General features: G+C 39.1%; 1 pseudogene; it reads left to right on the forward strand.

Annotated features, from left to right (window-relative positions):
- Positions 1-2,115: 2,115 nt before the first annotated feature.
- On the forward strand, positions 2,116-30,579 carry LOC122341247 (annotated as a pseudogene).
- Positions 30,580-72,089: the final 41,510 nt, after the last annotated feature.

Below are 72,089 nucleotides of genomic sequence, written 5' to 3' on the forward strand. Positions count from 1 at the left end.
CAGGCATCTGAACCGGAATTTATATCCCCATCGACGCCAAGTGGATGTGACATAAAAATTCTATTCTGGCTCTTCAGGGGGATATTGTTTCGATGTACCTTTTGCTTAGTGGGTGGGCATGAGAATATTCTAACAATCTTCAGAGAACTTTCTGGGAACCTTCTAGGAACTTATATAGAATATTCCCTTTTGGATAGGTAAAAGTTTTCTTAACATAAATGCAACATTCCCCAAACCTACAGGAAACGTTCTAGAAAACTTCCTGGCTAACTTTTACACCTGTTTCTCAGAGCAGTTTTATTTATTTTTAAGAAAATTTTCTGGAATAGCTGTAACTAAAAGGAAAGTTCCTGAGAACTTTCTGGGAACAAATTTACATTCCAGAACAATCTGAAACCAAAAATTGTTATCTGGGCCCTCAAGCCAGCATCTGGCTCAATTTGCCCATATAGCTGCCGCTTATATCACCCATTTATTTATTATCTATAAAAGGGAGTGCAAAATTTAAGTTCTGTAAGTAAAAAACTTTCTACATGGCAAAGTATCTGGAAAAAGATAGACCTGTTGTGAATTCTAAGGTTAGAGTTACAGAACAATACATTCATTCTTTATTTTGTTTTATTGTTCTATAACATGTTTGACTAAATAACCATGTAATTTCAAGTTTCAAGTTTTTCAAGTTTTTTGGAACACAGTGATCAAAATTAGAGAATACTTTAGCATAAAAGATGATTACAGATTAAAATTGTGGATTGTTTTGCAGCTGTCAAAAATCAAGTACAAAGTGTAGGAGGTCTTGTTTTTACTTGACTTCTTGTATATCTGCTTTGGCTGCAGGACATTCGTTTCTCACATTGCACTGGTGTGATCTCAGTCCATACTTCTTCCTGTCTCTTCCACATAATTTGGTAACTGTAATTGGTTTCTTTTATAACAGATTTTCAGTCAGGGTTAGATCAAGACTCTGGACACTTCATTTCATTATTTCAATTTCTTAGCTTCAGAAACAGTTCACCTTACCTTCTCCTCCACCTTTCACTGAATTGGGGTTCAGTCTTTCTCTAGTTTTATGACAAACAATGTTTCTTCCATCAGACCCACATTAATTAAACTTGTTGTCACTATTAAAGTGACATTTTGAACCAATTCTCTTCTCTCTACACAACATGCTACTCAACAAAGGTGAGTGTGCTTCAAACTGTTTCACTGTGAGACTTATCCTGTATCTGCTGAACTGGCGAGCAATTTTCAACTGCAGCTTTGAACTGATTCCCCAATCTCTTGCATTTTTCTTACATGGACTATAGCCTTTTGTAGTACTTGAATTAGTAGTGTAATTGTAAATCTACAATATTCAAGAACTCACAGATTTGGAATGACCAACTGCAACATCTAAATGGGTCATCCTTCAGCCTTCATCTAGATAACCCGTCATTGGGTTTCCAGTCACCTCAAAGCTGCCTCGCATTTTGCAGTCTTAGTGACAACTGGATAAATGCTGCCAGTTAAATCTGTCATATAATAAAAAAATTGCTTTAGGTGCCAGATTAACACCAGTAACTTGGACGTATTTGTAAGTGTTAATTAATTTTGATAATACTTCTTTTTCAAATATCTGCTTCAGAATAGTAAAATAATAACATTTGTTTATGCATAAAAAATTGCCTGGTAGGTTTCAGGTTCAACTCAGAAAATCCGATTTCAACAGAAAGATTAACGATAGATTAGCAACCTTGTAGCTCACAAGCAGTAGTTCTGTCTTTAAACGTTTATAAGTTAAATCGTTAAAAATAAATTCCATACGCATGGAGAACTGAACTCTTCATTTGGAGAGCTTTTACCGGGATCTGACTGTTGCACAACGAATCGTTCTGGGCTGCTTTTCCAGGCATCGTGGCTTAAATACACCATAGACATATTATAACCAATGGAGCTACGAGCACTTACGATGCTTTTTATGTATTGGCTTTACAAACGCATCTATCGGATGGTCCCGGATGGTCCGAAATCGGAAGTGACGTGCTATAGCCGGTTAAAGCAGTTCTTCACGTTGCAGAAGTGAACAGTTTTAGAACATTGTGGCTGTTTGTACCTCGCTACTTTTTCTGAAAGAAAATGGGTGACCCTGTTGCCAGTTTCATACTTTACGACTTCAGCAACAGGTCAGCTTTTTATTAAAACGTTAAACATTTTTAGACGTAGTGTTCATATATTCACGTGCTTTTTCGTTCTCTGACGGCGAACACTGAAACACGCATGTATGTCTTACAGTCACGATGGTTATTTTGTTTGACTCGGCTCAAAACTAAAACCTATGCCGGTGTTTTTGTAAAGGACGATAAATCGTAACATCTAGTGAACTTGCTGTTGTGAGTTATTACACGAATGCGGCTTTTTAGCGATCTGGTTTAATGAACAAAAGACTTTTACTTAAATAGGTAAACCAGGGCAGAAGGAAGTTTTGAATATGTTAGCATCAAAATTTGTGCATCAAATATATGATACAGCATACTTTAACAATGAAAAAGCATGCTGTTTCATATAAGCCTATGGATTTGGACTTGTAATCACTGTGAAACAAATCAAACAAAGTGAAACAAAAACGAAGTGTTAAACGAAGTACTAATTATGACAACATTCACGCTTATACTTAGTTTGAGCTTTGAAGCGTTTCCTTGTAACTAAGATATGCACTGTTTGATGTTCAAGGTGTTTTTTTCTTGGCCTACTTCAGATTTGTTTATGGTTTTAATTTGGCATCCAGGAAGGAGAAATCAAGTTGCTCCAAGATGAAATAGATAGGCTGAGAGATCCACGGAGCTGAACTTCACATCTTCACAGCTGGATGAGTTGCGGGAGAGAATTCTCGTCTGAAGTATCGCCTGGACATTCTGAAAAGAGTGAGTGTGATATGCTTTTTCTTAAATCATTGTAGTGTAGCAAAGTTTGTGACCTAATGCATTAAGTCATATAATACATTTTAGACATTAAACTAATATTTTACTGAAAAATAATGTTGTTAGTGGAAATATTCATATAGATTGTTCTTTCAAAGCTTTATTACCTTGTAATAGGATCATAAAACAATCTGCAAATGATGCATGCAGTGTTTCTCACATATGTGAATATGTGACACTGTGATGGGTGGATCCAATAGTATGTTCCTGCATTACTGGAGACTGCAGTTTCACGGCCTTATTATATACGTTTTTGTATGATATACCAGCGGCTGCACTTTTAAGACCATAATTCTAGGATCTTAGTGGTTTAGATTTTGTTGTAATCTCAGTAATATTTCTTTTGTCAATTGATTAATAAATGTAATCTCATTAATCACAGCAATGGACTATTGTGATTAATCACAATTAACCACAAATTTTAAAATGCTAGGGTTTTAATGCAAGTAGTAAATGTGTTGAAATTAAGAAATGGTTAATACTTTACAATAAAGTGTAATTTGCTTTGCATTAATATATTAGCATGAGCAAACAATTACTAAATACAATTATTAAAGTAGTAATTCAACTTTCATTATGTTAGTTATTAGTTTGTTAATTCAGAGTGCATTAATTAATGGTAACAAGCACAAGATAAACTGCACTGTTCTGGATCTGCGTTAGAGATATCATTAGCATCACGCTTACATAAGACAATTATAAGATTATTAGTACAATTTTACTCAAAACTCACTTTAAACCAGCATTTGAGTGTTACGTAATAACTTCCATACTTTTACTGTTGTTAAAATATGCTATTTATAGCTTTTGTATGGTTGTAAAAATTATCATGTTATGAAAATATTGAAATCTCAAGAAAATCGCACACAAATCATAATCTGTGTTTATTATCGGTTGTCGTCATATTTCTGCTGAGTAAAGGCCTTAACATGTATGCTTTGGTTGAAATTCATGTTATTTGTAATATTACAGCCTTTCCGTTCAATTCACCCAAAAAAGAAAATTTCTGTATTTACTCAAAATCAGGCAGATTTTCACTCTTTGACAACAGGGGTGCTTATGGAACAACAATAAGAAGAAAAAAATATATAATTTCCCCAAATTTGTGTTAAAAGTTTATCTTTTAATTTAAAACAAGCTAGATTTTAGTACGTGATATTTGGGGAATTTTTTGAATATTTGGAAATTTTGGGTTGTTAGCATTGCAAATGGACATTTACAAAAGGGGAATCAGTTTTAATGAACTGGTTCCTTTAATTTAAGTTTGTGTTACATTGACTATCCTAAAGGAATAGTTCACCCAATAATGAAAACGGACATTTACCCACCCTCAAGTAGTTCCAAACCTGTATGAATTTCTTTGTTGTGCTGAACTGAAAGGAACAGTTGTCACCGTTGACTTCCGATAGTATTTTTTTCTGCACATGGAAGTCAATGGTGACCAAACACTTCTGAATACATTACATTACATTACATTAGATTCTGCCATAATTAACCTGTTATTAAAGGTGATTATTTTTTCAGTTTAACACGTTAAAATTATTTAACACCGTTAATGCTACTTTACTCATAACTGGTATTTCTGTAATTTTTTTTTTTACTCATGAAGCATCTTTACAATCACATCAAATTTGAGATGTTTCAGGCAGATCGATCAGTTTCATCTGGCTGCTTTACGCATGCGTGTTGTATCAGTATCATTTCTTATCAAATCACGAAAGATAGTACATGCATTTAATGTCGTGGTCAGTTATGGCATGAAGTTACTCAAAAGGTTATTTTAAAACTGTCTTAAAACTGTGCGTGCATGTAATATGTTATATATAAGTTACTTTAACAGCACTTCTGAAGTGGATTTCAAACTGTCCTGGAGCATCCCAGCACTGTCTCTCTTATCTAACACACTACTCTTCCACTCCTCAGTTCATTAGTAGAGACTGAAATGGGTCAGAAAAAATTAGAGAAAATGTGCATGTCAGATCCTCTGCCCTACACTCATCACTAAATTTCACTGAACTTATCTGTATTCTAACTCCCCATTCCTCCTCCACCAGAGTTTTAGTGGAATGCTATCTAAACTGCATTTCCCATGAGCCCATACACGGACTGATTGTTGGCACACCTGTTCTCAGTTACTATTTAAACACAGAATTTACTAAGCCCAGTGCGAAGTATTGTTTTGTTTTGGCTTTTACAATTCTGATCTAATGTTTTTGCCACCTTAATCGCCTGCCTTGTTAACTTTGCTTTATCTACTTGTACATTTATCCTGGCCTTAAACCTGTGCCTGTATATGACTGTCATTCTTGTTGATACTGATTCCTGCCTGTCTGTTCTTGCATTCAACATTACTACATGTTTACGCTGTGTTTCCTCAGAGTCTACAGGAGGAGATGAGCCAAACTGACAAGGCTATGTTAAACATAAACCAGCTTTTGCAACAGATCTTTGGGAGGCCATCAATACCACCTACCTGGCCTAGAGAATCCACCACTTGCAGTTGCCCCTAACCAGCAGGCCAAGTTTGGTGATTACCAGTGTAACAGTGCCATGGCAATGGCTCAGGTCAGTTTTATTTTTTGAGTAAACTCTTCTGTTTTGTCTCTTCAAACATATTTGAATGTACTTGTTTTAAGATGATGAAAGCTAAAGGACAGAAGGTCAGCCCCAGGGAGATAGCAGAGAAGATTGTCCAAAACATTCCCAACAATGAATTAATTGAGAGAACAGAAATCGCAGGGCCAGGTTTGTTTCAGAATATCATTAAAACCAAGACCATTTTCTCCCCTACTGATAAATAAATAAATAAATAAAATAATAAAGTACATATTGGTTTGTAGGGTTTATCAACGTTCATCTCAAGAGGATGTTTGTTTCTAAACTCCTCTCAAACCTGCTTGTGAATGAGTGAAGCCTCCATCGTTGAAGAAGAAAAAGAAGGTAGGAGTTTCACTTTAGTGTTGAAATGCATCGTAAAATAGTGATATAAACTACAATGCAGTTTTATCCAGTGGTTTTTATTTGTACTTTTTCAAAATTGCATCATTTGTATTTTTCTTTTTTTAGGTTGTTGTAGACTTCTCATCACCTAACATTGCAAAAAGAGATGCATGTGGGTCACCTTTCTGGTCCACGATTATTGGAGACAGTATGTGCTTCGACTCTTTGAGTTCCTGGGTTATGAGGTGCTAAGGTTGGTGTGTATTAGTCGTGAAGTTTAACTGTGAAGTTCAACTTTAAAAAAAAAAAAAAAAGAAGAAGCTAATCTTAATGTCTCAATCTTAAATGTTTTAATACGGGTATGAATTTTAGGATTGAGAAGACCTCTGCTCTTAACACCTTGTTTAGTTTGATAATAAGGATTGTTTGATAGGGGCTGGGGCTGAAATCTACAGGACAGGTATCTCTCCAGGAGCAGGAGCAAAGCCTGCTGCCAAATATTAAGTTCAGAACCTCTAGGCTAATCTTAATCAAACAGAGTGGTCCTAACTGAAATCTAGTTTGAGCGATGAATGGAGCTCAAATATAGTTCAGGTATATCATGGCATACCTGCAGCATCAGCAGGTATATAAATTCATCTGTAATCACACTTGCCATAATCTGTTGGAGACAAGCGCCTAATCAGCCTTGAGACACATTTTTGGTCACACAGACAAACGTTGAGTCCATTCTCAGTTCTGTTGCACACACACTTGTTTGTTGTTCACCTCAAGACAGCTTCATAAAATGCTAATCCATTGCAAAGAGACTCCTTAACAGTCTTCTAGTTCGTCACAAACACCCACTTCTCCGTTCAGCATGTCTTCATGAAGTTAAGCCATGTTTCTTTTCATACTCATGCTTAAAGTTATCAGGAATTAGAAATGTTTTTTTTGCCTCTGAAGACCAGTGAACGTACAAGGTAATGTTTTTTTTATTTAACAATCCAATTTTATGTGATCTTCATTATGATAACTTGCAGGGGAAAAACATAAGAAGATAAAGACAATAGCCTATAGTTCATGTTAATTCTGAGTGCATTAACTGCAGTTATGTACTTTTCCATTGTCAGAAGTTGTCAATGGTACCAAAATAGCAAGTCATACCATACCACTTTTTTGTTACCCTTCTGTAAGGGTACCTAGTACAGCAAAGGGTTTCAAAAATGTGGAGCTAAACTCATTGAAGATTTATTTGCCTAGAATTGTTACTTTAGCGTGATTCAACAGAATCCCTTGTTTTGCTCTGCTGTCCATGAGTTTATTTGCATTGGCTTATTTACGTGAGTGCGCAAACACACAAAAATATGTGTATTTTATCATTTTATATTTTAACACAGACAATAGTCATTTCTCAGTTTGCATTCTTTTCTGTTTCTGTGGAATTATGAAACATTGATTTCCAAAACTTTCCTGTTATTGTGTCATGAAATGTAGTTTTAAAAAGTTTCTCAGGCAAGAATGCAGAATGCAATTTATAATTTTTTTTTATTCAGTACCATTAAAAATTTGTTTAATTAAAAAGTCACAGTTACAGAAGTTACTAAATGACTTTTGTATTTTGTAAATCATTACAAAGCATTTTTGTGTTTCGGCACCAAATTTTCATTTCGGTGCATCCCTATAGTATTCTGTTATGTAAGAAAGTTTGAAATATTAACTAATATACTCTGTTGAAATCTGATTTTTAATTCAGATGTATTCTGTCATAAGTCATTGCTTGTTGTTAGGGACTTGGAAAAGTCTCTTAAGGGTTTGAAAAAGGGTTCTAAAGGGTCACCCCTTTCTAAGTAATGAGCCAGTCACTAAAAATAAAATTTGGCATTTTGGCTCGTAAACCATTTATCGTAGGCTCAAAAACATGACTTTGAATTTTTTCGCTCTACAACACACCATTTTTGCAAAAATTGATCTATATCTGAAACCTACTTTTGTGAGACTAGTCCTAGGTTTTCCCTTGATCAAACCAAACCACTGCAGAAATATTCTATGGATGAAAAAAATTAGAAATTTAGATTTTGACGCAAAAAGCCAAAAAAAACGTCTGTGCTAACGTTAACCAAATATTATTTGAAGTATAACTCTGGAGCGAACTGAGATATCTTCACCAAACACGCTACACATGTGTATAAGCTCACTTAAAAATAGGTATGCAGCATCTTGGTCCAAACTGTAGGAGTGATTTATAAAACCAAAACTTTATGAAACTTGGTAAAAACATGTCAGGTGACTCAACAATTATCCAAAGTTTCATGGAGATCCAACCATAGGTAGTGCTTAAACCGTTACAAAGGTCCCCCAAAACACAGCATTATTATGAAAATGACAAATTTCAAATATTCACATGAACATTAGATTATCATGTCTAATGTTGTCAGTCTAATTGTTCATTAAATATTCTGTGCTATGTTATTTAAAAAAAAAATTACGAACTAGTCACTACAGAACAATTCTATGGACTCTCTAGATCAATAAATCAAAAACATGTTTAATTGTTGTTAGCATATTGTCCTTTGGTTAGCTATAACGGGGTCATGTACAAAGGGAGTGCTGGCCAAGTATACCAAAAACCTATAAAACCTGAACAAAAACACTTTACAAATTAACAAAACTTGTTTAAAATTTGACACAATCTCTTTACAATCATGCAAAGTGATGTAAAATGACACACAAACATTTTAAAAGAGAAGACTTGCAACACTATCACCTATTATTTACTTCAAATACCTAAAATTGCCATACAATGTATTGTTCATGTATGCCCTATGTTTGTGTCTGTGTGTTTGTATTAATATAATAGATTAGCCATTTAATTTCTGTGTGTGTGACTGTGAGCCTATTGTTAGTTTTGTGCTTCACTGTCTGCAATACATCAAGGTTGGCCTAAACCCAAAAGGCCTTAAATTGCTCGAACCCCAGTCATTGCTGCTTTGCAAATTGCATTTAATAAACAACAGTCAGACACGTGCATACATATGTTAATACTAATTCTGCCAATCTATTAAAAAATGGAATCTCAAAAAAAAAATCTTAACATGTACGCATGGCTGAAAATCATATTGTTTGTCATGTTATGATCACCAGATATAACTTGCATTCAACGTATAATCCGCATTAGTAAAAGGATCTATTTTCATGTTTATTTGTTTATATACACTTTGGATGACCACAGTACATTATAAAAGTAACCAAATAAAACCCATGAACAGCTCTGTAATTTTCCCATGACTACATTTACAAAATATCTCAACTGTGTGTAAAACTATGACCCTGGCAATACTGGTTCGCTGTATCCTTATGAAACAATAATAATAATGATAGATAACCTTCAGTGCTGCTGCGATTAATGGCAAGAAGTTGGGCTCAAATTATTGATTTGCGTTAAAAAATATTAACCCTTTAACCTTTTTTTGTTTTGTTTAATTGCATGTGTTAACATTGACAGCTTTAGTGTATACACACACAATACACAAACATATATGTGTATAGCCTACCAGCATGTATCGATCTCACACACACACATTAATATTTATATTTAGATCGACAGGTTATCACGCTGTAACTAGAAATATTTCTGTATTTGTAAAGGCATCTTCCTCACTGACTCGCCTACTAAATCACATTTCTCTAGGGTGCAGGTACCATAGCTACATTTGTAATTATTCTTTAATTACTCTTGCTAGTACATCATCTTCACTCCTGCTTGCCTAAGGAGATAATGTTTGCCTACATTTTGTTAGGGGATATAACTTGAACATTATTTCTTCCTCACATGGAGTTATCCGTCGTTATGTCCAATATGCATCAATTTTCTAGTTAATTCTCACCAGTCTCATCTGAGAAAAGTATTCCTGATCATAATTGTCTGATGCGCATATGCACACTTCAGGGCTTTGGAGGTTGTCATCAGATTGATTAAATTATACAGGATTTCTGGGAGATGCGTGTTTCATAATCCTTTAATGTTCCACCTGAAACAAAAATGCAGTGGCGCTGAACCAACATTACACTTTTAATGTCTTCAGATGGCCCAATTCTCACTTCAAAAAATGGATTTACTCACTGTAACATATTTCGGTTCTTTGTTGTTGTTTTCTCTTGTTGTTGTTGCCCTACTTTCTGTTAATTGTCTCATTGTGTTCAGGTGTGTCTAGTTAATTTAGTAAGTATGTGTGTATATAAGTTTCAGTTTGCTTCTGTTAAATAGTCTGGTCTCGTCTTTAATGTGTGTGTGAAATCTGCCTGCTTGCCTGCCTGCATTATTAGTTGCTCTTGTGTAGAAAATTACATCTTCATCGAGCGCTCCTTCCCTCAACTACACCGTGACACTCACTCTATTTTAATGTGAAAAACTGCATGTATTTTACAAAATGTAAAGAAAGAAAAAAATGTGTGTATATATATATATATATATATATATATATATATATATATATATATATATATATATATATATATATATATATATATATATATATATATATATATATATGGAGAAAATTGCTAATTAAAATTTCATAAATATTGCATAATATCATAAAATTGACTCAAAAATCATAAATAATAATCTGAAAATATTTTATATATATATATATATATATATATATGAAATGTTGGATAAAAAATTAAAAAGATAAGCTACAATGAAAGTAAGCCCCAGTAGGTGGTAGCAGTAGAGTCTTTGAAGGATGCCTTCAAATGATTTATTCAAACAGCTGATTCATTCAAGAGTTAAGCAAGTGCCTGTCCTTATTAATGGACCACTGACTCAAATGATTACAAATTAAAACGTGAATCAGTGAAGTAAAATCTACTTGCATTAATGTCAAGCTCTGTTACTGTATGTAAATTCAACCTGCCAGAGTGGCTAGTGGGAGTGACCATGTTACCCATTTGGTGGGGTTGCGGGTGTTAATGCCAACCCCAGCTTTAGGGCAAAATTCTAAGGAAGTACTACATTATTAACAATCTCCAAAATTAAATCCACCAATCAGTGTAATCATTATCATTCACAGCAATGTTCAATGTTAAGAAAAATGTTCTTCTACTAGGCTAGCAGAAATCTTTGTATTCAATAGTGCTTAATTGCTTTTTTGTTGTTTTGTCTTTTCATTTTTTCTGCCAGGTTGAACCATGTTGGGGACTGGGGGACACAGTTTGGAATGCTCATTGCTCATTTGCAAGACAAGTTCCCAAATTATCTCATTGTTTCTCCACCCATCGGTGACCTTCAGGCTTTCTACAAAGTGAGTATCTCTTATGTAAAACCTTATGAATGTGCTCAGAATTGGGGAGTGACTGCTGATCAGTTTAAAGCTTACTCTACATTACTTCATTAGTTATCTCCTGGAGTCCCAGCCGGACTGGTGTGATCTGTCTCGTATTTTCTTTGATTGTAATCTGTGTGAGACCAATGCAATGTCCAGTTTTCCAATCTCAGTTTAATATATTGGTAACACTTTAAAATAATGTCCAGTTGTAAGGCATTTATAAGTGATTAGTTAACGAACCAATCCTTTACAAAACATAACTATGTGCTCATAGATAAGATTAATAAGTGATGCTAATATGGAGTTATAAATCATTTACAAGTGATTAGATGATGATTAACTAATCATTTGCAAAGCGGTACTACACTGAAAAAAATTGGAGTAGGATTTAAGTAATGTTTAGCATTGGAAATTATCTCTGATTCACCAAAATTACAAAATAAGTACATTTATATCTCAGTTTAGGTCACAACTTATAAATCTAGCATTTGGAAAAAGCATGTGGTTTACTTGCAAACATATAAGTAGGTGAATAGACGGCTTATTCAGATAACATGACCACTCAATGTGGATAGTGTTTGAGTGTTAATGTTAATTAACAATGAGTAGAAAATTAATTCCAGATGTCACTAAACTAAACTAAACCTAACAACAAAGGTAACCATAAAACAATTTAAATACAACTCAAAAAACAGTGAAAGGTTCGACCTTTTAATTATTCATGCCCCAGTGCATGATGAGAAAACAGGATCATAACTTGATGTAACTGATATTTACTTGTAAACTAACTTGTAAACCCTTATAAACTAAAATTCCAAGTAAATAATACTTCAAAAATATAGTTTAAACTTTTATTTATACAAGCTTAAATTTAGTACTAGTATATAATGTACTTTATTGTTTTATTGTTACTAAATTAATGTAGAAATTCAACTTTTTATTTAGTGTTTACTTTACTTATTACGGTCTATATTAGGGATGCACCGTAATGAAAATTCTTGCAATTGCATAAATTAATATTAACATTTCAAAGAATAAATCAATTACAAATGCACAATATAAATGCACAGTATAAAATAAAATTCAAACTAAAATGTTTAACTTGTCCCCTGCTCGTGTAGATTAATTAAAAATGTACATGCCTACTGGCCTGCTGAAAGGTTGTAAATAAAAAAAGAAAAACATTTTTTAATTTAACCCCAGTGGAACATGGTATGAATACAAAAGAATTGTGGTGGCAATAGTGGAATTTTTTTTTTATATATATAGAACTAACCAAGAAGTTGCTGCTGTTCTTTGAGAACAGGCTAGGCTTTTCTAAAGTATACAACAACAGCCTTTAACACTATGTAAATGTAGAGTGACTGAGGTAGTGTTCTTGTGCCAGACTGTGCATCAGCAGTCACTGCAACATGGTAAACTGCTCTTAGCTTTTCCTGCACTTTTTATTCTCAATGCTATTCCAAACTGGTATGAGCGTGTTGGAAACACATTTCTGGATGGGAGGTGGGGGTGTGTATTTTAGGTTCAGAGTTTTTGTCATCTCCCTATCATTAAAAAAGACAATATAAATAACTACACAGCATTATCATTAGCAACTTAGCTCATTCTATTTTCTCATCACATACATAGTCACTCATTTATGCAGCGTGATAATTTTCCTAAACCATGGGAATCCATTGTTGAGAAAGGCAACATCCCTTTACGATAAATGCAATTACTGTCCATTGACTCTTTAGTGAGTTAATGAAGTCTTCTGTGTCAAAGTGAAAAGTGTAACCTCTGCTTCTCTCACTGTGACAGAAGGGCAGGTTGACAGAAGGACAGGATGACCTGTCATTGAAGATGAGTTTATATAACATGACTTAAGAGCTGACAACAATAATAATAATTATGAGCCCTATTTTTACTGGCTTTACTAAAATTACTAAAACTACTAAAATGACCCTTTAGTAGGCTTGCATTTAGAAACAGGAAAATTTATTTTAGGCATGCGTTTAACTGTAATCGGGCGTTCACACTAGATGCGTCTTGCGCTAATAAGTTGTTATTTGTGTGTAGTTGGACGGTTGAACAATTTGAGTTTACTTCATTTATGCGTGAAATTCACTTCACAACAGATGCAAATTCATGTCATGGTAGAGGCTTCTGGCCAAAATTTTCTAAATGTTATTGTACCATGAAATGCAGTATTTTAGACAAGAATGTAGTGGTTTAAAAAATTAAAATCTGCAGATTATTAATAAAGATAATGCCTACTTAAAAATTTGCTTCACTGATTTCGTAGCCATGAGCTCCACGTGATCACTAGGTGCTTAGTGCTCATCTATCCACCGTGAGCAGCCTCACCGCATCTAGTCCTTCTCACACTTGCTTCTGGCTCTTGATGTGGTTAAACATGAGGTAAAATTTGTTTTAAAATTGTTCTATTATTTATTTCAGCTCATATCATTTTGGCTTATCACAAAGTTATGTTTTGGAGTTGTTGTGAAGCCACTTCTTCATTATTTTAGCTGTGTGCCTTTTGGTCTTGTTGGAAGGTTAACTTTCGTCCCAGTCTGAGGTCCTGAGCACTCTGGAGAAGGTTTTCATTCAGCACATTCCTGTACTTGGCCGCATTCGTCTTTCTTTTGATTGTAACCAGTCGTCCTGTCCCTACATCTGAAAAACACCCCACAGCATGATGCTCCCACCATACTGTTGGGACTGTATTGGACAGGTGCCTGGTTTTTCACACATGCCGCTTAGAATTAAGGCCGAAACGTTTTATCTTGGTCTCATCAGACCAGAAAATTTTATTTCTTACCATCTTGGAATCCTTCAGGTGGTTTTTAGCAAATTCCGTGCATGTTACTTGCACTGAGGAGAGGCTTCCGTCGGGCCACTCTGCCATAAAACACAGAATGGTGGAGGTCTGCAGTGATGGTTGACTTTCTACAACTTTCTCCTATCTCCCGACTTTTTTGTAACCTGTGCCTTGCCACAATTCTGTCTCTGAGCTCTTCAGGCAGTTCCTTTTGACCTCATGATTTTGTAAGGTGCTCAAGATTCTATGAAGCTGTAAGGTCTTATATAGACAGGTGTGTGGCTTTCCTAATCAAGTCCAATCAGTATAATCAAACACAACTGGACTCAAATGAAGGTGTAGAACCATCTCAAGGATGATCAGAAGAAATCGCCTGATCAGAAACAGCACATGAGTTAAATGAGTTTCACAGCAAAGGGTCTGAATACTTTTGACCATGTGATATTTCAGTTTTATTTTTAATAAGCCTGCAAAATGTCAACAATTCTGTGTTTTTCTGTCAATATGGGGTGCTGTGTGTACATAAATGAGGAAAAAAATGAACATAAATGATTTTAGCAAATGGCTGCAATATAAAAAAGAGTGAAACATTTAAGGGGGTCTAAATACTTTATACTGTACCACTGTATCAAGGAATTTGGTGTTCTTGACGGTCTCCACCCTGGATCCAAATCAATTGATAGTGGAAACGGTCACTCTTTGCTCACTTGAAGTCAACAATCATCGACGTTCAGAGATAGATTGTTGGCTCTACACCAAGTTTTAAACTGCTGCATCTCATCTCTGTATGCTGACTCATCGTTCTTGCTGATGAGATCCATCACGGTAATGTCATCAGCGAAGTTGATTATGTGATTGGAGCTGTGCATCGCTGCACAGTCGTGAGTCAGCAAAGTGAACAGCAGTGGACTGAGTACACAGCCCTGAGGAGCTCCAGTGTTCAGTATGGTGGTGCTGGAGATACTGTTCCTGATCCAGACTGACTGAGGTCTGCCTGTCAGAAAGTTCAGGATCCAGTTATAGAGAGAGGTGTTCAGGCCCAGCAGGCTCAGCTTTTCTATAAATTGCTATAAATAACATTTGGACGTAGTTTCCTTTTGAATCCAGATGTGAGAGGGTGAGATGAAGAATTGTGGTGATAGCATTGTCCGTAGAGCGGTTTGGACGATACACAAACTGTAATGGGTCAAGTGAAGGTGGTAGCTGTGACTTGATGTGCCTCATGACAAGCCTCTCGAAGCATTTCATCACAGTTGGTGTGCAACGGGATAATAGTAATTGAGGCAGGCAACCACAGACTTCTTAGGCACCGGGACAATCGTTGTTTTGAGGCACGTTGGAATGACAGAGCTGCTCAGAGAGATGTTAGCGATATCAGTGAAGACATCAGCTAGCTGCTCTGCACACTTCTTTAGTACTCTGCCTGGAATGTTGTCCAGTCCAGCAGACTTCCATGGGTTAACTCTAAAAAGTGTTTTTCTCACGTCAGCTGTGGTGAAGCAGAGTACCGGGTCATTAGTATGAGGGTGGACTTCCTCACCATTGTGTTATTCTGTGCCTCAAAACAAAGTCATTCAGCGCATCTGGTAGAGAGGCATCACCATCAGGTAAAGTTGTCTTGTAGTTGGTGATCACTTGAATGCCCTGCCATATGCGCCTTGAGTCACAACTTTTCTGGAAGTGGCCATGGATTCTTTTAGCGTAAGTTGTGCTTTGCTTCTCTGATAGCCTGGGACAGTTTGGCCCATGCTGTTTTTAGAACCGCCGGTCCTTTGCTCTGAAGGCAAAGTCTTGCTCCTTCAGGAGAGCACGCACATTAGCATTTATCCATGGCTTCTGGTTGGAATGTGTGGAGATGATCTTGGAGACGGTTACATCATCAATGCTCTTCTCGATGTAGCCAGTCACTGATGATGTGTACTCCTCCAAGTCAATGGAATCGCCATTGCTTGCAGCCTCCCTAAACATTTCTCAGCCAGTACACTCAAAACAGCCCTGAAGAGCAGAGATCCTGCTTTTAGATTCTGCTTGCCAGGTTTTAATCCGCTTCAGAACTGGTTTAGGCGTCTGATGAGTGGTCTGTATGCTGGAATCAACACAACAGAGATGTGGTCTGAGTAGCCGAGATGGGGGCACAATATGTGCTGGGAATGTTTGTGTAAACAAGATACAGCATGTTAAGCTCTCTCTCGTAGCAAAGTTCACATGTTGATTAAAATTTTGGGAGCACTGTTTTGAGATTTGCATGATAAACAGTCCATCAGGGTGAGCATTCTGCAGCTTGCTAATAGCTCTGTAAAGCTCACTCAGAGCCTTCTTAGCATTAGCTGGTAACGCTGATAGTGTAGACGGTAGTGAATTCCCGAGGTAAATAAAAGGGTCTGCATTTAACAATAACTAACTCCACTAGCGATGAGCAATAGTTGGATTTAAGCACTTACACCATTCCTTGTTGATATACACACATGCCACCACCGCAAATCACATTGCAGCATTTCTGTCGGCACGAAAACTCTTATCACTGAGCCACATTTCCATAAAGACAAATACACAGCAATCCTTATACTCATGCCATGTAGTTCAGTGAATGTAGTCCATCTTATTATCAAGTGAACAGACTTAGACAGAAAGATGGAGGGGACTGCAGGCTGGCTAGGGTTAGTGGTTAGCCTAGCACAGACACCCGCTCGTTTACCACGCTTCCGTTTTTTTCAAACACCGCTTGCGGCGTCCTATTCCCCAGCCTTTGGCATCAGGAGACACCGAGGACTGAGGGCCTTGTCCGCACAGCAAGCCGAGGTCACGGAGTCTGCGTACAGCGTCGTCATTCAGGTTAATTACTGCATGGTTTCTGAGCAGTTTCAGTGTCTGGTGGTCGTATGTGTGGACACAACTGTCGTTTCTGTCTGTGCCAGAAAATTTCATCTGAAACATACAAAGTTTTGTTTGAAACATACAAAAAACACCATTTTGGTTCCGGAGTGGCTGCTTTCTTGCTACTGCTGCCATCTTGGAAGACTAGCCATCCTCCACATCCACATTCTTCTGAGTCTGAGAAAAAGAAAGCATGTCAACTTGCCATAGCTTCTCCACATCATTGTGCAACTGATCCAGGGAGAGGAATGCTTGAAGGAAACACTGAGTGGTCGAATTGGTCTTCTCACGCAAAGACGTCAATCCCTACAGTGTCCATCCCAGGTGAGTATGCAAGGCAGCTGGACTTCCAGGACGACTGAAACATACTCGCTGTTTTAAGAAAGAAGGTAAGGATGATCAGCTCCCACTAATAACAGAGGTTTAATCTTATGAAACTTCTCCAGAGGGATGTCTTTTAGATGTTGATAGCATTGCTGGAGGATCTGTACTGGGTAAGTCTGTTCAGGTAAATCAAGCACTTAAGCAGTGAAGGCTCCTCATATTTGGTATTTACTGTTTGTTGACAGCTGGCGAAACTAAAAAGGAAACATTAGCACCTTCAATTTGCTAAATAACTAATGACTCTGCTGTTCTTTGAAGACCTAATAATTCTGCATCAGTAGACATGAGCATGATCCTTTCTGAACCGTCATCCAATATGGCATACGTCTTCAGAGTTTTTTTCTTTTTGTAGCTCAGAACGTCACATGAGGTGGAATTTAGGAGTAACGTGCATTGCTGTAACATAGATTAGTGATTGTATTGTGTCTATAAAAATGTTTTAATTAAATGCAAGTAGTTTTTTGTCTCTTGTAATATGCAGTTTTCTTGTGGAAGGCTTTGACAGAAAGACCGTAGAGTTGTGTTGCGCATTCTTGATTTTTTTTTTTTTTTTTAAACTACTGTCTGCTTTTATCTTTATCAGGAGTCAAAGAAAGGTTTGATGAGGAGGAGGAGTTTAAGAAGAGAGCCTACCAGTGTGTGGTTAAACTACAGAGCAAAGAGCCAGACTTCATTAAAGCCTGGAACCTTATCTGTGATGTTTCCCGCAATGGTATGTGTGAGAAATTCATCACTAAGAATCTCAGACAGCTTGTACAAACTTCGACAGACAATATGTTCCCTTTAGAGAGAAAGGAAAACAATAAATTGTTTATTGCTGAAGAAAGTAGATAACTGAATTTACTGAGGTAGATTTGTTTTTATTTTAAAAGGTACAAAGGTATAAATATGCCAGATCTAGCTATTCAGGCTAATTTTCTTCGGCAGTCCCTGGCAGGTTGATGGTATAAACCAGTCCACAAGTACATAAAGAAATAACACGCAAAAAAATAGATAAAACTAGAAGCAAAGAAACACTACTTTAATTTATGACCTAGAGATTCTAGTGAATTGTACTGTTATATTAAAGTGAATTGTGGTTATATTAAACTAAAAACTAGGACTACTTCACAGAAGTAGACTTTTAACATAATTAGAGAGGTGTTCTTTAGATGGTATTATATTTTAAACGGTTTGTGGGTTGTTTTATTTAGTTTTTTTATAATATTTAAAAGCTGGGAAATTTTACATGTCTGGTCTCCCTTTTACCTTTACTTCAATCAATGTTCAATGCTGAGGACAAATAAGTAAACCAGTTTTAGCAGTTCAGATGCTAAGGACAAAGATGCCTTGCACCAGTGTCTGTTCCTTGTGACACCAGATCTAAACACGATCTACTAAATCAGACCCTTCAGCCCCCCCACTGCCAAAATAGTCTCTTCTAAGGCTTGTCTAATGTAGGTCAAGTAGAGTTTTTTTTTTTCCTTTTTTTGATGATGCTATTTAAATAGGCTTAGTTAATTCAGGAAGTGCCACATTTGATTTCCGGTGGTGTGACTGTTGTAATTAAACAGTTTTTGTTACTTCTGCTTTGCTGATACAGAGTTTCAAAAGGTCTACAACTGCCTGGATATCCGCATAGAAGAGAGAGGAGAGTCGTACTACCAGGAAATGATGACAGGCGTGATAAAAGAGTTTGAGGAAAAAGGTACAGATTGAGGGCTCTTTGACTTCTAATGTTTGTTGTTTTACTTTCTAATAGTTTATATGTAATGCTTAAACATTTTTTCCAACATCATTTGAATGAAGAGTACTATGTTGCTTTATTTCTTGTGTTTTCATTTTGCAATTGAAACAGTTTTTCTGTCTTTCTGTCTGTCTGTCTATCATTATTTTTCTCCAATTGTACTGTTTCTCAATTAAACTACTGGTAAAGTTACTGGGCCATACTTTTGCATTCCGATTCTCTTTTGTGCTACTTTAGGTGCAGAATTGACACACTTGTTGAGAAATTAACTTGAAATGAATAATTTATTTTAATGTTCATTTTAAATAGTAATTTCTCTTATGCCACCCTAAAAGACAAGTGTTTCATTAAGTTGTATATTGTATATTTTAACATTTCTGTCAGTTAATGTTTATTTTAAGTTTGAATTGCTTTATTTACATTTTTTATTTTATTGGTTTGTATGTTCATTTAGTTCTATTTTTTAATCACTAAATATTTTTTTATTGAAATGAATATGGAAGAAATAATTTTGAATTTACATGATTAGATTTATTTCTCTAAACAGCTTGTGAACTTGTCAGTTATTTTTGCAAACAGAATTTACATGGTCTCTTACTGCACCATTTGGCAGAGAATAGAGATTAATTTAAGTTCAACTGGATAGTTTATTTAAAAGCATTACACATTTCTAAATGCTTATATCCATTGGGGGGCAGTGTTGTTTTAAGATTGCTTTTAGTCCCTCGCTCAATCATCCTGTTTCATATTCCTTGACAATCCCATTCTTTCTAAACAGGGCTGGTGCAATTGGACGAGGGCAGAAAGATAGTGTTTGCTCCCAACCAGTCCATTCCCTTGACAATTGTCAAATCGGATGGAGGTTATACTTATGATACCTCGATCTAGCTGCCATCAAAAACAGGCTATTTGATGAGAAAGCTGACATCATCATCTATGTGACTGACAGTGGCCAGGTGGGTTGGTGAAATCTTGAACAGACCCCCGAAAATAAACCTTCCCACAGTTACCTGATATGTATGCGAACACAGGTGTCAGGTGCCCTCAGCAAGATATCATAACATCTATACATTTATAAATATTTGCAATCAATTCCTCCTCTCAAATATTTATGCGGTCTAGGTCAAGAATGTAGTATGTTAACAGCACAGTTTACAGTTCTGAAATGCATACACAGGAAGACATATTCAATCTCCCTTGTCTAAAATTTAATTAAGGATTTATGATAAAGATCTTGATTCAAACTGTGCAGTACCTTTTTGTTTATTCTTTTGTGTGTTGATTATCAGGTGACTAAATGTTTTCTCTGTGTGAATTTTCTTGCCATTGTCTGTGACTTATAACAGGCAATGCACTTCCAAGTGGTCTTTGCTACTGCTCAGCTGATAGGCTGGTATGACCCTAAAGTCATACTGAGTGGAACATGCAGGTTTTGGTGTTGTTCTCGGGAGGACAAGTAAGTGAATTATTAGTTTCTTATTTCCACCAGGGTGACCCATTGGGGAAATAAAATAAAACAATAAACAGTTAGAAATAAAATAATAATAAAATAATCTACAAATTGTGATTGGTTGAGGTGAGATGCATGAGTGTAGCATGAACATAATTTAATTTGAATAAAACATTTTCTATTGATCATATCAATAATAAAATTGTTGCTCAGAAACATTTATCATCAATGAGTGTGTTTACATGGACTGTTTACAATGTGATTATAATGAGATTTTGCCAATATTATAATTAAACTTTACCTCATGTAAACACAATGCTTCAATTTAAATAATGTGATTCAGCTCATAATATCCTCAAGCATAATCATACGCCGATTTTGATTTGGATATTAAAATAGTTCAGATATGTATGTAATGGCAAAATAATATTTCAATAATTTTTTTTAAGCTAGAAAAATGTTTGGAGCATTTTTGTTCATTTTAATACGTTTTTGTTTAAAGTAAAAAGCAAAGACAGTGAGCTGATGCCTTCTCAAATCATAGCGACTTGCTTGAAAATAAAATCTAAGGATAGACTATACTAAACAGTTCAAGCATATAAAAATGTTTCAACGTTAAACCTGCATTGTAATAATAAATGTACAATGGTATACGAGTTCAACATGTTCCTGGATCAACATCTTTGTTGACTCTGAAACAACATTGTTGTTAACCAATTTCTAATTTGAAATTTAGGCTTACAATCAATGTTTGGTGCTTGTACATCAGTGTCAATCATCAATGTCATTTTAGGCATTACTCATGGGTATGGTTAGGTTTAGGTGTAGAGATATGGTCAAGAGAAAAAAAAATATTTAAAATGTTCATTGGTCACCAAAATATGATTAACCAGGGACACACCAAACTCAGCAAAATAAGGAAGTACTCTGCAGGATGTAGAGGCACCAGCACACTTGCATTTTTTTCAGTGGAAACAACATAGCCTATGCTGTCATATTTTGCTGATAAAAGACAGAATAATACTATATCACTGAAAACTGTAAAGGGTCTACTTCTAGAGGAGCACTTCTCAAAAATTAACCGAAACTAATTAATAATAGACATGATAAATATATCTATAGAAAGCTATATTAATCAATCAATCAATCTATCATTTTTATTTATATAGCGCTTTTAACAACACAGGTTGCATCAAAGCACTGTACAGTATAATGTAGAAGAGTACAATGACAGGGATGTATAATGACGAGAGTGACAAATTTCTTATTAAATGCAGAGATGGTCTCCACTTAACAACAAAAAAAAAGATAACCTATTAGGATAGCCTAATCATAATCTGTAATTTTCTCTATATATTCAAGTCTGAACTATGTGAAAATTGCCGCAAAGAAGAAAATGCATAACACACCTGCTATTTTTATCAGTCCATAATTTGTCCTGTGCAGTGTGATATGTGAGGATGGCAGTAAGAAATTAACCACAATTCTTAGAGAATTCTAAGAGTATAGAAACTGCATTTAAACAGGAATGAATATCTTTAGTCTCAACATGTAAGCATCATATTGCGATGAAGTCCTTATTCTGATTATTGGAAATAATCACATTAGATTTACATGCGAACGAATAGTCAATGTTAAAAATAGTTGTGCAGTGCTGATTTTTGTTGGCGACCTCTTCGGACTATGCGCCTCAGCATGGGTTGCTGTCGTTCCCAAACACTACCACGTTCCAAACACTACCAATACAGCTGACAGTTGACTATGGAATATTTAGGAGTGAGTAAATTTCACTACTGGATTTGTTGCACAAGTGGCATCATATCACAGTTTCGTGCTGAAGTTCCTGAGAGTGACCCATTCTTTCACAAATGTTTGTAAAAACAGTCTGCATGTCTAGGTGCTTCATTTTCTACACCTGTGGCCATGGAAGTGTTAGGAACACCTGATTCTGATCATTTGGATGGGTGTACTTTTGGCAATATAGTGTACATACATGCATAAATGTAATACTTAAATATAGTGTAATAATAAATATTAATGTTAAACTTGCACATTGTTTCAAAGAAGAAAACTTGACTAGATATAATAAAATATTAATATCTTATTGAAGAAAAAAAAACTATGCATAATATTTATTCTGTGATGAAAATATTGTAATGAATAATGATCTGTATGTATTTATATTAAATTTTTATCCCAGGAAAAAGTTTAAGACTCGTTCAGGGGACACAGTTCGTCTAATGGACCTTCTTGAAGAGGGTCTGAAAAGATCCATGGACAAACTGAAAGAGAAGGGGAGAGATAAGGTGAGCCCCTCAAACTCTGATGAAATTAAGCGCTTTTTGTGTCACGCTGAAAGCCTCCATCCAACCCCTTTGTATGCCTGAGTACTTGGTTCAGAAGAGATCAGTAGATGTCAGATTTGACCAGGGCCAGCTGTACCAATTACTGCTTTGCTCTCAGAAATGAAGAACCTCCAAATGCCTAATGCACTTGATTACTGTCTCACAAATAGTGCAAAAAGCTTCTGACAGTAAAGCAGTTAGAAAAATACAATTGTTGTTTTAGACACAGTCAAAGCAAGTGTTTTGACATTTAGATTCCATTAATGGCACACATACAATTAATTTATAATTTATAATTTAAAAAATTGCAAACAATAATCTAAATAATTACAACCAAAGAATATGCATTCAAGCTGCTCTAAGACTTATATCTGAAAAAAGGCATATTATTAGTGTAATCAGTTTACTTAAATGAGATTATCAGATAACCAAAAATAGCAATATATACAGGCATTGACTCATATAAAGTTATACTTTATATATAAAGTATAATGAAATAAATACATTGAGTGCCATAACAGATATAAAGGTTGGGTTGTGACGCAGATCTAAGACGCATTTTGTTTTTCTCAACTCTCTTTACCTTTTCTGACCACTTAATGTCTCTACTAATTAACTGACGGGTTAAATCATTGTTTTAGTTGATGAAGACCTCAACTAAAAATTATATTACATGCATGCACAGTTTAATATTAAAAAAAAATTAATGGAAACATGAATTTTTTGAAACATTTAATTTGTCTTTTGCAAAGCATTCTGTTGCAGCTAAATGACTTGAGCAAAAACCAGCAGCCTACAGAACACTTGTAAGACTTGTAACAAAAAAAAAAGCGGTTGAACGGTTAAAGAATGAACACAAATCATGAACCCGCACTAAGACTTCTGTTTTCTGTGTTTTCTCTTGCGCTTCAGATTTGTGCACTGCATGCAAACATTGTACATGTTCTTTCCATTCCTGCAATACAATTGTTTTAAAATCACATAAAATGAGAACACGGAAATCATTAAGCTAAATCGCAAATGCACACATTTTACCAGTTTTCAATACCAAATCCTAGTAATGACAGACAGCAGCAGGTTTTATATAGACTGCTGTGTCTTTAAGACCTCATTCATGGATCTAATATACTGTCTTGCACATATTTTGCTTTTCAACAGTTTACATTTACTTAATAGCACATATAGTTCATTAATTTGAATAATTTGAACACTGTCTTCTGAACTCAGGTGCGCACCAGCAAACCATACCCTAGTCTGCTTAAAAAAAAGGGTGGTCTGGGGTACAGTTTATATGAACTCTGGTAAGGTTCTCTGCAGATGTAAATGCAATCATACCAAATCGTTAACCACTGTTAATTACATATAATTTGATAAAAAATGTGTTTTATTCACTTTCCTGACAAGTGTGACTGATGTGCTGCAAGCAGAAAGCTGCATGGCTCATATCTGTTTGCCTGCAGCATTCTTTAGTAGGAATGCACCGAAATTAAAATGCTTGGCCGGAGCCTAACAAAATGAAACACTACAACGAATACGAGTTTCGTGATTTCCCCCATTTATTTTTTCACCATTAAATAAATAAAAATTCACATGTTTTTGTTTTTCTATCTTTTAAAGAAAAAATTCACTATTTAACATTTTATTTAACATTTTTAAAATATACCTATAACTTATCAACCCATTAAAGCACAGTTTAACTTGGAATAAATAAGTTAGGAAAACTATTTTTGGCAATTGAAATGTGAAAGCACCCTATTAATTGCCATGACTCTAAAGCACAAAGCATTCCATCATCTGTCAGCACATTATAAGTGCGGAACCTGCAAGAATGAGTAGATTTATGCACAATATTGACAATCTAATGCCAAAATTCAAGTTCTGCTTTGTGCACTCCACTAATTGTCCAATATAATGTACTCATGATTTCACTGAGAAACTGCAGCCATGGCAGGGATGAAGTTTAGTGTGGCAGCTCACTATGGCAGAATGAATTTAGTGAAAACATTGCATTTACCTCTGTGAAATTTGATAGGTGAAGTCATCATTTCAGTAGGAATCAGTGTGATCTGGAGTTTCATTCACTGCACAAATGTCTCATGTTCAAGTTGTCAAGCAGATTTTTAAAGCTGCTTGGTTTATAAGTGACGTGTGTAGTGCTTCATTCATAGCTACACTATTGGGGGAAAAAAAAAGTTTCTTTTTACCTGCAAAATTTAGCTTGTCTTAAGATTAGCTAATGTTTTCCTCCTTGGGTAATCAGGACATATTTAGTAACTTGTTTTTGTAAGGGTGGCAAATTGACTTGCCTGTTCTAACCTCACAACTTTTTGAAACTGTGTTGTAGGTTCTCACCCCGGAGGAGCTGGTGAAGGCTCAGCGTGCTGTGGCTTTTGGATGCATTAAATATGCAGACCTTTCACATAACCGCATCAATGACTATGTTTTTTCATTCGACAAAATGCTGGATGACAGGGGAAACACTGCAGCCTATCTTCTCTATGCCTTTACACGCATCAGGTGAAATCTTCATCCACATTTCAAAATATGAAAGATGTTAGTTTAAACAAAAATATCAAAACCAAAAAGGAAAAGAAACAAATACACAAACAATATACCTCATGCGCAATGCATAATACATACCTTGAAATTTTACAATTTGATTACATTATGATTCACAAACTGATTGTATTCAAATTTATTGATTTGATTAATTTGGATATGCATCCAAACGCATAAGTTTTTCTTGAGGAAATAATACCTCTCAACTAAAACTTGTATTTCGTGCCATACTCTAGTCTAATAACACTTTATTCACTCCATAATTCACACAGTAATTCAGTGAAATAAGGCCATAAAACACACAGAATTTTTGTTTACAAGACATTTGAGAATTGGATGTGGTAAACTAAAGTTTTGCTATAAAATGTTGTGAAAATCACCCTCTGTACTTGTGAGAACACATTGTTTTTTGTGATGAAAGGCTCACATGCTAGGGATTGACAATGGCCATGGATGTTTGGTGATTCACACCTGAGAGACAAAGGGCTTCCCATAATTTGCCATCAATATGAAGGGAAATGATTTAGCCTATAAAACAGTATAATAATAAAAACATACACAGGGACACATAATTTAAAATACTAATCTTAAAAATAAAGAGTTGAACAGTAACACACCTTTGTGCCAAACATTATTAGATTCAAAGATCATGGTGTTAACACTCATTCCACTTTTATGTCATGTTGTTTTAAATGTTATGGAAAATTTAATATACAGTAATTCTCACCTGAGTGATAAAGGGAATGTGAGATAAAAAGGTTTTTAAAATTATTTGTATTTTTTTCCAGAACACCCTGTAATTAAAACATACATAGGGAAGGTCAAAGACTCATTTTTAAGCACACTGATCTAACAACAGATATATGGACAGACTTTTGAGTCCTTCCTGAAAACTGTTAAAAAAGTGAATCATATAAACGATGCATGAAATTTAAGTGTTTGCAGCTTCTTTCCATGGATAAACAAATAAGCATCATCAGTAGTCAAGGAGTTTTTTTTTTTTACTAGAGAATATCAGTGTAGTTGAACATATATATGTGTGTGTGTGTGTGTGTGTGTGTGTGTGTGTGTGTGTGAGTGTTTGTAGGCCTACATGTTGCATAGAGACATTTAGCTATTAAGGTATTATTATCATTAATATTATTGTAATTATTATTAGGGGCCAACCTCAGAATGGACTGTAGCCTTTATTCTGGTAAAATTATTAATCTTTTTATGCTGATCACATCCATTATTTTATATTAAGACTCCACCCATCTTTTTGTCGCTAATCCTTCAAAACTGATCTAATTCTTCTGAAAATTGGCTCAGATGATCTTTAGACTGAGCTTCAAAAAAATGACTGAACAGATTTTTTTATTTTTCATTGATCAAAGTTCAGCCAAGATACAGCCTCTAAATCATTTTTGGGTTGACTTCTTTTTAAATTCATGACATCATAACTTTTGAACAATCGAAGCAAATTTGATCAATATCATGAACTGAGGGCCCATACCAAACTTGGAAACAGCATCATCTATGGGTTGTTAGATACAAAAATGCACATTTTTTCTTGTAGTTTTCGAACAGTTGGTCAGAGAATTATGATCTTGGTGCCAAATAAGTGGATGTCAGTTATTTCAGGATCAGCCAAATCACATGTCCGCCATTTTAAAATTTGTCAAAAAATGCAATGTCTTTTTTGAACCATTCGACGACACATAAATCAATAGGAATTACCCCAAATGTTTGAAGATTGCGCCACGTAGTGTTCCAGGGACATTATTCTTATATTTAACATTTATAGCTTTTGTAAACGTTGTCCAAATGGCATTTGTTTTAATATAATTTAATTCCCTGAGCTATCCCTATTCTAACAATGTCCAAAATCTGATCAAATGATCTTTGGACCGATCCGCACAGAAATGAATAAACAGATTTTTGATACTCACAGTTTCTCGGTTTCTGAGAAATATCTCTCCAAAGTGGACTGTGCCCAAGCTTATTGATTTATGCTAGTTGGATGGCATGTTAACTGGTTCCAAATTGTTTTAAAATGACTCTTCAACTATCAGATTTACTGTAAACTCATTTACTGTTATTTTAGCTAATGCTAATGAGTTCAATACTGGACTATTCAAAGGAATTTTGCTTTGAAATTAGAATTATGATGTCATCATTGTTCTTCTAAACCCATTAATTTATTTGAAAACAAAAGAAAAAAATCTAAAGAAACTTCTATTTGCTTTTTCCAATACAGTACCATAGATGTCAAGATTCACAACAAAACTGTATAATAAAAGCTTAAAACTCTTTAGATGAAAAATGTATTTAATAATTTAAATTAATTACTGAAAACATTTTTAATCCACTTTACCTCTGAAATTGCATTTGCATATTTCAGTATAATTATCTTTGATAAAGTTAAAATATTTTTGTTAATGGAAATAAAACTGAAACTAATATACAGTTTCATGGCATCAAATACAATTAAAAATTAAAGCAAATAAATTTAGCAATGATATGGCATATAGTAAGCACATTAGCTTTCGAAGCTCAAAAACACTAAAACTAAGAAAAAAGACACTAAAGAACTAAATAAAATAATGCTAATTATTTAAATGCATAATACTAACATTTCTTATTCAAGATTTGTTGTCACTAATCTCAATTTGATTTTTAGCTAAATAGTGTCTAGTTTAACCATGCAGAAATGAGATTCATAATATGTACAATAACACCCTTCTTCCATTTTTCTCTAGGTCTATATCTAGACTTGCTAACATTCAGGAGGCCACCTTGCGCACAGCAGCCGAGACCACAGAGGTCCTACTGGACCATGAGAAAGAGTGGAAACTGGGCAAGTGCATCTTGCGCTTCCCTGAGATTCTGCAAAAGATTACAGATGACCTGTTGCTTCACACATTGTGTGACTACCTCTGAGCTGGCAACTACTTTCACAGAGTTCTACGACAGCTGTTACTGTGTAGAAAAGGACCGGAAGACAGGTGGGTCTCTTTAGTGAATAAATAAAAACATGCTCATTACCCAGAAAATGAATGGTTATAAATACTTAATGGATAAAAAACAAACCTGCCAACCTGTGCACATTTTGACCTCAAAGTAAGCTTTTTTTTGTTGTTGCTCGGGGGTTGTGGCTATCAAATATTTTACTAATAGAGTATTCTGCAGATTATTACATCAACTAATTAAGTAAGCTGTTAAGAATTAATCTTTCTTTAAGACAATATTAGTTATACAAGAGAAAATAAGATAAGGTGAGGTCTCTTAAAAAAATTACTAATTTGTAGTAAAAAAACTGCATATATTAAATACAGTTAAAACTAAACCCATTTAATGAATTTTATTGTACATGAAATTTAAAATGCATTAAAAAATGCAAATTTATAAATTAAAAATAAAATAAATTATTAGACATTACTTTAAAAAGGTATTTATTAAAAAGGTATATTACAACCTAAAATTAAGGCATAAATTCATCAAGAAATATAAATATTACTTTTAAAAAAGTAAAATGATACAAGTCCTTTCCTATTGGTCCATCAATTTGACTGTGACTTTGAGGCAGGCATGAAAGAATGTGACTAGATAAAATGCAACAATAAAAATAATATATATCTTTTTTTATTTATTTACAACACAGTATAATCAAGACGGATAAAGGATAAAGATAAATTACAGTGCACACTGATCTTATCAACAGAGATAATAACATGATTTTTAAACATTCCTGAACACACATTCTGTTTTAAATAATAAAAAGTAAATGAAAAAAATTATATTTTGTGTCAATATTGCACTAAAGCATCATTTTTGAAAAGTGTTTTTTTTTTTGGATTTTTATAACTTATATTGTAGATTGTATGGTTAATTTTAATGTAATTGGGGGCAAAAGGGTTTTAAAAAAGATAATTCGCCCACACAAATCTTGAATTTTTTCGATTTGAATCCCTGCATCTGCATCCTGCATTTACATGGGATTAATTTTTTTATGCTTAAGGACTATGGTGATAGAAAATCAATCAAAAAATTATAATAATTTAATTATAACGATAAATTCTCCCAAAAAGAAAATGCTTCAGCTAGGATCATCAAGATTTCATAGAAACATTTTAAGTCAAGAAAATGTATGTGAATAAAATTTAAATTATGTAAGACCACCATTAAACAAATTTTTCTTTTAAACTACCTGAAAATGCATAAACAACCACTTTGCTTCAATTTTTTTTACCGATATAGCTAATGGAAATGTCATTTATGGATCACTACATTTTTTTCCCCTTATAAAATATTTGTGTACAGTCACAATAAAAACTATTGTGTATTTACAAATAAAGAAAACAAATCGAATGTCGAATGTGATGTGAATGTAAGTGAAACAGTTGGGAGAAATACAAATCTTTTACAATATTTGATCTGTGCATCAGATGTCAACCTGCACCCGCCGACAGCATCATAAATGACTGAATCACTTATTAACTTTAATAAGAATCATCTACAGGCCTATGTAATGTATACAGTGAAGATTACTTATTTTTTACGCTGAAATATGTCACAATATATAAATCAATTCAGCTATAATTTCTGTTAAATGAATTTAGCTTGGCTAAGCAAAGTAGGATGCAAATTATTCATCTAAAATCAAAATGACAAGATGCTACATATGTTTGCTTTTACATTTAAAATAGACATTGCGTTTTCCTAGTTGTAAAAGTTAAAACAATGTTAAGTTACTAGTAAATGATTTTAGTTTTGTTGGACTCAGCTGTTTGGGACTCGAACTTTTGTCCGACTCTGCCCATTTTGAACTCTAACTTGGCTCGACATGGATTCTATTTAGGTGAACCTAGCACTAATGTCCACAGTATTTAATGGGTTATTTATGCATCTCGCATTGAACTGAGAGAACAAAATCACTAAATTATACTAACTTTAATGGCTATGAATATTGTGAATTTGATTGAAATTATCCTGTTTCTTTGCAAATGGACCAGTTAACTCATGCTATGCATCAATTTTCTCAGGTGAAGTGGTGAAAGTCAACATGTGGCGGATGCTCCTCTGTGAAGCCACTGCAGCAGTGATGGCCAAAGGTTTTGATATTCTGGGTATCAGTGCAGTTGAGAAGATGTGAACTGGTCAATGCTTTCTTTTTCTGAACATGAGTTATTTTGGTGTCTTGATTGATTCTTATACCAAATAAAATTCATATAAGTGTCCATAACAAAAGCCTCAACTTGCAGGTCATTTTTCCTCATGTAAATGTCAGAACCATCTGGGTAATAAAAACAACTGAAAAGTCTCCCAATCCCTTCTAAATAACAATTCTGAATCTTGTTTAAAATAATTAGATCACATAATTTTGGTTTACCTAAAGCTATACAAAAACATTACTAATTTAGGTTTTGGACTTATATAAAAATATTGTTCTCTGTAATGCAACAAATACATTTTCTTAATGTGATACTGTTTATTTCTGTGTCTCCTTTCAGTAACACTTTATTTTAAGGTGTATGGGTTAAATCAAACTAATGTGCAGCTAGAAGGAACAGTATAGATATACATTAAGTAAACTTGAGTACAATATTGATACACTTTAGCTTATGTATACTTAAGTAGCAGTGTGCCTTCTCACAACTCTGGGTGTGTTTTTTTTCAAGGTGTGCGTTCGCTACTATGTGTGTGTCTCCTCTTAAAAGTAGTCATGTTACGAATTACTTTATTGCAAAAGTAATTAATTACGATATTTTTTCTGTGACTACATCAATAAAATTTAATTTTAGATCCCAGCATAAACACCCCTAATAAATACTTATTATTAAAGCATCAACATTCACAAAACTAATTATTTTTAACTAAGGCATACATACATGGTTTGGCATGGAAGAATGCCAGCACATAGCACTGCTTTTATAAGACGTCAGTTCAACGCAATCTCACAAAGCTCTGTTAACACACATAATGAATGCATAATGAATCTTTCATAATGTCTATATTTTGTTTAATAATGAGAGGAATTTCCGCGCTGCACTTGTGACTGGTTCTTGTATTCCAGAAGTCAACATTGCTCAATGAAGCAAACGCGCGTTTTATTTTAGAATCAACTTTATTGCCAGGTATGTTTACACATACAAGGAATTTGTTTTAGTGACAGAAGCTCTACAGTGCAACAGAATGACAAGACACAGATAATAAAAAAAATAATATACTATATATTGTATTTTTGCTATTTTGTATAAGACAATCAAGTATAAGCAGGAATGATGTGTTTGTACAGTTATATGTGCAAATTTTTGAAATGTAAATAAGTCTGCTTAAATACTGCATAATAGTTTTGTCAAGTGTTCATGACCGTGTCAGGCTGTCCTTGTGCTCAGTGCTCTGTAGCGTCAACCAGACGGCAAGTTTAAAAATGGTGTGCTGGATGTGAGGGATCTGGAGTGATTTATTTTTAGCCCTTTTGCTCTTTGGATAGTGTAAGGGTCCCCCTTTTCCTTCAGAATGGAATCCAGAGGCCCTGGTCGAAGCTCAATGCGTGTTCTGTCTTTCCTTTGCGTCTCCTCAAAAATCACTAATATTTATTAATCTTTTGTATTTATTTAAATGTAACTGCTAAACCCTCTAGTTGTGATTAAATTTGGATCATTAATTAACTATAATATTTTCTAGTTTTGACTTATAGTTTGTTCTGGCCAAACAAGGTCTCTAAGCGACCCAGACTCCTAACGGACTCACAACACATCTGGGCTAGGGCAGGTCTTAGTCAGAGGCTACCCCGTAGATCGCTTAACTTAATGCAGCCATTTCCTCAATAGATTCAAAAAGAGTAATTTTCTATGTGTTCCCTAAGTAATAGCATGCTAAGCCAGTTTAGTGGCCAGAAGTCAAGATCTCAAAAAACGTGCCCCCGGTTGATCTGACTCACCCTAGCACACCAACAATGCGGAAAACCTCAGAAGTCACTAACCTACTAGAAAAGTTAATCGCGCCTTGTTGTGTTTTGTCACTTTCCTTATATACTCAGACCAGACAAAGAGATCCCACATTTAGTTGTATAAACCTTTTGGTGTTTAGGTTCCCGTGCTCCAGGGTCACACCTGGCTGGAACACATTCAGAGACCCAAAAGGAGGGCACACCTCCTTCTCAACAGAACTCAGTTCTACCAAGTTCTTAATCTTTTCCATAATATAAGTGATTACTGTGAAATTGAGACCAATTTACCAATCACAATGAGACCTTTCAAATGAGACCAAACATGAAAGTGAAGAACAATAGATTCACAAGACACATGATATATAATGCCTTATTCCTAATGAACTTTAAACCAAGTCTTTTGGGCAGAAGAAGGGGAAGCAGGACGAGCAGAGGTGAGGAGGGTGTGATAAAAGCAACGGGATGGTGTTGTTTACTCTCTTTTTGAAGTCCTTTTGTTCCTTTGGATATCCCTTCTCAGGATAGTCTTATTGCATTTACAGGTTTTGATTCAGCTCTTTACAAAAGGTACAGTTCTTGGAGGAATTCTCAGCAATTCTGACTCGGCAATCGCCACCTTAACGTGGTGGGGGTTTGAGTGCCTGAGTGACCCTACAAGCTATTTTGTCTGGGGCTATATGCCCTGGTAGGGTCTCTCAAGGCAATCAGGTCCTAGGCGACAAGCCAGACAAAGAGCGGTTCGTACGTAAATACGTAACGTTGCCAGGCGGGTGGTTCCTCCTGAAGTCAATCAATCAATAAATCATTTTTATTTATGTAGCGCTTTTAACAACACAGGTTGTTTCAAAGCACTTTAAGTCCACTGTCATCTCCACTGTTTTGAGCGTGTTGAGCTCCAGGTTGTTTAGACAGCTCTTTAACCTCCTGTCTGTATGCAGACTCGTCACAGTCCTGGATAAGGTCAATGATTGTGGTGTTGTCTGAAAACTTCAGAAGTTTGACAGAGTGGTCTTTAAAAGTGCAGTTGTTTGAGTAGAGGGAGAAGAGCAGTGGAGAGAGGACACAACCCTGAGGGGCTCCAGTGCTGGGTGTACAGGTTCCTGGGAAAAATGAAAATTCGCCTCATTAACTGTTAGCCTCACTAACTTCCGTCTTTCTGTCAGGAAGCTGCTGATCCTTGACAGACAGAGGTAGGCACAGAGAGCTGGGTTCAATTGGGATGGAGGAGGTTTGGGATGATAGTGTTGAAGGCCGATCTGAAGTACACAAACAGGATCCTCACATAAGTACCTGGTCTGTCTAGGTGTTGCAGAACATAATGCAGTCCCATATTGACTGCATTATCCACTGACTTGTTTGCTCTGTAAGCAAACCCTGTAAGCTAATCCTTTAGATAACCCAAGACCAGTTTTTCAAATGATTTCATGACCACAGGCATTAGAGCCACAGGTCTGTAATCATTAAGTCCAGTAATTTTGGGTTTCTTTGGGACCGGAATGATGGAGCGTTTGAAGCATGAAGAATCTGTTAAAGATCTGTGTGAAGAGAGGACCAGTTGGTCTGAATTTTGGCAGTTCACATGAGAGATTAGCTTTATTAAAGTCCCCAAGAATGATGAACACAGTCCGCGTCATTGAGGGACAGGAAATGCGGCCTGGGCCCCATCCTCTCCCGCATTTTTTAGTGAAAAAACGGCCTGCTGTATTGTGTTGCCCAGCGGAGGGGGGAGGAAAAGTTACTTTCAAAGGGACTGCGGAACAAATACTGGTGATTATGGACTATGCTATGGAGTGGTACCCATGAGACGTTCTGACCAGTTATACCATATCAGCCTCAAGAGATGGAAAGGGAAAGAGGACCAGCTTACTGCGCTTACATCCTCCGATCCCGTAGTTGTCGACATCAACCTCAATCTCTCGGCTGCTCCTGCAACTGGTCAGTCAGTTCTCAGATGTGTTCTCACCTGGGACGGCCCCAGGAGTCATCGTTCAGCAGCGGCCTTACCGGGTCCCATAGGCTCGTCAGCAAGCTATCGAAGAGGAGTTACAACAAATGCTTAAGTTAGGAGTGATCAAACCGTCCCGTAGCCCTTGGTCCAGCCCCATCGTGATGGTCCTGAAACCTGATAGCACGCTCCACTTTTGCAATGACTTCCGTTGGCTAAACGAAGTATCAGAGTTTGACGGCAATCCGATGCCCAGAGTGGATGAGTTGCTGGACCGACTGGGAAGGGCCCGGTATTTCGATGCTCAACCTGACAAAAGGTTACTGGTAAGTACCCTCTCTCAATCCTTAAAAGCTAAAACCACCTTTTCTAAAAACTAGAAGTTACTGTCAGCTTGTCATCTTTCTGGGAGTGGCTTGTCATCTTTCTGGGAGTGACCCCTGACAGCTAAATCCGTCTTTTCACTGGCAGTACCGTTCCCTTCCCTTCGGTCTACACGGGGCCCCAGCAACCTTATACTTATCAACGTACAATGGATGTCATCCTACTGCCCCACCATATCTCGACAATGTCGTCATCCACTCTGAATCCTGGGAGGACCACGTCGACTGACTGCGGAGGGTGCTCACGAACAACCCCCGGAAATGTCATCTGGCGCTATCCGCAGCAAAGTACCTGGGTTTCCAAGTAAGAAGGGGCCTTATACTGCCTCAGGAAAAGAAGGTGGAAGCTGTCCGTAACGCCCCAAGGCTTCTCACCAAGACCCAGGTACGAAATCTGACAGGAAGAGGCAGCCGGAAAAGGAGAAACAGACACCTGCCAAAGAGGAAGCTTTCAGGAAGGTCAAAGCAGCGCAAACATTGGAGCCGGTCCTGCGAGTCCCAGATTTCAACTGCCCCTTTCTGCTACAAGAGGATGCTTCCGACACGCGTCTGGGCGCTGTCCTGTCTTAGATCCAGGGAGGAGAGGACCTGGCCATCAAGTGGGCAGTCCTGGAACTGCGGTATTACTTCCTCGGCCAAAAGTTCACCATGATTACCAGTCACACCCCTCCTACAGTGGATGGCCTGAGCAAAAGAGACCAACGCCAGGGTAACCAGATGGTTTCTCGCACTCCAGGACTTCCACTTAGTATTGTTTCACTGAGCTGGGCAGCTTTCGCAAGTCTGTCAGGAGTCACTCCCAGAGAGATCAGCTTGGCCTCCAGACAAGCTGACAGTAACTTCTATTCTCTTGTTTCTCACAGACAGCAGCGTGTGACTCGATCAGCCACCATGGCACAGACCCTCTGCACCACGAGGACAAGGAAGAACCAGAGAGCACTGCAGCACCTGTCACCCCTTTGGACACTTTGCACCTGTATCACTCTTTGTTTATTAATTAAATCCATTGTGCATATTCTGTCCATAGCAGGTATCGGCTCCAGTCCTGTTGATTGGAGTGGCAGTAGGATCGTAAAAACTGGGTGAGTTCTTGGTTGTGTCGTTCAGCCTGTCTATTGGACTGGGGATGGTATCCAGATGTTAGGCTGACATTGATGTTTAGCTGAGAGCAGAATGCCTGCCATACTCGTGACGTGAATGTGCGACCATGGTCTCTGGGGGATAGGTAGTGGTTGTAACAGCCCTGCAGGTCTTTAATTTGACGATTTGGTGATGTTGAAGGTGGGGCATTGTTGTACGAATCTCACCACCTCTGATTGTAGATCGGGCCACCAGATTTGCTGGTAGTCAGTTGAAGTGTTGCGGTGATGCCTGGATGACCCGCACTAGAGGTATCATTAACCCAGCGTAGAACGCGGGTTCGGAGTTCTTGTGGTACATTGGTGAGTGTGGGTGGACAGTCAGGTGGTGGAGGTTCATGGTTGAGTGCCTCATTGATTTTGGTAAGGATGTCCCACTGTACAGGTGCAACAATGATGGTTTGAGAAAGGATGGGCTCGTGACTGGGAGAGCTTACTGCCTGGTCAAATTGTCTGGAGAGCGCATCAGCCTTGCCATTCTTGGAAACGGGAATGTAGGTGACCTTGAAATTAAACCTTGCAAAGAATAGTGACCATCTGGCTTGTCAGGGATTCAGTCGCTTGGCCGTTCGAATATATTCTAGATTACGGTGATCCATAAGTACAGTGAATGGTAGTCTTGCCCCTTCTAACCAATGCCGCCATTCCTCAAAGGTGGCTTTCATGGCTAGTAACTCCCACATCATAATTATGTTCAGCGGGATTGAGCTTGCGGGAGTAAAAGGTGCAGGGAAACAGCTTAGCAGGATCTCAGTAATGCTGTGGCATTTCCCCCCCTGAGGAGGCATCTACCTCAACCACAGGGCTTGGAGTTCCTGAGTGCTCACAGGTGTCCATTTTATCAGACGGGTCCTCTTTTTGGTTAGAGAGGTGAGTGGTGCCACTGTAGTGCTGAAGTTTCTAATGAATCAGGTAGAAGTTGGCGAACCCCAGAAATCGCTGCCTCTCTTTTAAAGTCTTGGGTTGGGACCAGTGCATGACAGCATGAACCTTCCGCTCATCCATGGTAACTCCTTCTGAACTGATGATGTACCCGAGAAAAGAGACTTTGGTCTCTAAACTCTGGTGAAACTCACATTTTTTCAAATTGGTATAAAGCTGGTTTTGAGTTAGACGTTCAAGGACCGTTCTGACGTACTTGACATGTGATGACATACCTGGGGAATACACAAGGATGTTGTCCATGTAGACAATAACAAATTGGTTAAGCATATCTCAGAATATTTCATTAACAAATGCCTGGAATATGGAAGGACTATTTGAGAGCCTAAACGGCATAACCAAGTATTCATAGTGACCAGTGGTCATGGAGAAAGCCGTCTTCCATTTGTCTCCCTCTCGGATTCTGATTAGGTTATACATACTGTGTAGGTCCAGCTTAGTGAAAAACTTAGCGTCACATAGTTGTTCCAGGGCAGCAGGTATCAGAGATAGAGGGTAGCAGTACTTCACAGTGATATTTTTCAGACTGTGGTAATCAATACACGGTCGGAGTCTTGACGAAGAAGAATCCCGCTGATGCTGCTGAGGTTGAGGGTCAAATAAAGCCTTTCACTAACTCCTTCTCGATGTAAGCCTTCATAGCTTCTGATTCGGGCTGTGATAGAGGGAACACATGACCCCTTGTAGGAACAGCACCAGGTAGGAGATCAATGGCGCAGTCATATGAATATTCTGGTGGTAGCTTCCTAGCTTCCTGTTCACTGAAAGCTGCCTTCAGATCTTGATATTCGGCCGGTATCAAATGGAAGTCTGATTGCAGTGGAGGTTTGATCGTGGACATTACCTGGTGAATGGAATAGAAACATCTTTGAAGACAGCTATCTCCCCATCATGTGAGTTCTCTCTGGGATCATGAGATAACAGGGTTGTGTCGTTCCAGACAAGGAAGTCCGAGAACAATGGGTCGCTGGGGAGCGTCAGTGACGAATAGAAAAATCTTTTCGTAATGTAAGGCACTGGCTTGAAGTGCTATATCTTGGGTGACGAAATCAATTTCTCCTGATCTAACAGAATGCATAGTCGATATAAAAAACTGGATGATGAGTAACTTCCTAATGCTAAATTCTGAAAAAACAGAGGTGCTAATAATTGGACCTAAACACCCCACATATAATAATCTAGAACACAGCCTATCACTTGATGGCTGCTCTGTTAATTCTTCATCATCAGTTAAGAACCTAGGTGTGCTGTTGGACAGCAAACTTTCCTTCGAAAAACATGTTTCTAGCATCTGTAAAACTACGTTTTTCCATCTTAAAAATATATCTAAATTACGACCTATGCTTTCAACCTCTAATGCAGAAATATTAATTTATGCGTTTATGACCTCGAGGTTAGATTATTGTAATGCTTTATTGGGTGGTTGTTCTGCACGCTTGATAAACAAACTTCAGCTAGTCCAAAAGGCAGCAGCCAGAGTCCTTACTAGAACTAGGAAGTATGATCATATTAGCCCGGTTCTGTCAACACTGCACTGGCTCCCTATCAAACATTGGATAGATTTTAAAATCTTATTAATTACCTATAAAGCCCTGAATGGTTTAGCTCCTCAATACTTGAGCGAGCTCTTATCACATTATAGTCCTGCACGTCCGCTGCGTTCTCAAAACTCTGGCCATTTGATAATACCTAGAATATCAAAATCAACGGCGGCAGATCCTTTTCCTATCTAGCACCGAAACTCTGGAACAATCTCCCTAACTCTGTTCAGGAAGCAGACACACTCTGCCAGTTTAAATCTAGATTAAAGACACATCTTTTTAACTTAGCCTACACATAACACACCAACACACTTTTTATTATTCAAATCCGTTAAAGGATTTTTAGGCTGCATTACTTAGATTTGCTGGAACCGGGAACACTACTCCTAAAATACGATGTACTTGTGACATCGTAAAAAGAATGGCATCTACGCTAATATTAGTCCTGTCTCTTTCTCAATCTGTTTTCACAGTTTGTATCCAGACTAGATGGTGGATCATCACACAGAGATTATGTTCATCAGAGACCAGAAAACCTAGATGCGCCCATGGACAGATCACCAGATCCTGATGCACACACACACACACACACACACACACACATACACTATCATTTACACTATCTGACACAGCTGCGTTTAAAATTGAACTGGAAGTTAAGTGCTGGGCGTCTGGTCAGAGGAGAACTGACACCAACCGAGTCTGGTTTCTCCCAAGGTTTTTTTTTTCTCCATTCTGTATGCATGGGGTTTTGTTTCCTTGCTGCTGTCGCCTCTGGCTTGCTTGGTTGGGACACTTAACTTCTAGTGATTTAACGTCAAATTGATTACAGAGACCGTCTATGCATTTAATAAAAAAAAATTGGTCACTCTCGTCATTATACATCCCTGTCATTGTACTCTTCTACATTATACTGTACAGTGCTTTGATGCAACCTGTGTTGTTAAAAGCTCTATATAAATAAAAATGATTGATTGATTGATTGATCCTAGAGGTCTTCCGTCTAATGCTGCCACTGCTACCCCGGAGTTACATGGAAGGAGAGGAAGATTATGGGTTTTAGCAAACATACGGTCCAGAAAATTCCCCCGCAGCCCCAGAATCAATCAAAGCCTCAGTTTTAACACATACATCATTAAACTTCAAGAGTATGGGTAGGCTAAGGGATTCGGATGACTGAGAAACACTCAACACAGCTTTTCTGAAACGTGCTGGTCTATGAGGACAGGAAGCTGGCAAATGTCGGGACTCTCCACAGTAGAGACAGAGCTGATTCCTCATACGATTTTCACGTTCCTCAGGCCTCAACCGTTTATAACCAAGATGCATGGGTTCCAGTTCGAGGTCGGTAGGTTGAAAAGTTAAGGGTGATGAGGTTCGAACCTCTCGAAGAGATCTCAACAGATTGTCAGTTTGAATGGTCAGCTCCATGAACTGCTCCAGAGTCTTTCCCTTATCTCGTCAGGCTAACTCGGCTTGCAGATGGGTGTTGAGTCCTTTGCGGTAGAGGAGATTAAGAGGTTCAGAACTGTCTGTGCAGCGAGAGTTCCGAAAAGTTAATGTGTAACCCACTGCTGTGTGATTACCTTGTTTTAGTGACAACAGCTGTTCTCGCATGCTCTTTATTAAGAATGGTCAAACAGGCAGGGGTTGATAGCGATAAGAATATCGCATATCAGTAGGAATATTGCAGAGTCAGAAACAGAGTCAGGCAAGGGTCAAGACAGGCAGACAGAATCAGAGTCGAGGTATACAGGCAGGAGATCAATAGGCAGACAGCAAACAATCGGAGAAACAGTAAAACAGAGCAAGGTCAAACAAGGGAAGGCAAAGATAGTGGGATAAACACTTAGAATTATCAGCCAGGGCAAGGATAAGACTTCACAAAAAAAGCATTGAGAAAAAATTCACAATTTGGTCTGCATAGACTTCTGTATCGCTAAGTATGGCTTCAGTGTTTGTCTTGTTGTTGTTTAATGCTTCACACTTTACGATTTTCAAAAACTGTTGTTTTCACACTGCATTCAGTTGTTGCACGAAGGATCAGTAGGTTACACACTGCATGACTTCCCATAAGGAAGAATCTCAGACAACACTGCCTGGTCCAGTGTTGTCAGGTTTTCACACAAAAAAAACAAAAAAAAAAACGCTCCACTGCTTCACAAAACTAGCCTTAAAATAGACCAATCATGTTTCAGGGGGATTCCTCCAGTAAATCACATTTGGAAGATAAAATACAAGTTTTATTTTGCAGACGTTCTACTGGTACATTGCCAATGTATTTTTCAGTCAGAACTGCTTTCCGTAGGATTGTGAATCGCCAACAGATCCAGATATTTAGCATGCCAAATATTTTAAAGTTATCGGGGATGCATCTGTGATCCTATCAGAACACTTTGATCATTCACAATTTGTGATTGTCACTTACTTAAATAAGCACCAATTTGCCTCCGATTACAGGCATTTTATTGGTGAGTAAAAATCTGGTTAAAAGTGTGAACTTGGCATAATGTGTTTTTGTTGATCTTGTGTCTGAGCACGTGGATTTAGGTATGTTTGATTTGAAGCGGCGCTGTAGCGATCGATCGGTGTATGAAATTGCTTGCTAGCTTTGCATTTAGCTCCTTTGAAGTTTATTAGGTTTTTTTTTTTGTTATTTTGCTCTAGTCTAGCTCCCATCTTTTTTGTGTTTAGTTTTTTCAAAACTAGATTGGCTTTTTCCTTATTTTCATTTTGTTTTGCTCAGTTTTTATTTCGGTTATCAATTTCTAGAATTTTGCCTTTTGGTTAATTCTTTTATTTGCTGTCTGCAGTTTAATTAGTTGTTCTTTGTTCTTTTCTTTCTAGACTTATTGTGTGTTCAGTGTCTTATTTTGGTGCTTGTTGTTCTCTCTTGTGGTCTTGTCTTATGTGTTGTTATGTCTTGTGCTTCTTCTTATTCTTTGTTCTGATTCCCCCTGGCTGCTGTTCTCAAGACCTGTTATGGAGGGCGCTCAGAACTCCCTCTTCAAACCATCAGATGGCTTTATCAGAGTTTTTATTTCACACCATCTCACTACATTTCCAATAACACATGGGGTGTGGTCATTGAAGAAGTTTTTGTTAATCAAAATATAAAGTAAATCTTATATAATTTAGTTACCATTATAACTGCAGTCAGACATAAGCTAAGAACCCCACTATTTAGAACCCATCTGTTTTTGGCATTTTACATCTGTTGTCTTACACCTGTGATCCTCATTTAACAAGGGTTATTCAGGAGGCCACCATATATTACTGTGACGTGGTAGTGTGATGACCATATAAAAACCCCTGAATAGTGGTAAGCGGGAGTGCTGTCTATAGAGTGGTTCTGTGTGGACCTTAGACAGACTCGGCTTGTATTGATCAATAAAAGTCTGAATTTTTGCTATCAAAACCTAATGCTCGGAGTCTTCTTTAACCCGGGGAACCCACAACAATTGGCGTCACGAACAGGATAGAAAAGGACAACAGGGTGGACAACTGCGAGCGAGTTTTGGACGGACAACACAACAACTTGGCCAAAGGTAAGCAGTTTTTGCTTCATAGTTAGGTTGTGTTGTTCACCAGAACCTACTCGTGGTGAGACACCTTATGTTCTTCTAAAAATAATCGAACCAAGTGAAGAAAAGATTCTTATAATTGAAAGAAAATTGGGTTTTGATTTCAAAAACACTAAATGCATGCAGTAATCTGTATTTTCTGTTGGTTTGGACTTGAGGAGAACAGTGAAGGCAGATAGAATATATGTTAGTTTGTAGATAAAAGGAAAAATCCTGCAGGTGGATTAAAGCGCGGCTGTGGGTGAGTCCAAGAGAGGTGTCAAATTCCTGAATTCAGCGTAAATTCCTCCTTGGCAATCAAAATTCCCAATTTTTGTGGGTATTGGACAAATTAATTACATTTCAAACTTAAGTAAAACGCAGAAAGTAATACAAAAACGACAATAGAAAAATTAAAAAAGGATAAAGGACCCGTAATTACATAAAGTGACAATAAAGGAAGGTATAACGATCGGAAAAGAAGGTTAAAACTGTTTAAAGCTGGATCATGCCAATACCAGACATTAATTGAGGTGGAAAATTCCCACAGGGATTTGTTATTTTGGGCTAGCTCTGTTTGTCTTATGTGTTTATTATTATTTTGAAAGATAGATTGCTGAAGGTTATATGTTGAAAAATCGAGATAGGGAGTGGAAGAAAAAGAATTGAGGTCTAGGTGTGGGCTAGAATGAGTGTTAGTTGAATGACTGTCTGAAGGACCACAGGTGAGGTATAAATTTGGGAAAAAGATTGTCTTCGCTTGGGTAGCAGAAGTGTAACAAGTGAGGCAGAGTACATGGTTGTTAGATAATTTCATTGGATTGAGGAGGAGTATCTATGAAATATTTGTTTTGTGTTTTAGTGTTCAGAAATTGTTCTATGTAAAGTAGGTACTAGTTGTGTGAGCTCAACTGAATGTGTACGGTGTGACTGAAGCATGAATGTATAAACCTTTCGTAGTTTTGTCTTGTTTGGATTATATAAATGAGCCCTATATATAAAGGGACTTATGATAAGTGATTAAATGAATGAGCCCTGTACATAAAGGGACATAGCTGGTAAGTGTTAAAATAAATGAGCCCTATAGAATAAAGGGACACAGATGGGATGAATGTATGAGCCCTGTAAATAAAGGGAGTGTGTGTTCATGAATGTATAAATGTATACCGCATAATTAAAGTTATTGACTAAAGTTAAATATCGCTTGAATAGATTCTGGTGACTATATAGTACGGTGATAAAACATATCTGGTATAGTAAGTCGCAAACTTATTGAGGATACATACGATCTATTGCTGATAAAAGTGGCGAGTATTGTTGTTTGGTTTGCGGGTACAGTAGACGTTTATTGTAAAAATACTTAAGAGTTCTTACTTTAAGAGCTATTGAAGGGAAAAACTATTCTTACAGGTTATACAGGTTGACTTATAGCGAAGTTATGACAACTCCCGCAGAAACATTGGGAGCAAAGCATCCTCTGCTTAAGGAACTGATACATAAGCTCTGCAGAAAGTGGCAAAAGAGAACAAAAAATTTGAGTACTAAATGGCCTGAAGAGGAACATTTGAGGTGACATTGTGTGAGGAAATGGAAACATTGGTAAAAAATTACAAAACTAAAGGCATATTCGGAACCGGAAAAGAGAGAAGAAAAAAAGACAAAAGAGCAAGAAGTTTTAAAATTATTTAAAAAAGAAGGCGAAGATTTACTAAAAACCCTAAAACAGGCAAGAAAAATTCTGAAAGAGGCAAACCAAGAAATAAAGGAAAAAGAAAAGAGGTTAGTAGATCCCCCTCCGTATGGAAACTCTGAAGGACAATTTCCACTACTCAAGGGAAAAGTTCAAGTGTTAGGCGAGCTTGGGATGGAAGGGGAAATTGATTTAGAACAAGGGAAGCCAACAGGACCTGATGTAAGACCCAAAACCAAACAAATTAAAAAGCCACAAGAAAGCGATTATTTAGACTGTTACGGAGAAATACAGACAGCCTCAGACAAAATGAAAATACCATATGAACAAAAATCTCAATCAGAAAGGGAAAAGGAGGATCTCAATGAGGGAAGCGGGCTAGAAGAAGAAATAACACAAAAATTCAAAGATACAGAAAGGAGGTTAAGAGAGTTTGCATCTGATGAGAACAGGGAAACACTCCGTAAAGGACGATTAAGATCACAGAACAAACAGCTTCCAATTTTAATTAAGGGTACAAGAGCTCAATATATTCCATGGGCAACACAAGATGTAGAGTGTCTGATCACCCGGTTACCTGACATGCACGAGGGAGCTGGAAAATGGATTAGGGTGTTTGAGGAAGAGACAGCAGGCAAACTTTTGGCAGTGGGGGATGTCAAAGCACTCCTAGCAAAAACTATAAAGATGGAAGAAATCTTACAGGCAGCGGGCCTTGAGGGAGCAGTGGACACTCATAACATGGACGGCATTGAGTTTGATGCACACCGTCCCGACATGTGGCAGGCACTACGAGCTGAGTACCCCACTAGGGAGATGGAGACAAGAAACTGAGGGGAATCCAGAAGGTGACCCTCTTATGTCTACGTTGTTTAGAAACTCTGTAATAGAGGCCATGCCACTAACTGTAAAAAGCAAGCTGGAGGATGTAGTCGGTTTGACCTCCAAATCACATAAAGAGTTTTGTGACCATGTGACTCATGCGGTTGAACAATATAGGAAAAATGAACTGAGGCTCAAAGAGCAAGAGAAAGAGATTCAACGAAAGCTGACTCAGTTGCAACTTGAGGAACTAACAGCTAGAAACAAGAAAAAGACTCAAGCAGTGGTGAAAACTGAGGAGTCCAACCAAATGAGTTTAATGGCTCCCATTAACGTTTCACACCCAGCTGTGCCCACATTGACCCCTCCAAATACAACCCCGACACCTACACCCATTGTTAATGTCTATGCCCAGCCAGGACCCCCTGAGTGGAAAAGAAAACAACTGCAACCTCCAAAAGGAGGAAACAGAGCTGTTAATCTTCCTCCAGGACTGTGCTGGAAATGTGGACAGCCAGGACACATAAGAAGAGATTGTCCCAACCTATGGACAGCAGACCCCGAGTTTAGAAGGTTGGCAGGGGACCAGACACGCTATCAAAATTTTGCAGGCCCATGGAGAAATCCATATCCAAATTATTAGGGGTGCCCAGAGAATCTTATAGGGGAGAGTCTACTACCAGTTTTAACAACCAATGCAAATCAAGAGCCCATATTGCAAATAGAAGTAGAAGGCAAAACAATTCCAATGATGATAGACACAGGAGCAGTCTATACATGTGTAAAATCAAATTATGCCTCACACCTCCCCATGTCTGGAAAATTTGTAAAGACAGTAGGATTGTCGGGACAAGTACAATTAATCCCTATGACGGCTCCAATTTGCCTACAAACAAAAGACAAAAGTGTAACCATGCCTATTCTGATATCAGATCAAACTCCTATTAACCTATTAGGAAGGGATGCATTGTGTAAATTAGGCTTGCAAATTTGGTGCTCTACTGACGGAGTGTATGTAGATATGCAGGGAGCTCAAATGATGATTTCCGATGCTGAAGCAAACGTATATTGGATAGGGCAGATAGAAGAGGATGTAAAACAGATCATTGACGAATGGGGTAAATTCATTGAAGCACAGACCCCCGAGTTACGAATACCCAAGACAGGATTTCATTGCATAATGAAATATGACCCAACAAGAAACAAAATTCTAGAAGAAGAATGGCAGGAAGAAACAAAAGAACAACAAATCGAAATGATCTCACAATACATAATAATAGGTGAGCAAGGAGCAGCCTTAAAAATAACAGAAAACGAATTCATAAACAAATGGTTTGATATGAATGATTCAGTACCGCATATACCTTTATATGTAGGGAAAAAATGGGAAACCAAGCATTTAGGACAGATGATGAAACAAGCCACGCAAAGTAAATGGGAACCTACAATAAATCCGTTAATTTTTCATTCCATTGACCAAAACTACAGAAAAATTCTATGTGGGACTTCATTATTAGGCATCCCACAGGAGGTGATTATCAAACAAAAAGCAATCCAAGCAAGTAATGGCAACACCAGACTCAGAAAGAACTACGGCTGAACTTTTGCAGGGAGCAATAAACCAGGTGCCGGCTGAGCTATGGTCCCAGCATGAGACAGACGTAGGGTTAGTAAGGTCAGCCAGTCCAGTACAAGTGAGGCTAAAACCAAATGCACGCCTTCCTCGGAAAATACAATACCCATTGAGTCAAGAGGCTGAATTAGGCATAAAAACCACAATTGAGGGACTTGTGAAAGCAAAAGTGTTAGTAGAAACAAACAGTTACTGCAACACACCCATCTATCCTATACTCAAAGCAAACAAAGTCAAATGGCGTCTTGTACATGATCTGAGAGCAATCAATGCTATAACAGAAGATTGGCCAACAGATGTTCCCAACCCTCACACATTGCTAACAAACATCCCCCCTCGAGCCAAGTACTTTACAGTAATTGACCTTTGCTCTGCCTTTTTCAGTATTCCTGTAGCAGAGGAAAGTAGGTATCTGTTTGCATTTACGTATGCAGGTAAACAATACACCTATGCGAGACTCCCAATGGGTTATAAATTGTCACCACACATCTTTAACCAGGTTCTCAAGACTGACCTAGAAGACCTTATGCTAGAGAGCACCTGTTTACAGTACATGGATGATGTGATCATCTGCTCAACATCTCTAGATCAATGTCATAGAGATTCCATCAAAGTACTGACAAAATTAGCTCAAGGAGGTCACAAAGTATCCAAAACCAAACTGCAATATTGCTTACCAAAAGTAGTATATCTAGGACGTTTGATTTCCTTTGGTACAAAAATAAAAGTCACCCACATCACTTCTAAATATTCTTATCCTAGATGCACATGGTTTTGACCATGGTGCAAAGGGGGAAGTCATAAGGAAAATCATAAAGAAAATTAAAAGACTAGGCTGTGTTTACCATCCTCAGTCCCAGGGACAAGTTTACAAAAAGTAAATGGTCTTCTCAAATCCAAAATTAACAAAATAGTCTTGCACTGATGAGTTACCGCATGCAAACTAACCGGAACACACATCTAACGCCTCACCAAATGCTTACTGGACGCATGATGCCTGCACCATGTAACAGAGGTCCATACAAGGGACCCCCACTAGAACAACTACAAATGGAGTTAAAATCGTACATGAAAGAACTAACGGCTATCCATAAAGCTATTTGTGCGCAGGAAAAAAGAAAGGAGCTGTCGGAGCAGACGGAAACCAGCTGTCCCATCACCCCAGGAGATCAGGTCTATCTGAGAGTATTCAGAAGGAAATGGAACGAGCCAAGAAGGGAAGGGCTGTATAACGTCACAGCAGCAACACCAACTGCTGTTCAAGTAGAAGGAAGCAGCACTTGGTACCATCTGAATCACTGCACAAGAGTTCCCAAAGAAAGACCAGCCACAATACAGAATAATAAAGAACATGCAACAGAGAGAACTCAGCAAGACAATGGCGATAATATTGTTGACCACATGCCTGATCAGCACATGTCTGTCACAAGTTCAAGCCAAAGACAACATCACAACTCCAGCCCCCACAAGTCAAGCACAGAACAACTCTCTGCCGCACAACCTCACTTTCCTACCATCAACTTTTCAGCCCTCCACCAAAACCAGCAGCGACTCAGTTGAAGCAGGACTACATGGAAAGCACCGCCGGAACAGCGAGGACAATGACAACATGTACGAGGATGACACCAAGCTAGATGTTTTGTGGGAACGGGCACAAAGCAATCAGTGGTATGAATGGGCCACCTTCACAACAGCAGAAATAAATAGGAAAGACTGCCTAGTATGTACCAAAACACCTGGAAGCCAATTAATAGCCATTCCAAATCCAGACAACTACGAACAGTGTGGGAAAAAACTATTATGCATGTTTTATATTTTGGTTTATGATGTTTTTGTTTTATGATGTTTCTGATCAGCATTTAGGAGGTACCCTTCTTACTTACATATTCATATTTGTTTATGTTTACTCATGCTTTGTTTGATCTATTTTATCAACCTAGATGCGTTCCATAATTAGGATAACCATAGACATAATAAAACCAAGTATACAACCCCTGTACATTGACCATAAAGTAAATTCAAGGTGTTATGGTCTTTTACTTCCTTCTAGCCAAAGAGACCGAGGGAAGAGGTTTGGCCCTAACACCTTCTTGAGTGAAGTGGCATGATTTAGACTTGTTGTAATGTAACATAGGGACTATTTTTGGTTACTAGATAGCGTTAACAGAACAGACTGAATCATGAAACGTCACTCAAGAGTAAAATGAGACGTAAACGTCTCAAAGGGGGAAATATGAAGAAGTTTTTGTTAATCAAAATATAAAGTAAATCTTATATAATTTAGTTACCATTATAACTGCAGTCAGACATAAGCTAAGAACCCCACTATTTAGAACCCATCTGTTTTTGGCATTTTACATCTGTTGTCTTACACCTGTGATCCTCATTTAACAAGGGTTATTCAGGAGGCCACCATATATTACTGTGACGTGGTAGTGTGATGACCATATAAAAACCCCTGAATAGTGGTAAGCGGGAGTGCTGTCTATAGAGTGGTTCTGTGTGGACCTTAGACAGACTCGGCTTGTATTGATCAATAAAAGTCTGAATTTTTGCTATCAAAACCTAATGCTCGGAGTCTTTTTTAACCCGGGGAACCCACAACATCATCTGCACAGGTGTGCCACAGGTTTGTCACCTGCCCCATTTAAGGAGCACACACTCATTGTGAAGCCTTGTTTTGCCCCAGTGAACATTACTGAGCATTTCTGTTGTTATATCTGACTGCCTTGTTGCCATCCTTGCCATTTACTGACATACTCCTGTTTGCTGCCTGCCCTGTCAACATTTGCTTTGTTCCTGGACACTCTGTATTGGACTGCCATCTGCCCTGACCACTCCTGCCTGTCTATCCTTTATCCACATATGCTGCCTGCCCCAACTCCAGGTCTGACTCTGTTTTCTCTGTGATCTGTTCCCTCAAATTGCCTCGGTGCTGTGATACTTCTGATTGATTGCTTGCCATGCAATATGATACAATAAATACATTGTACTTATATTTTGATGCAAGTACACAGTAATTAAGTCCAACTTATATAAAGTGTGATCAAAATCTTTTTAAAGCTATTTCAGTTCAAACTTCTGCTATAAGGTTTTCTAAGCTCACACATCCAAAACAAGCAGCTACTCACATGGCATGCCTTTCCACTCCTTGATGTCCCATTCTCCTGCAAGACACGTTGTTTGTATCTTTCGGGCAACACAAGCTGAGTTCGGGTTGTGTTTTTTTGCAAAGGATTGCATTCTCTTCTCTTATTAGTGTGCGAGATCCATATGCGATGACACAAAGTTTCCCTTCTTGCCTTTGGTACAGATCAGCACCAAGTCCAAAGTTTAAGGCGTTTGTGTGGAGTATGAACGGCTTTGAAAATCAGGAAATTCCAAATTAGTACACTTTAACAAACTGCTGTAATTTTTTACAGCAAAATTATACAGAAATTTACTGTTTTCCCATTTTACAATCAATTACTGTAATTTGCAATGCATTATGGATTACACAGGGTTTTACAAGTGTTAACTGTATAGTTCACTGTTAGCTGTAATGAATTTATAGGTTGGAGGTGCTTTCACTATAAGAATGCTGTTGCATTATGGTATTGCACGGGTTTGAAATCTGGTGGACTGCAACACGACAACAGATGAAGATAAACAGCATTATTTGGTCGATTTTTCTGGTAAGTTCACTTAAATTGACGTCTATAATTATTGATTGTTTAATTCAATGTTGTTTAATTCATATTTCGAACAGAACTCAAAACAAATAAGCCTATCGGGCGTTTATCGGGACATTTATTCTAGAGGGATGTGGAACAGCTTGTGAAAAGTGTAATATTGTATTTTGAATGAATTAACGAGAGAGGGAGAACGCATTTGAGTAAACTACTAGTGAAGCAGCTGAAGCTTGATTTAATAGGCTACAAACAGCTACGTTATCACCTCATTGGTGAGAAATACAGCCTATTGTAGGTTTTAGTAGCAAAATATTGTAGTTATGAAACAACAATTTGAAAACCAGCTCCTGAATGTTGCACAATTTCTTACATATAAAGTTCCCGCCTCAATAAAATGCTACAGCACGCCAGTAACCCTGTCTTTATGGACAAATGTGTCGCCCTTGCATTAGAAGTACTATTTATTTGCATTTGCTCTCAAGAGAGAGTATTTTTGTAGTTTGGCAGGCACAGCATATCGATAAGTGTGTTTAAGACACAACTATAACGTTGAAAAAACATGAATGTTTACGTCTTTGGATGAGTTCTCCTGAAACATTACGTTTATTTTAAATATGTTATTAGTTTAACTAACTTTTTAAAATCTTTTTTTTATCCAACGTGTCATCCTTCTGATTCTGTCACACTTAGCACTCATTCTTCAGACACATGTAAGTCATTATATTATACATTTTTGTTATAGGGTTATAATTTAAAATTCCCTTTTTCCCTATTCCATTTTTTTTTCTTGTAGGTGTCAGCAACAGTGGCCAATGTGGAAGAGTTTTACACTTCCAAACTCTCTGTGACTGAATGATCACAAATCTGTAAATTATTTAATAAACTTGGCCTGTTGTATTTTTAGCTTGTATTTTTTTAACATGTTGCTAATGTTGTTCATTTAGGTGAAATTCTCACTGCAACCCCTTGGATGCTGAGTATAAAGGGCCAAGTGTTCATAAATCCACACCCTAACTTTGTGGAAGGATTTGCTGCACCAGCATGAGGCATGCTGCACACTTGAATTTATACAAAGGTAAAACTTTACTTAAATATGCATATGCGTATTTATATTACTTAAAGGGATAGTTTAAGTAATCCATGCATTTTTGTAAGTTAAATATCTATATTTCAAACATAATAAACAGTTTTTTCTTTTGACTGCTGACAGTTGAATCCGGAAGACAATAAGGCGAATGATGTATCACGAATGGGTCACGTGCATGATTCTGGAAAGATATGTCTTTTTGAACGCAAACAGATTATCCTTCCATTGCAGCTGACACAGAAAGACGTACAGTATGTGCTTCCAGCAGATACTCTACAAAATGGCGCTATAGTGACTTTACAATTCAATTCCATTTTGTGGTGGAGTATCTCTTTAATTGTGAAAAGTGAAAAGAATACTTTTGTTCACCAAAAAAGAAGGCGTCTCTGATGCCCATGCCCTAATTGTTTGTCTGACTGATGTTTGATACTGGCACCAAGACTGAGTCTGGAACAAAAAAAGTTTGGAACAAAAAAAGTGGGAATGTCTCAGAGAAGAGGAAAACCCTAATCCTCATGTATGTTCTCTTTTCAGAAGGCTAATGGACTTTGATTGGTTGAGCATGTAAGTTTACACCTACAGGAGTTATAGTTTGTAGTTGTTTTGTAACAGTGATTTTTGGTTGGTTTTTCTGTTTGATGCTACCAGTGACTGCTGTTGATGTGTTGTCAGTTTTAATAAATTGTTTCCTTACAAAAGCTTTGAATTTGAGTTATTTTTTTTTTTTTTTATCTTTCTTTCAATGCATTCACATCAAAATAATGGTAAAGAGCACAGTTCAATGTGCTCTTTAAGGAATTCCATAGTAAAAATGTTAGAGACTAACATCTTGACTTTTGTTGAATTTACAGGATTTTAGTAGCAACTTTTGTTGCCAGGTAAGTACTGTAATTTAGTGTAACTACCAGAAAAAAAAACTGTAATGCATTTTTACAAGTTTAATTTTATAATCCTGTAATTAAAACCAAAAAATACTGTATTCTGAAAACATTAATTTATTGTAAATTTTACAGTGCATTTTTTACAGTGTATGTGTAACTGGTGTCATTTTTGTTGTTTATAATTTATGTAATTATATTTGCTCACTTTCATAATTTCTTTGTTAATTAGGTGTACTTTTATGCTCTATTTTGTCTATTGTATGTAATGGGACTTTTATTTTGACATCTCGTTTCTGGCGCATTTGCGCAGGTGCCCGCGTGAGTGCAATGTTTTTTCTTTTCCACTAGCTAGAACAGGGGTGTCAAACTCAATTCCTGGAGGGCCAGAGCCCTGCAGACTTTAGATTCAACCCTGCTAAATCACATATACTATGCATGTCTAAAGTACTTGATTAACTGGATCAGGTGTGTTTAATTAGGGTTGCATCTAAACTCTGCAGGGCTCCGGCCCTCCAGGAATTGAGTTTGACACCCCTGAGCTAGAGGAAGGCGTATGTGTCGTGTATACTCTGTTAGAAGTTTGCTCTCACAATTACCAAGATTTAAAGACTTTTTCTTTCTCACAGCATGCAGCCAACGAGGTATTTAGTTGTAGTTTATTAATATTTGTCTGTTTTATCTGTCTATAAAATGTTAGTATGTTTGTTGTACCCACTTTTACGTTGTGTGAAACTCATACAATGTCTTTATTTTATTGTAAATACTTGTTTAGTTTTCACGGTGGATTTTGGAGAAAAGCCTTCAAATAAACCTGTAGCAGGAGAACCGCTTGTAACTGTGCTGGAGGAAGTTACAGTATTTTTCCGACAAGCAGTCTATTCACATCAGGCTCATAAAGCAGCACCATCTATTCTTTTGGTACAGACGTCTGTACTCTAGATTCAACCTGAACATAGGTGTGTTTAGGCACACAGACTCTTTCCTTTGTGTTTTTGATGACATACTCACATGCTGTTTCTGCTTGAACTCACTCTAGGAATACTCTTCTTTCCTTCCAAGTTCGGGCTGGGTGTCACCAACATCTCACTGCTGTGTGGCGGGGTTATTCTGTTTCTTCTGGCTACCTGCTCAATCACATTGTAACCTTGTAACATTGTAAGATGACACAGATGCTAACCTCTCATCACTAACACAGGTATGATGAGCTCCCTGTCGGGCACCAGTCCAAAAGTGACTTCCGACATGGTTGAGCCATGACAACTTATTGACAGCTCACTTTTTTTTAACAATTTCACTAATAGGTCAATGCTAGAGAAAATAAAGCATTGGGAAATATCTGCATGTTGTAACGAAGGCACGTAAGCTGAGTTTGAATCCATACACGGAAGTTTAATAAGGGCCAGGCAATACACAGAGATAGAGATAGAGTCAGTAGGCAGGCAATAGGTCGAAAACAGAATACAGTCCAAACAGGCAAACAATACAAAAGGGCAAAACCAAGAATCAAAAACACACCAGGCAGAGATCATACACAACAGAGTCAAACAGGAATAATATGATAGAACGCTCGGTAAGGCTGATGAACTGGCAATACTTTGCACTGAGATAGTGAAGGCCCTTTGTTTATAATGCCTCTCAACAGGAAGTGGATGTCGAAGAAGCAGAGGGAGGAGTGCTAGAACTCCAGTGAGTGCTCCCTCTACTGGCTAGGTGTTACACATGTAATGAAGGAAGATGGGCGTTTATTTAAAACTTAGAGCTCCTCAAAGAAAGGATGGCAGTGATAAAATTCTATATTTGTCTATTCTATTTTGTGTTTAAATATAACTCAGACTCTCTGAATTCTTGTTTCATACTGACCAAAATTCTTAGTACAGTAGTGTTTTAATTGCCTCATTAAATTTTTTTATTAGAGTTATGACTGTATTTTAACATGTCTTTTCTCCTTTGCCTTCCTCTTAACATAAGCTCCTTTGGCACTGCGAAACCACACCAGTCTCCTGAAGGAGATGTTCAGGTGCATGGTTGATCACTGGGAAGATGGCAGACTGAAAACAGGTAATTTAGTTTTAGTAACTTGGTTTTTCATTGTTCCACTGACTGACACTCTACCTAATCTGCCTAAGATCATTCCTGTCTTCTTTCCTTCATTTATCGATCTTGCACAAAGTAATGTATGTACAAAAACAGGGATCCACCATATTATTTAGGTTATTATAGTTTTTAGTTTTAACATTAGTTTTATTTTAATATCATTTTCATATTTTGTAAATATAAAATTGTTTATTTTATTAGTTTAATTATTTTTACAAACTTAGCATGCCTAATACTGGTTTGATAATGGTGTTACATGATAAGTTAAATATTTTTGTCTGTCAAACGGTTCTGGTCTGGTACAGAATTAAATGAGTGCTGCTGTTAGATAATGGATCAGTTGTTCTGCTGGTGCACGTTTACCAAATATGACCTGTCCAGGAAACTGCTTTGCATCTCTTCGTCAGATAGCCCCATGCAAGTGATGCGCCGTTTGCAGGTATTTCCCCAAAGTGCTACACACAGCTGCTCATATTTTTTCCACCAAGGGGTGAGATTACCTGGCTAATGATTATGAAAACAATTATTTATTTTTGATAATTATTATTTAAAAAGTTGCTTGATTACAGGGTGTGTGTGTGTGTGTGTACATTGTCACGTCCACACACAGAAGAAAAGGAGAGGGGATAAGGTTTGTGGTATTTATTTCAGTGCACAATATATACAATGGTGAGTAGTGAACAGTGGATACATCTGCATCCACAGTAACATCAGGTAAGTTCGTACACAGAGAATGTTTCAAAAGTGACAGGAGTACTTTCCTTAAGTCAGGCATTAATACATCCACAGGCAAACGGGGTACACATCCTTGGAGCACAGGGAAACAATGATCAACAAAGTCCATGTAACTTCGATACAGCAGAGGGTGGACTGGCAGAGGTGAGTAGATATAGGGTGTGGTGATTGTGGTTGCAGGTGATCGTGATTAGAACTGTGTGTTGAATGGGAGATTGTGTGGGCGGTGCTTGATCCTGGGAACTGGGACTGGTGTCACGTGACGCAGGTGTGACATTACCTCCCCATCCACAGGTGACTCCTGGCACCCGAGAGCGGCGGCGGGGACGACCACGACCTCTGGGAGCTGGTTGGTCCAGATGCTGCTCGTGGAACTCTGCAAAAAGAGCGGGATCCAGTATGTCGTCTCAGGGAACCCATTCCCCGGGACTGAACCCCTCCCAGTTGTTTAAATATTGTAGTTGTGCCGTCTGGCGTCGAGGATTTTCTGGATATGGTAGATGGCGGCGGCTCTGGGTCTGTAGAGGGAGGAAATAGATTAGATTAGATTAGATTAGATTCAACTTTATTGTCATTACACATGTACAAGTACAAGGTAACGAAATGCAGTTTAGGTCTAACCAGGAGTGCAATAAGCAGCAAGTGCAGGATATAGGTACAAATATAAATATAAATTACAAAGATAAATATGTACAAATTAAATTACAGATGAGAAGGGGGAATTACAGTGATTATGTGTAAACAATTTACAGATCGTTATGTACATAAGAAAGAAAGAGCAGGATATACAGGATATGTATAGACAATTTTACAAGAGTATGTACAGTGGATATGTACATACATTTACAAAGATATATACAGTGGAGTGCAATGAATGTTAACAGTGCATTTTTGTATTTTTGTTTTAATGGGGTGGGTGGGGCAGACATCAGTGGGGGTAGAATTCAGTAGTGAGACAGCTCTGGTGAAAAAGCTGTTCCTCAGTCTACTTGTTCTAGTCCGGGGGAATCTGAATCGCCTGCCAGATGGCAGGAGGGAAAACAGTTTGTGGGCAGGGTGAGAGGAGTCCTTAAGAATACTGCGTGCTCGGCGCAAACAGTGTTTCTTCTGGATGTCCTCAATGGATGGAAGTGGAGTTCGGTGATGCGCTGGGCAGTTTTCACCACCCGCTGCAGTGCCTTACGCTCAGCAACAGAGCAGCTCCCATACCAGACTGTGACACAGTTTGTTAGGATGCTCTCTCTATTGTACAGCGATAGAAGTTCACCAGGATGGCTGAGGACAGCTGGTTCTTCTTAAGTTTCCTCAGAAAGAATAAACGCTGGTGAGCCTTCTTGACCAGGCTGGAGGTGTTGGTGGTCCAGGACAGATCTTCAGAGATGTGGGTTCCCAGGAACTTGATGCATGAGACAGGCTCCACAGCAATCCCATTAATGTGGATGGGATCATGTGTGCCTCTTCTCACCTTCCTGAAGTCCACAATGAGCTCCTTGGTTTTGGTGGTGTTAAGGAGCAGATTATTGTCTTTGCACCACGTGGCCAGATGCTGGACCTCTTCTCTGTAGGCAGTCTCATCGTTGTTGCTGATGAGACCGATCACCGTAGTGTCATCTGCAAACTTGATGATGGAGTCATGGAAATACTGGGTCAGTGTGACGTTTGAGTAGGGAGACATGGAAGGTTGGAGAAATCCGGTACTGTGGTGGAAGGTTCAAACGGTAAGTAACGGGATTGATTTGAGAGTGAACGGCCTTATGTAGCGGGGACTCAGCTTTTTACACGGGTGGAGAGCCATACCTTATCTCCTGGTAAATAAGTGGGATGAGGTAACCTATGACGGTTGGCATCGTCAGTATACCTCTGAACTGCCCTTTGTAGGTGGACATGTCCCACACCCGCTCACTCTCCTGGAACCAGTGATTCACTGCGGGCACCTCCGAAGCGTCTCCAGACCATGGGAACAGTGCTGGTTGATATCCTAAAACACATAGGAAGGGGGTTAGACCAGTGGAAGTTTGTTGTAAGGAATTTTGTGCATACTCTGCCCACGGTAAATACTGTCTCCAGGACTCCTGATGTTGTGAGCAATAGGTACGTAGGTAGCAGGTGATATCCTGTATCTTCCGCTTAGTCTGGCCATTGGTTTGAGGGTGATATGCGGAGGATAGACTGACTGTAACTGGAAGAAGGCTCGCCAGACCCTGGAGATGAACTGTGGCCCCCGATCGGAAACAATGTCCTCTGGGAGTCCAAAGTTGCGAAACACGTGGGTGAATAATGCCTCCGCCGTCTCTAGAGCTGTGGGAAGACCTTTTAGAGGGATTAACTACAAGTAGGGTCGTGGTATACCCTTTAGAGGAAGGTAGATTCTTGGCAAAGTCAACTCCTATGTGTGTGTAAGGGTGCCCATTTTCCTGAAGAACAGAATTCAGAGGCCCTGGTCGAAGGTTAATGCGCGTTTGGTCTTTTCCTTGCATCTCTTTAAAAATCACTAATATTTATTAATCTTTTGCTATTCCAATTGTAGTACTGACCATATAATAATTTTATCTGACTGCAATCTTTCGTGATTTTAATTATATTTATTTAAATGTAACTGCTGATCCTCTAGTTGTGATTAAATTTGGATTATTAATTACAATACTTCCTAGTTTCAACTTATCGTTCGTTAGGAGTCTGGGTCACTTAGAGACCTTGTTTGGCCAGAACAGAATCACGACAGATCTGGGCTAGTCCAGGCCATTTCCACCCTAGCATGCCAACAATGCGGAAAACCTCAGAAGTCACTAACCTACTAGAAAAGTTATTTCAGACAATATTATAAGTTAACCAAGATTTTTGCCAGGCAAGAATAGTTTCCAAATTGGTATAATTCATAAAGATTTGCACAACTGATCAGCAGTACAAAAATAACAAAAAATAAAACAAACATAAAAGGTCATTATACCTGGTCTTTAGGAAAGTACATAGTATGGTGTATGGGGACACACACCACACTATGGGCTGATCTGGCTACAGAATCGTGCCTTGTTGTGTTTTGTCACTTTCCTTATATACTTTCCTTATAGACCAGACAAAGATATCCCAATTTTAGTTGTAAAAACCTTTTGGTGATTAGGTTCCCGCGCTCCAGGGTGACACCTGGCTGGAACACTTTCAGAGACCCAAAAGGAGGACACACCCTCTTTTCCACAGAACACAGTTCTACCAAGTTCTTAATCTTTTCCATAATATAAATGATTACTGTGAAATTGAGACCAATTTATCAATCGCACTGAGACCTTTCAAATGAGACCAAACATGAAAGTGAAGAACAATAGGTTCACAAGACGCATGGCTTATAATGCCTTATTCCTAATTAACTTTAAGCCAAGTCTTTTGGGCAGAAGAAGGGGAAGCAGGAAGAGCAGAGGTAAAGAGGGTGTCATAAAAGAAACAGGGAGGGATGGTGTTGTTTACTCCCTTTTGTTCCTTTGGATATCCCTTCTCAGATTAGTCTTATTGCATTACAGGTTTTTGATTCAGCTCCTTACAGCACAATACATTTTCATCTCTGAAAGAAGACCTCAAATCCCAGAGTGATATCTTAACCAGTCTGGAGACCTCTACCTCACAATGGATAACCAGTCTTCACTCCCTCAAGCCAGTTGCTTCTCTTCAATAAGAGATCACTTTACTGCAAGCCAAGTGCTTTGACTCAGAGTGTCATTCCTGCAGATCCAATCTTTGCCTAGTGGGAATTCTGCAAGGTCTGGAAAGCACACAGCCAGCAAAGTTTGTGGCAAATGCTCTGGCAGAAATATTTGATCTACCTCAACCTCCACTCCTAGCTCACACTCATCATACACTAGCACTGAAACCTGCAGAATGTAGCTGTCCTCAAGCTTTCGTAATCTCTTTCCACCACTCCGATGTTAAGAAGGATATTTGCCAAAAAGCAAGCCAAACTTAACATCTGGCATGGACCTCAGAAGATGTTAGCAACGTGCTTCTTGGCAATCTCAAAGTTTGGGAGGATGAACAGTTTTTTTTTTCTGAACTTGGAGCGCAGGTTAAGTTCAGAAAAAAAAAACTGAAAGTGTATGTGGCTGCAATTACAGCCCACAACAAAAGCAGTGGACAGCCGGTGCTTAGGAAAGTGCATAAAAGTTCCTCTTCAGGAACTCGAGCTGCGTCACAAACGCTTTTCACGGGTGGGGACACACACAGTTGGTGCGTGGCGTGCCTGGGAGCGGAGCACGCGGCGTCAGCCCTCGAGGGGACTGATTGCCCGCATTGTTCGCAGCTACCACTGCGAACACTCTGCTCCCGGAGGGCTCTCTTCAAGGAGGGAGCCTTCACCGGCGTTCCCAGAGGTGCGAACTCGGGCGCTCGATCCCGTGTGTCCGAAGCCCGAACTTCGGCTTCTTCGGCCACGGGGGAGACGTCCACTCGCGCTCACTCTTCCTCTGAGGAGGTTGATGTTGACGTGGTGGACGATGCGCCATTGCGCACGCCCCAGTATGAAGAGCTCTTGGAGGTGGTTACTCGTGCGGTAGCTAGACTTAATATCGATTGGCCCGACGAGCAATTTGCTGAGCCTCAGAAGTCTAAGTTAGAGGATAGATTTCTGAGAGCGAAGCAGCCACCTCCAAGACGGAGCCTTCCGTTCTTCCCAGATCTCCACAGTGAGCTGTCGAGGTCCTGGGGAAGGCCGTACTCCGCTCGCGTTTTTCCCCCCACCGCTGTTAGTTATTATAGCAATGTGGCGGGAGTCGCGGAGTGCGGCTATAAGGCGATGCCCCGGGTAGAACAGTCTCTTGCTACCTATCTGTCCCCCGGTTTGGCATCGTCTTTGAAGGCTCCGACCTTACCATCGAAGCCGCTGAGAACAACGTCGGCTTTGGTGGCTAAAAGTGCTGCGGCAGCAGGTCTGGCTGGGTCTTGCATGCACACAATGGCGGTGTTGCAGGCATACCAAGCCGACCTGCTGAAAGAGGTCGATGAGGGAGAGGGGGTCAGGTCCGATGACATTGCAGAAGTACCAGGAGTATCGATAGGTACCAGGAGGCCCGTAAACAGGCGGCGGCGTTCAAAAGCGTCCTCCCACGTCGATCTCAGGGGGCATCAGGACGAGAGATGCCCCCACCGCGTGCCAGCTCCTCATACAGGAGAGCGCAGAAACAGAGCGTCGCCTCTCGTTCCCCCCCTAAAAAACAGCAGGGGACCTGAGGGCCTTTTTGGACAGGAAGTCCGCGGCCAAGAAGCCCTGAGATGAGTGATTCAGGGCTTCTGAGGGCTGCCCCTCCTGGGGAGGATCAGGTTATGCCTGGTCAGACGGCACCCGGGGTCCCGTTTACAGCTAGCCTGGTGTCTGCCTGCCAGTCAGCCGCTTCAGGCCACCGAGTCACCCGTATCTCATATACCAGAGGTCAGCTTCGAGAGGCTGATTCCCTTAGTAGATTATTTAGCAGCGTGGAAACTTCTGCCAAATGTATCTCAATGGGTCATACAAACGATAGAGGAAGGCTATCGAATTCAGTTCGGTTTTACAGCTACCTCATTGTTCCGTAGAAGGACAGACTGAAGTTCAAAATGCTTACCATCAAGCATGTGGTGACTCAAATCAGATCCGAGGACTGGTTTGTCAACATAGATCTGGAGGACGCATACTTTCATATATCCATCCTTCCTCAACACGGGAAGTTTCTGAGGTTCGCTTTCGGGGGCGTAGCAAACCAATATCGAGTACTTCCGTTCGGCCTAGCACTCTCACCCCGCACATGTACGGAGTGTATGGATGCAGCTCTGGCTCCATTGAGATTCCAGGGTATCCGCATACTTAATTATATCGATGATTGCTCGATATTAGCTCAATCAGAGCAGATGGCAGTTCAACATCGAGATGTTGTTTTGTCTCACATGGGGGAGTTGGGTTTGAGACTGAACGCCAACAAGAGTGTATTGCGTCCTGCTCAGAGGACCATATACCTAGGCGTGGTGTGGGACTCGACCACGATGTGGGCACGTTTGTGTCCTGCTCGTGTGCAGTCGATCCTCATGTCAGTCGAGAGAGTCAGGGAAGGCCAGTCATTCACTGTCAAGCAGTATCAGAGACTGCTGGGCCTAATGGTAGCTGTGTCCAACGTGATACCCTTTGGCCTGCTGCTCATGAGACCCCTACAGTGGTGGCTCAGGACCAAGGGGTTCTCCCCGAGGGGAAACCCACTCCGCAAAATCAAAGTGTCACGCCATGCAGTTCGGGCTTAGACTTGTGGAGGAAGCCTTGGTTCCTGAATCAGGGCCCAAGGTTAGGTGCTCTATGTCGCCGGACTTCCCTTACGACAGATGCATCCCTAACCGGTTGGGGCGCAGTGTTGAACGGGCGCCCGGCCCACGATCTGTGGAGCGATCACCACCAGAGGTGGCATATCAATCTGCTACAGATGTTAGCTGTATTTCGTGCTCTGAAGCACTTTCTCCCAGACCTGAGAGGTCACCATGTGTTGGTGCACACCGACAACACAGCAGTGGTCTCTTACATCAACCACCAGGGAGGACTGTGTTCGCGCCCCTTGAACAAGCTGGCGCACCAGATCCGTGTGTGGTTAAAAGCTCTCACCCCGCACAATTACGAAGTGTATGAATGCAGCTCTGGCTCCACTGCGACTCCAGCGCATCCGTATACTCAACTATATCGACGATTGGTTGATATTAGCTCAATCAGAGCAGATGGCAGTTCAACATCGAGATGTTGTTCTGTCCCACATGGGGGAGTGGGGTTTGAGACTGAACGCCAAGAAGAGGTATTGCGTCCCGATCAGAGGGCCATATACCCAGGCGTGGTATGGGATTCGACCACGATGCGGGCACAATTATCTCCTGCTCGTGTGCAGTCGATCCTCACGTCAGTCGAGAGAGTCAGGGAAGGCAGTCAATCACTGTCAAGCAGTATCAAAAACTGCTGGGGCTGATGGCAGCTGCGTCCAACGTGATACCTTTTGGCCTGCTGTACATGAGACTCCTACAGTGGTGACTCAGGACCAAGGGGTTTTCCCCGAGGGGAAACCCACTCCGCAAAATCAAGCATCATGTCATGCCTAGACTTTTGGAGTAACCTTGGTTTCTGAATCAGGGCCCAATGTTAGGAGCTCTTTGTCGCCGCATCTTGCTTGCGACAGATGCATTCCTAACCGGTTGGGGCGCAGTGCTGAACGAGCGCCCGGCCCACGGTCTGTGGCTATCACCACCAGGGGTGGTATATCATGCAGCTAGGGATGTGAGCTGTATTTCGTGCTTTGAAGCACCTCCTCCCAGACAGGAGAGGTCACCATGTGTTGGTGCACACCGACAACACAGCGGTGGTCTCTTATATCAACCACCAGGGAGGTCTGTGTTCGCGCACCTTGAACAAGCTGACGCACCAGATCCTTGTGTGGTCCCAGGACAAAATCTGCTCACTGAGAGCGACCTACATCCCTGGGCATCTCAATACGGGAGCCGACACCCTGTCGAGACAGGGGTTGAGGCCGGGGGAATGGATGCTTCACCCCGACGGGGTGAAGCAGATCTGGTCAAGATTGTACCAGGCAGAGGTGGACCTCTTTGCTTCTCGAGGGAATGCACAATGTCCCCTCTGGTTCTCTCTAGTTCATCCAGCTCCCCTGGGACTGGATGCCATGTCACAGGCGTGGCTAAGACGTCGCCTGTATGCATTTCCTCCGATTGCCCTGCTCCCAGGAGTTCTGGCGAGTTCAGGCTACTGCTGGTAGCCCCGTTCTGGCCGGGCCGAGTATGGTTCACGGACCTCATCGGCCTAGTAGACGGTCATCCGTGGGAGATCCCCCTGAGGCCAGATCTACTCTCTCAGGCGGAGGGAACAATAGTTTACCCTCGCCCGGAGTTACTGAAGTTGTGAGTGTGGCCCCTGACGGGGCACAACTCATAGCCTCTGGTCTTTCAGCTGAGGTTGTCGAGACCATCCTCCAATCCAGAGCTCCCTCTACGAGGAGCGTGTATGCCAGGAGGTGGGAAATGTTCACTTCCTGGTGTGGAGACCGCCACTTAAACCCTGTTAACTGCCCAGTAGGTTCAGTGCTGGAGATCCTCCAGGCGACATTCTCCACCGGGTTAACCACTCCACCCTAAAGGTCTACGTGCCAGTCATATCTGCATATCATGACCCTATTGGTGGCCACTCAGTGGGCAGACACCCATTAGTTACACGATTCCTCCACGGTGTGCTGAGGCTGAGACCTCCAGTGCGGACCAGAGTTCCCCCCTGGGATTTGGTTGTGGTGTTAGAGGCTCTGTGTAAGGCACCCTTCGAGCCTCTCGAAGAGGTTCCCTTACCTGTCTTATAGGATAAGACAGCATTTCTCCTCGCCATCACCTCTCTTTGGAGGGTGGGAGATCTGCAGGCCCTCTCCATGGCCCCTACTTACTTGGACTTTGCCCAGGCATGGCCAAGGTTTTTGCTTACCCAAGAGTGGGTTATACACCTAAAGTGCCCTCTGTTACACCGCAACCGATCGTACTGCAGGCCTCCTGTCCTCACCCCTTCCAGACTAGCTAAAGTCCAACTGCAAATGCGTCCAGTGCGAGTAGTGCATGTAGTGCAGAACTGTGTCTCTGCAGAGGTCGGGCCAGTTACTTATCCGTTTGGCCCGACAGATAGGGGTTGTGCTGCTATTAAGCAAACTTCAGCAGGTGGATAGTCGAGGCTATCCACCTGGCCTATGAGGCCTCGGCACTCACGTGCCCTCTTGGGCTCAAGGCCCACTCAACAAGGGATATGGCGGCCTCCATGGCCTACCTTAGCAGTGTGCCCCTCGGGGACATTTGCAACGCTGCGGGGTGGTCCACGCCCTATAATTTCGACATGAGGCCCGCTCCTGGCTCCTCTGTCTTATTCTGATGAGTGGTCTGAGGACCCCTTTTCAGGCAGGGCCTTGGAATTATGGCAGCGTGGGCATCTCGTTCCCAAAGCGTTTGTGACGCAGCTCGAGTTCCTGAAGAGGAACGTCTCAGGTTACGAATGTAACCATGGTTCCTCTAGGGAACGAGACGCTGCGTCCCGATGCCATACTTCCCGCACCCCTGCCGGGACTTACTTCACTACAGAGGCTGGTGCCGGCATCGCAGAGCGTGACTTTATACTTCCTGGTCGGCGACGTCATCTTGTCCATGACGTCGCTCCTCTCCATTGGACAGATTTCACACGTGGTTCAGAACGGCTCACGCCCGGCGTTCCAAAGCGTTGCCAGACGCAGCGCCTCGCTCCCTAGAGGAACCATGGTTACATTCGTAACCTGAGACGTTCCTTCTCAAGATTTTACGGTCTCTGCCAAAGCTAGTTTCTTCCCATGTGTTGGGTAACAGGTAATTGGCAGGGAAAACTGGCTGGTGTCATGCTTGTTGCATCATTCTCTCTCACAGGAGTGCCTGTTTTCTTCTCCAGTAGGCTCCTCACATGGTAAACCCTGGTTGAGTATCCTCTAGCATCTTCAGCAGTCAGACTCGGCAGAGCAGTTTGACGCCAGGCCCTGTATCGGCGTTGCTTGTCGGGGGTTTTCGGTTAGCCCCTATACTTGGTTAGGTGTCCATCTGGCTGATTCTCTGCAGGTAATCCGATATGTGTATTCTTCCATGATATGGTTTCCCCTCTGTAAACCCCGTCTCTCTCTTTTGACAGACTGCTCTATATATCCCTCATGTCAGTTTTGCTCCTCTTCTTCCCTGGGTAGGACCTGTCGCAGAGACAAAGTTCATATGTTGTACTGCCCCAGGCCTGGGTCAGTCCATATTAGTATCTCCACATGTTACCTCTCTTTCAGCAGGAAGTGGTCTCTGCAGCATTTATCTTTGGAAGGCTCACTCCCCTATTGTTCTACAAAACTGTAACAACAAATAGGAGAGATTTTAAGCTGTCTCTTGTTAAAGGTAGAAAATCCTTCTCTTAAGAAATTGTTCCATTTCAGGATCTGTGGCTTAGCTTCTCCAGCAGCAATGTAGTCACCTGTGGTCCCTGAGGGTACCAAGGTCAGTGAATTTATTCTGGTGTGATGGGAATGTCACAACCTTTGCGTAGCATTTGTCTGACATAAATGTTGTGATGGGAACATCTCTGTTGTGTACGTAACCCTTGTTTCCTGATGGAGGGAGAACCTCAAACCAAAAAGTTCTCATCTCCTCAGCAAAACCTGATGAGTGGTTGAACCTGTCGCCTATTTATACCCATATGACAGGGAGTGGCACAGGATAAGTTAACAACTTTATTGCCATTTTTTCTTAATCAGGGCAAATCAGAGCTCCAAGCTAGACTGCAAAAATCAGATGGAGCAGAGGGTGGCCTATAAATGTTACCAATTATTATTATTTTTGAGACACTTGTGATATTAGGGTGAAGAACTTTTAACTGCCAGAGAAAAGAGAAGAAGAGAAAAAAAAGTAAAGAAAAAAAAAAGCAAGATTGCACGTTGAACAAACACAAACATATCACATAAATACACATGCATTTGCAAAAAAAAACCAAAAAAACAAAATAAAACCAACCAACATCTTCAAATCTAGATTCTAAATGGAGTATATTATAGAAAAGGTAAAGATCATACAATTATCTAATTATAACTAATTGATTCAATGTATTCATATTTTCATCACCACCGTCAGATTTCTAAACATCTTTATTGTTGTTAAAAATAAAGTTGAAATTATATTACACAGTCCAAGCTGAAAAAGCACATTCTGATTTAAAAAAAAAAAAGTGTCAAGATTGCATCAAAGCATAGCTCAGTAGCTTATACATATATAATTATAGTTTAATTTTTAGATCTAGATCTAAAAATTAAACTAGCTATAGATCTACTTTATTATTTAAACAGAGATAATATAAATAAAATATTTTTTTGCAGTTTTTATTAATAAATAAGGTGAATTTCATCATGTCCTTCAAGTCAGCTTCAACTAGAAATATATACCATGAAATTATAAAAATTATAAGAAAACAATTTTTGTAAAAAGCAGATATAGGTTTTCAAAAAAACAATCAAGTATTATATTCATTAAATAACATAGTATTTTACTGCCTTAATTGTTTACATTATAACACATTATCTTCACATTTACAACTTTGTGTGTTTGCTACTTAGAAACCTCACATTGGTCTTTGACAACAGCAGACGTTAAAAAATAGAAAACCATTCTCATTCTCAAAAGAGAGGGACCGCAAGGGGCCAGTGCATTGTTGATGTGGACACTGGCAACCCAATCATTGGACACAGAATCTGGCTCTAGGGACATGGAATGTCACCTCTCTGGAGTTAGTGCAGGAGGTTGAGATGTACCAACTAGAGATAGTCGGGCTCACTTCCATGCGCAGCTTGGGCTCTGGAACCCAGATCTCCTGATAAGGGTGAACTCTCCCCTACTCTGGTGTTGCCCACTTTGAAAGGCGGCAGGCTGGTGTAGGTCTCCATTTGGAGCTGTGGCCGTAAAGTCTCCTGTGCCTGTCGTGGCAACAACCCCTGAAGAGAGAGGATGCCATCAAGCTTTATTTATATAGCGCTTTTAACAACACAAATTATATCAGAGCACTGAACAGTATAAAATAGAAGAATACAATAATAGAAATGTATAGAGTGAACAATTTGTTATTAAATGCAGAGACAGTCTCTGTAATCAATTTCGACGATAATTGCTAGAAATTAAGTGTCCCCAACAAAGCAAGTGTTGGAAACTTTTTTTGTAGCTTCTTTTTAAGAAGAGACCAGGAGATTCTTGGTAAAGCAGGAGTTTTTTATTTCGTTGCTGTAGTCATCTGCAAGAAGTCTTCAAGAAATCTTTAAGAAAATCGTCAAGCAATCTCCAAGAAACAAATCTAACTGAAACATGTTAGGTTGAAGTTTATATGTTTCAAAGGGGAGGAGTACACAGAGGTGGAGACCAGTAAAACAAAAGTATGCAAATGCGATCAGAAACTTAGCCCAGAACAGGAACTTTCCGATCCTTGATCTATTTAGCATCCAAGTGTCATTCAAATGCATAGGTGAAACAAAAGGCACAGTTGTACCTTAGGATTAGCATTCACATTTGTCTTAGGACACCTACCAGATGTTCAAGAACTGAAAGACAAAAGATAACTGTCTCGGGCTTGGGCTTCCTGCTCTTAGAATGTAAATCACAATACACATTCAGCATATACTGTTATATTGGAGTCTGTGTTTAACCTTTTATAAATTTGTAATACAACACAAGTTAGGGGTGACAGTGGCAAGGAACCAAAACCCCATCCATACAGAATGGAGAAAAAAAAAACCTTGGGAGAAACCAAGCTCAGTTGGGGCCAGTTCTCCTCTGACCGGATGCCTAGCACTTAACTTCCAGTTAAATTTTTAAACGCAGCTGTGTCAGATAGTGTAAATGACTTATTTTGTGTGTGTGTGATCTGGTGATCTGTCCAGGGGCCGCATTCTGGTCTCTGATGAACATAATCTCTGGGTGCTGATCCACCATCAAATCTGGATACAAACTAAGAAACAGAATAAGAAAGAAACAAGACTATCAATCAATCAATCATTTTTATTTATATAGCGCTTTTAACAACACAGGTTGCATCAAAGCACTGTACAGTATAATGACAGTGATGTATAATGACGAGAGTGACCAATTTCTTATTAAATGCAGAGACAGTCTCTGTAGTCAATTCAGCGATAGTCACTAGAAGTTAAGTGTCCCCAACCAAGCAAGCCAGAGGCGACAGTGGCAAGGAAACAAAACCCCATGCATACAGAATGGAGAAAAAAACCTTGGGAGAAACCAGACTCAGTTGGGGTCAGTTCTCCTCTGACCGGACGCCCAGCACTTAACTTCCAGTTCAATTTTAAACGCAGCTGTGTCAGGTCATATATAAGCGTAGATGCCATGCTTTTAAGATGTCACAAGTACATTGTGTTTTAAGAGGAGTGTTCCCGGTTCCAGCCAATCTAATTAATGCAGCCCAGCAATCCTTCAACGGATTTGAATAATAAAAGTGTATAAGGAAAAGGATCTGCTGCCCGCAGTAGATTTTGATATTCTTGGTGTTATCAAATGGCCAGAATTTTGAGAATGCAGCAAACGTGCAGGACTATGATGTGATAAGAGCTCGCTCAAGTCAAGTCTTGAGGAGCTAAACCATTCAGGGCTTTATAGGTAATTAATAAGATTTAAAATCAATCCGATGTTTGATAGAGAGCCAGTGAAGTGCTGACAGAACCGGGCTAATATGGTCATACTTTCTAGTTCTAGTAAGGACTCTAGCTGCTGCCTTTTGGACTAGCTGAAGTTTGTTTATCAAGTTTGCAGAACAACCACCTAATAAAGCATTACAATAATCTAACCTAGTGGTCATAAACGCATGAATTAACATTTCTGCATTAGACGTTGAAAGCATAGGTCGTAATTTGGATATATTTTTAAGATGGAAAAAAGAGGTGCTAGAAACATGGTTTTTGAAGTAAAGATTGCTGTCAAACAGCACACCTAGGTTCCTAACTGATGGTGAAGAATTAACAAAGCAGCCATCAAGTGTTAGACTGTGTTCTAGATTACTACATGTGGGGTTTGTAGGTACAATAATTAGCACCCCCGTTTTTTTTCGAATTTAGCTTGAAGAAGTTACTCATCATCCAGTTTTTTATATCGACTATGCATTCTGTTAGATTCTTAATTTGGTGTGTATCACCAGGCTGCGATGAAATATACAGCTGATTATCATCAGCATAGCAGTAAACGCTAACACCATGTCTCCTGATAAAATCTTCCAGAGGTAACTGTAAGAACTTCTCTTCTTCAGTGTATGCGTCCCCCTGTGTCCGTTCATCAGCAGTACAGAACAAATTCAGGCGCCTGGAAGCAGCAGTCGGAACAAACCACACGAGTGAAATCAAATCTGGTTTATTCAGAATGCAGCTTAACACAGAGAGTAAACCATCAGCTTATATAGCCCTTATGGGGCGTTGACCTCTATTGCATAGCTGGACATGCCTCAACTGCCCACTACGGAGAGGACAAAAGACAACTCCATATATGGGTTGAAGATTCACAAAACTAGCAGACTAGAGACAAAGCAAGTCTATATAAGGAATGAAAAACTACAGAGTTAGTAGAGTAACCTGAAACTATACCTGCAGGGCGAAAAGGGACTAGAACAATTGTCATACCTTGCTCACACACACACAGTAATAGAGAATTAATTCTCTCAGTAACATGTATAGGTTGAAAAGCACTGAGCCTTGTGGTACTCCATATTGCATTTGTGAGCGATATGATACCTCCTCATTTACTGCTACAAACTGATAACGGTAAGATAGATATGATTTGAACCATGCTAAGGTTTAAATCCTGATTGGAAATCCTCGCAGATACCATTTTTTTTTCTAAGAATGAATACAGTTGTGAGGATATTACCTTTTCTAGTATCTATAATCAGTCTATAATTTACTAAATCTTTGGGGTCAAGATGTGGTTTCTTAATAAGAGGCTTAACTACAGCCAGTTTGAAGGTTTTGGGGACATATCCTAATCTTTCTTAAGCATAAAGGAGCAACTGTATCTCAAGTGCTAGAAAAAAGAGAGTGCATAGTTTCTGTTATGTCAAGTTTTTGTATTGTGTTGGAGTTGTAGTGGAAGTTTACAGGTTTAACTATACAGAGTTCACACAAGACTAGATAGTGATCTGAAATATCATCACTTTGCTGCAGAATTTCAACCATATTAACGTCCATTCCATGTTATAGTATTAGATCTAGAGTATTATTTCGACAATGTATGACACGTGTTGTCTAACCCCAACAGAATTCAGAATGTCTAAAAAAGTTATTCCTAATGCATCTTTTTCATTATCAACATGGATATTAAAATCGCCAACAATTAAGACTTTATCTGCGGCCAGTACCAACTCAGTTAGAAAATCAGCAAATTCTTTAATAAAGTCTGTGCTGTGCCCTGGTGGCCTGTATACAGTAACCACTAAAAACATGACTGGGGATTTATCACTAGCACGTGTTTCTCTAGATCAGTGGTTCCCAACCTTTTCTTGTTTGAGGCACCCTTGGAAAGCCTTTCAAAAGTTCCCGGCACCCTTATAAGGAAATAGATATTTAAAATCTCCGTAGCTTTTTTATTATTATTTATTTATTTGTTTCATTTCGAGAATTTGCATGCAACAACACCTTATACCTAGTCCTAGATGATATGAGAATACTGTTTACACTGATTCTGCCTTAATAAAAAATTTTGTTGAAATTTTGGCGGCACCCTCAAAAGATCTCACGGCACCCCTTAGTGCCGCGGCACACCGGTTGGGAACCACTGCTCTAGATAATGTTATATGCAGCACTAAAACTTCCAATGTGTTATACTTAAAGCCTGCCCTCTGAGAAGTACTAAGAATATTGTTTATAAATTGTAGCAACAATACCTTTACCTTTTAAATGTGGCTCATTTTTATAGCAGTAATTTTGGGGGATAGACTCATTTAAAGTAATGAATTCATCTGGATTTAGCCAGGTTTCTGTCTAGGTTCTTATCTTTGATCAAAATATTTATATAAAGTGCTTTTGTAGAAAGAGATCTGATATTCTGCAAGCCAAGTTTTATCATTTGCTTCTTTGTATTATAAATTGTTTTAATTTGTTGGACATAAAATTATTGCTTTAAATTTGGTGTGGTCATTCTCTGCATATTCTAATTTGGGGAACTGTAAGGAGCGAAATCAAAAACGTGTAATGCAATAAGATTAATCTGAGAAGGAATATGCAAAGGAACAAAAGGGCTTCAAAAAGAGAGTAAATAACACCCTCCCTCCCTGTTGTTTTATGACACCCTCTTCACCTCTGCTCTTCCTGACTACCCTCCTTCTGCCCAAAAGAGTTGGCTTAAGGTTCATTAAATTGGTCTCAATTTCACAGAAATCACTTATATTGGAAAAGATTAAGAACTTTGTAGAACTGTGTTGTTCTGTGAAGAAGGGGTGTGTCCTCCTTTAGGGTCTCTGAAAGTGTTCCAGCCAGGTGTGACCCTGGAGCACGGGAACCTAAACACCAAAAGGTATTTACAACTACATTTGGGATCTGTTTGTCTGGTCTAAGTATATAAGGAAAGTGACACAACATAACAAGGCGCGATTCAATAGCCAGATCGGCCCATAGTGCGGTGTGTGTCTCCATACACCACGCTACGTACTTTCTAAAGACCAGATATAATGACCTTTTATGTTTGTTTTATTTAGTTTTATTTTTGTTTATGTGCTTCTGATCAGTTGTGCAAATATTTATGAATTCAACCAATGGCAAAATAAACGTTAATCTTTGTTAACTTATAATATTGTCTAAAAATCATTATTCTACTAGGTTAGTGATTTCTGAGGTTTTCCGCATTGTTGGCTAGGGTGAGTCAGATCAACGATCAATGGACTGAGCCGGAGGCAACGTTTTTGAGATCTTGATTTTTGGCCACAAAACTAGCTTAGCATACTATTACTTAGGGATTGCATTAAAAATGTCTTTTTTTGAGTCTATTGAAGTAATGGCTGCATTAAGGTAAGCGATCTACAGGGTAGCCGCGGACTATCCACAAATGTGTCGTGAGTCTGTTCTGGCCAAACAGGTCTCTAAGCGACCCAGACTCCTAACGAACAATAAATGGAAACTAGGAAGTATTATAGTTAATTAATGAGCTAAATTTAACTGAAATCACGAAAGATTGGAGTCCGATGAAATTATGTGAAGGGTCAGAATTAGCAAAAGCAAATGATTAATGAATATAAGTGATTTTTAAAGAAACGCAAGGAAAAGACATTTCCATGGATTCCATTCTTCAGGAAATGGGGGACCCTTACAGAACAGGCACAGTCTCTATAGTGTGAAGAAGGAGTCCTATCAAGGCCATGGAGAAGGACTATCAGACGGCCTTGAAGAGGTTCTGGCAAACTCTCCAGCACCTCATGAGGTGGAAGCAGTGTTCTGCCAACACTATATACAGTGGTGGTGGGAATTTGCTGACTTCGACTGGGAATATTGTCAGGCAGTGGAAGGAACATTTCGAGGATCTATTCAATCCTGCCAATGTGTCTTTCACTAAAGAAGGACTTGGCCATCACCCACGCTAAAGTCACCGAGGTAGTTAAGAAACTGGCAAGGCAACCAGGGGTGTACGAGATCCTCCCTGAGTTTCTTAGGTCTCTGGATGTTGTAGGGGTGTCTTGGCTGACATGCCTCTGCAGCATTGCGTGGATGCTGGAGACATTACCTCTGGACTGGCAGACCAAGTTGCTGGTTCCTCTTTTTAAGGAGGAGGACCGGAGGGTGTGTTTCAACTATAGGAGGATCACACTCCTCAGCCTCCCTGGGAAAGTCTATGACTGGAGACTGGTACTGGAGAAGAGAATTTGTCTGATAATTGAACCTCGGATCCAGGAGAAACAATTTGGTTTTCATCCTGGTCATGGAAGACTGGATGAGCTCTATACCCTCTGAAGTACTGGAGGGTTCATGCGAGTGTGCCCAACCAGTCCACATGTGCTTTGTGGATTTGGAGAAGGCATTTGACCGTGTTACTATGCAGTGCCCTGTGGGGGGTGCTCTGGGTGTATGGGGTCTGTGGCCCTTTGCTAAGGGCTGTCCTGTCCCTGTATGATCGCATGATTGGAGGCAGTAAGTC

This window comes from Puntigrus tetrazona, unplaced genomic scaffold (genome assembly GCF_018831695.1).
Source record: "Puntigrus tetrazona isolate hp1 unplaced genomic scaffold, ASM1883169v1 S000001180, whole genome shotgun sequence".
In the NCBI taxonomy this organism is placed as follows: domain Eukaryota; kingdom Metazoa; phylum Chordata; class Actinopteri; order Cypriniformes; family Cyprinidae; genus Puntigrus; species Puntigrus tetrazona.